Below are 69,750 nucleotides of genomic sequence, written 5' to 3'. Positions count from 1 at the left end.
TCTCTCTATCTCTTCCCTTCTTTCAACACCTCTCTGTCTTTATGTCTTTAGCCAGTAAGGAAATAAAGCTATATATTTAAAAAAAAAAAAAAAGGACATCTTGCCTTGCTTAGGAGAGGACACTTGTGATGTGTGTGTGTGTGTGTGTGTGTGTGTGTGTGTGTGTGTGTGCACAAGGCAGTTTCAGGTTCTAGGAAGTTGGGGGGGTCCTTGTGGCTCCAGTTTGAACCAGGTTTCTGCAAATATGAAGGTTCTAAACAAGGCCAGACACAGGGTCAAGATGACCGAAGTCAAGACAACTCTTCCCAGAGAGGTTGCCTTTTACTGTGGAGGCAGAAAAGCAGTGAACACGGGGAGCCCCAAGGGCAAGTGGGGGGCAGTGGGCACACAGGGAGATGGTGGGCCTAGTGAGGAGGCATTGCACTGAGTAAGGTGTCCTCTGCCCACTGCAGGACTGGAGGATGCAATCCCATCAGTGCTCTAGGGAGCTGCGTAGCAAAGAAGACCCCTTCCTCCAGGAAGCCTGGTGTGGAATGGATAGTAGTGAGTGGATCAAGGCCAGGTGAGCTGAGCCCAGAGAGGGTGCTCATCCTGGGGTGCAGGCTGGTGGGTGAGAACAGTAACAGCCTTCCTCTGCCCAGTGCTGCCTGCTCTCTGGGGCCTTCTCAGGGCTGTGAGGTCCTTGGAGCAGAATAAGTGGGTTCCAGCAGGCTGGGACAGGTGAGCCTGCTTCCCTGTAAGCACAGCCTCTCTGTCTGGAAGGACTCTGCTATCAAGTTCTGGGCAAAGGCTTGAGGCACTGGTTCAAGGGCCAACCTGCTCCTTCTTGGTCCTTGTCTGCTCGCTACTAGCAGGAGCTGAGGCCACAGCCAGTTGGCGGCACGTGGACCTGCCTGTGCCACTCCGGGACTGTATGACCACGGGATGGATGCTTTACCTCTCTGTGTCGTTTTCGTTATTTATAACATGGGGTCCCCGTAGACCTTAATAATTCAAAGGGAGAATCATGAGTGGAATGCAGGAAGCACATCATATGTGCCTTTTAAAGAAATTATGAAGCCACATACTGATGTTCACTGCTTGACTTCATTTAGCTGACAACATGGATTCATGCTCAGTGTTTATTCACAGATAAATGCTTGGCGTCCTACAGAAAGGAATAGTACTTGAATTGTCCTGGTGCATTTGGATCAGATACAGACGCCTCCTCCCACACTATCAACACGCAAAGAAAGCAGACAAACAAGAAAAATGTCACGTTAGTGTGTGTGTGCTATTTCTCAAATGTTCTACAGGTATTATACAAATGCGTCTATGATATTATCTTTAAACAATGTTTTCTTTTTAAATTTTTTTATTGTCTTTATTGGATAGAGACAGTCAGATATTGAGAGGGAAGAAGGAGATAGAGAGGGCGAGAGACAGAGAGACAACCTGCAGCCCTGCTTCACCACACACAAAGCATTCCCCCTGCAGGTGGGGATAGTCCTTGACCACTATAACATGTGTGCTCAACTAGGTGCGCCACCACCAGACCCCTAGATATTACCTAGATCGAACTTTCTCTACATATATGGTCTTCCCGGGAGATTCTAATACCTACTTAGTAGCTTAATAATAGCACTAATGCTGGAACAGGGGTGTGGAAAAGGAAGGACAGAGAAAGAGAAGAAGGGTATTTTTGTTGGTGGTGGTTTCACCTGTCTGCTCATGGGAGAGAAAGGGGGAGAGAGAGAGAGGGAGATGGGGGGCAGGGCTTGAACTTGCATCCAACATACGACAAACTAAGTGCGCTATGCAGGTGAGCTGCTTTGTTGGCGCTGTGTTTCTCAATCTTGATTCAGGGGTTGTGCCCAGATGACAGGGTTGAGGTGGTGCCTCTGTGTACCGGTGGGGAGAATGGGGCTTCACCCCCTGCACCCTGCGAGAGGATTGTCGGGAGGCTCTGGGTTGGCAGAGGAGATTGGTCCCTGACTCTGTGTGCCCAGGGAGGGAGTGAGGGAACCCTGGCTCCTTTGGAGCATCTGAGGAAGTCCAGGTCAGAGCCTGGAGGTATGAGGCAGGACGTGCCCCCCCTGAAATGATGGAAAGGGGCCCAAGAAATACATCACTTGGGGAATGCACTTCTTTGTCATGTGTACAACACAGGCTTGACCCTGGCCCCCATCACAATAAAGGATGTGCTGTGGCCTCTTTCTTTCTCTGCCTTTCTGTCTTTCTGTCTCTATCTAAAAATGACAGAAAGGAGCCCAAGAGGAAAGCGCCCCTTTGGGTCTTGATGTCCATTAGTGTCAGAGCCATACCGCCAGCCTCACCCCAGGGCTGTGTGTCCAGCAGCATCAAATGGGTGCTCTGCAGACCCTCTTCCACCTCAGGGTTCAAGCCAAGGTCCTGGGCCTGTGCACATAGCCTCCTTAGTCACTTGTCACTCTTAACACCTGGCTTCAGAGGGTGGTGTCTTGTGGCTGGGAGCCTAGACCAGTTAGGTTATGGATTGATTGGAGCATGGCTTCAATTTCTGTCTGTCTGTGGGTGGCCGACCCTGCTACCATGTTTGGCCACTGTGGGAGACCCAGCTCTCAGTATGGTTATTACTGACCCTCTGGGCCTTCCTGGATAAACAGAGCTGGTGTCTGCCCCCAGGCTTTTGCATCTACTGTTTCCTAGTTGGAGCACCCCTCCCCCACCAGTTCCTCCTCCACTGTTTAAGCCCTCTGGGCATTTCCTGATACACCCACAGTCCTGAAATCCCATAGTTTCCCCATTGCTACTTTCCCCATGAGATACCTGGCATTTTGTAGGTCTTCTGGTAATGAGTGCACACTGGTGCCTCACTGGAGCTGACCCTGAAGTGGGGAGGGTAGCACCTGGTGTCCTGGGACCCTTGGAAGTCTTGCCTTCCTTTCTCTAGTTGCCAGGATAGCTAGAAGGCTCCTGCTACTGTGGCCTCCTGGTAGACTCCTCAGGGGAGCTGGCAGCAGGAAGCCCTTTGTTTCTGTGGCTTTTGGCCTCTTTCTTGGCACCAGCTTGAAGCAGGATGCTCAGGTCTTCTCTCTGGCTAGATGCCAGCTCCCACCTCCACCTTCTCACCTCGTGTCCCCGTGGCTACCCCTGTATTCCCCAGAGAAAGGCTGATGGGCTGATGGGCAGAGAGTTTTTCTGGATGCTTCCCAACTTCAACATTTATCAACTTCCTGTGTGGAGGGTGGTTGTTGGCATCAGGGAAAGGACTGGAGGGGTGGCAACCTCAGTGAAAGGTCTGGAAGTTTCTGGAAGGACACGGGGTTTATACACACACATTTTTTTTCAACAAGACTGTAGGACAAGAGAGGTGCAGTTCTACATGATTCCCACCACCAGAGCTCCATGTCCCATCCCCTCCACTGGAATCTTTCCTATCATTTATCCCTTTGGGAGCATGGACCCAGGATCACTATGGGATGCAGAAGGTGGAAGGTCTGGCTTCTGTAATTGCTTCCCCGATGAATGTGGGTGTTTGCAGGTAGATCCATACCCCCAGGCTGTCTCTATCTTTCCCTAGTGGGCAGGGCTCTGGAGAGATGCGATTCCAGGGTACATTGGTAAGGTTATCTGCCCAGGGAAGTCAGGTTAGCATCATGGTAGCATCTGTAACTTGCTGGCTGAAAAAGCATTAAGATATAAAGCAGAGAGGCCAGATGGTAGCACAGCAGGTTAAGTGCATATGGCACATGGTGCAAAGCACAATGACAGACACAAGGATACTGGTTTGAGCTCCCTGGCTCCCCACCTGCAGGGGGGGGGGGGTCCGCTTCACAAGTGGTGAAGAAGTTCTGCAGGTGTCTATCTTTCTCTTTCCCTCTCTGTCTTCCCCTCCTTTCTTGATTTCTTTCTGTCCTATCCAACAACAACAATGATAACAACAATAGCAGCAAGATGGAAAAAGTTGGCCTCCAGTAGCAGTGGATTTGTAGTGCAAGCATGGAACCCCAGCAATAACCCTCAAGGCAAAAAAAGTTAAAAAAAAGTTATAAATTTTTTAATAATCAAGAACCTAAAGAATATATATAAGATAATATTTGGGGTCTCCATTTTGGAAAAAGCTAGGAATTCTATTTTAGGTATATTCCAAGGGAGCCATGACTATTAATTTTTGCCTGAGCCTGACAGCTAACATACAGGTGGGCTAAAAGTATTGTCTGGGGGATGGTGTCAGAATTGGAAATAGGACTAGAAAGCTGGATCTGGGCAGAGAGTAGTTCCCAAATATGGGGAAAGTATATAAATATTGTTAACTGTAAATCCCATCGATTTGATCTGGGGCCCATATTCAGCACAGGAGTCTGAGTAACCTCTGCATCTCTGTAGGTCTAAGCTCACATTCTGTGGTCACAGATAGGGGCATTCTAGGCTGCACTCATTGCAGGACCCGTCTTCCTCAAGTGGTAGAGTATGTCGACCCAGCCTCCCTTCAGAGACTGGGCCAGTCCCTACCAGAGTTGACCCACATTGAGGGGAAGGCCCACAAGAAGGTCCACTATGTTGTTCCTGATGGAGAAGACCAGTGACAGTGGAGGGAGGGATGGATGGGGTTTATCTTAAGAGGAGCAAGCAGGCCTTGATGCCTGGCACAGTTGCATTTTAGCTTCAAGAGATTTTGTGGTTGATAGGGGAGCCCCAAAACTGCCAGTGGGGAAAGGAAATTCAGGCCCAGGAAGGCAGGGAAACCTCCTGTCGTGCTTTCCATATGGGTCTCCAGCACCCAGAACAGGATGGCATCCCAAAAAGCAGGAGGGCTTTTGAGCTGGCCTAGCACAGCCTCCTTTTCTGCCATAGAGACCTTGGCTTTGAAAAAGGGGAAGGTTGGGGTGGAGCGAAGATGTTGACTAGAAAGTAGCAGCACCCATGGGCTCTGACAACAACTAATAGAAAGCCTTGAAATCCTGGCCTTCAGTGGGACAAGCAAGGAGGCGTCCTAAACGTCGACCAAGGAGGTGACTATAATTCAATTTGGGTTAAAAATTAGAGCAAAAAGAAAGGAAATTTCTTGATTATTTCTCTCAGCCCCCCTCTCCCCATAACCAGACCCTGGGGTAGGGAGCTGCTGCTAGCAGGCTCCCCGTTGAGCTCCTTTCTTTACCAAGATTCCTGGCCCACTGGGGTGCCATTAAACCCTGCTTCCAAATTTCTAGGCTATTTTTGTTTTTCCTCTGAGTAAGGGACTTAGACCCATTCAGAGTGACAATTAGCTAATCAAGCAAGCCTCACCCAGCCTGGGAAAGACTGCTTGAAAGTTTTATTTTTTTCTTTTTTCTCATTTGTTTTGTATTGTGTTTTCTTTCTCAGTCAGTTGTCTAGACTCAATGTGCATAGGCTAACTGGGAGCTGTTCAAGCTGCAGACCCACTGCTTGGGCTCTTTACTCTGTTCTATTTTACAAATACTATTATACACACACACACACAGACACACACACACACACACACACACACACACACACACATGCATATCCCTTCCCCCCCCTCAGGTTGACCAAAATTAACTCTTAGTATACTTTCCATTGCTAGGCGACAAGAATTATCACCCACTGTGAGAGGAACTTGTCTCACTTATCATACCTCCTCTATATACTATAGCCCTTCTCCCACCTCCAAGCTAATTAAAAAAAATGTATATATACAACTCTACTTTCACTGCTTTTTTTCTGTTTCCTTCTTTTTTTTTCTTTTCTCTCTTTTTTCCCATCTTCCTTTCTCCCTTTCTCCTCCCTCTGCCTTCTGAATTCACTGATACTTATTTGTGAACTATTTCAGGGAAGAAGCCTGACTCAGAGCGGACTCTCTTTGTGTGTGTCTCTGCTCTACTTCCCCTTCCCCTCTTGCTACCCCTAGAATCTTCAGTGGACAGTAGATTTGCATAATTTTCTATTCCTGCTATCCCTTTTTTCCTTTCTCTTTCTTTTTCATTTAGATTTGGTTGCTATTTTTTTTTTTTGAACTGGAGACATTGTGGGACTAACTGGTATTGGTTAAACTGCTTCAGTCATTGCTTTAGTTACTATTGTAATTTCTGAGGGTGGTGATTGCATTTGTCATAAAGGTATTTAGTATAGTTTGGCTTGTACATAAAACACAACAGAACAACAGAAGAACAACAGAATGAAACACATTAAAAAATGGCTAGATCAAGAGCAAATAAAACTGCTAATACAATGAATGAAGACAAGAGCCTAGAAGAAACTACAAATCAGCCAGAAGTAACCATAGATAAGAAAAACATGCAAGCAATAATAAATTTATTAATCACAGAAATGAAAACAACTTTGGAGGAAAGGAATAGCAGTATTAGGGAAACAACAGATGAGACCCTCAAGGAAAATACTAACTACCTTGAGGCAATTAGAGAACTGAAAGCTGAAATAGCTGTAATGAAGAAAGCAGCTGAGGGAAGGGAAATCAGACTAGCAGAAGCAGAAAACAGAATTAGCCAGACAGAGGATGAGCTAGAGAAAACTAACAAAGAGGTGAAAGAGCTCAAAAAGAGATTGAGAGACACTGAAAACAACAGCAGAGACATATGGGATGATATCAAAAAAGTAACATTTGTATAATTGACCTGCCAGAGGAAGAAAGAGAGGAAGGGGAAGCTAGCATTCTAGAGCAATTATAGAAGAAAACTTCCCAGACCTGAACAACAGAAAGGACATTAAGATCCAAGAGGCTCAGAGAGTCCCAAACAGAATCAACCCTGACCTGAAGACACCAAGACACATCATAGTCACAGTGAAAAGAAGTAAGGATAAAGAAAGGATCCTAAAGGCTGCAAGAGAAAAACAAAAAATCACATACAGGGGAAAACCCATAAGACTATCAGCAGACTTCTCCACTCAAACTCTAAAGGCCAGAAGAGAATGGCAAGATATCTATTGAGGCCTGAATGAAAAAGGGTTTCAACCAAGGATAATATATCCCACTAGACTTTCATTCAAACTAGATGGAGTCATCAAAACCTTCTCAGACAAACAAGAGTTAAAGGAAGCAACCATCACCAAACCGGCCCTGAAAGAGGTTCTAAAAGACCTCTTATAAATAAGAACATCACTATAATACTTGCAACATATCAAATAAACACTTGTTGAACAATGGCACTACAACACATTAAATCCATAATATCAGTAAATGTCAATGGCTTAAACTCACCCATCAAAAGGCACAGAGTGGGAGGATGGATCAGAAAATATAACCCAACCATATGCTGCTTGCAAGAATCCCACTTGATCCAACAAGATAAACACAGACTTAAAGTGAAAGGATGGAAAACTATCCTGCAGGCTAATGGGCCACAAAAGAAAAAGGGGAAGGTCATATCCCAGTCCCTCTCTCTGATGCCTGTGGGTCCTTTACCCAAGACCGTGCAGGTGACATTCTGTGCCCTATTGCCTGCAGGGTTCAGGGTCCCCCACGGCCCCCACCTCTCCTTGGGCCATCCAGCCTCCAATATAGAATAAACCCAGGCCTCAGGGAAATCCTTGTGAGTCACTCAGGCCATGGGGAAGACAAAGAAGAAAATCCAAAGTCAAGTGAAGAGAGGCTCCTGGAAGGGAGGGGGAGGGATGTAGATTCCTCCCACTCAGTCTGACTAGTGGGGTACCTGGGTGTCAGTCCCAGTCAGTGTCAGCCCAGGCCTCTCCTGCTTCCTTTCTTGTTGTTTTCGCTTGGTCTGATCAATGTCTGCCTTCTGGGAAGGTCTCTTCTCTTCTCTTCCCTTCTCTTCTCTTCTCTTCTCTTCTCTTCTCTTCTCTTCTCTTCTCTTCTCTTCTCTTCTCTTCTCCTCTCCTCTCCTCTCCTCTCCTCTCCTCTCTTCCCCTCCCTTCCCCTCTCCTCTCCTCTCCTCTCCTCTCCACATTTTCTTTCATTTTTTCCTTGAGCTAACATGTTACAATATGCAAGGACCGCAGTTTGAGTCCCTGGTCCCCTCTTGCAGAGAAACATCTTTGCAGTTAAGCAGTGCTACAGGTCTCTCTCTCTCTCTCTCTCACCCCTTCCTTCTAGATTTCTGACTGTCTCTATCTAATAAATAAATAAAGATAGCAAAATTTAAAAAAAATTAAAGAGAGGGGAGAGAGCAGAAACACTGCATTACGACTCATGAAGCTTCCCCTCATGCTGGTGAGGGCCAAGCAGGGGCTTGAACCTGGGTCTTAGTGCATGGGAACATGTGCGCCTTACTGGGTGGGCCACCATCTGACTCCCTTCTGGGTGGGTTTTCACAACACTGAGCATAAGGATTCAGGTCCTTGTTGGTGGCAGTTGCCAGACCCGGCCTGGCAGCACCTCCTGTGGTGTGTCTGGTGGAACAAGATGGCGGAGGCAGCCTTGCCGTGACGATATCTTAATGGACTTATGGCGGGCTCCAGAATGAAATTAAAAGATGCAGCTATTGATGTTTTCAAAAAATAGCATTTAGTCAGAGACAGGGAGATGTTTTGTTCAGCGGGCTTCTTTTCCATTTTTTTCTGGGTGCACTTTATTGATTTCTGGACTGAAGTGGTGCTTTCGATGTTCTGAAATAGAATCCCAGGTGAAGGGATCCCAGACTCTGGATTTAAGTGGAAATTGACATGACTCTTCATAAAATCGCCTTCAAAAACAAGATGCTCTGCTTGGGAAAGGCTCAGGTGGCCCTCATATTCCCCCACTGCCTTTGTTAATTCCCTTCCTTTTGGTTTCAAAAAGTTGCTTGGATTCCTGTTCTCTTGGGTTCTTCATTCTGGGTTTTTTGTTTGGTTTTTGTTTTTGCCTCCAGGGTTATCACTGGGCTTCGTGCCTAATCTACTGCTCCTGGTGCATTATTAGTATTATTTCCATTTTATTGGATAGGACAGAGAGAAATTGAGAGGGGGAGGGAAGATAGAGACAGAGGCAGATAACTGCAGACCTGTTTCTCCCTCACCTGTGAAGTGACTCCCCCCCCAGCAGGTGGGGAGCAGGGTCTCAAACCCGGATTCTTGCGCTGGTCCTTGCACTTAGTACTATGTGTGCTTAACCACATACGCCACTGCCTAGACCCTGGGTTCTTCATTTTGTCAGAGGTTGCTTCCTCGTTTTGTGGGTTGCTGGTTATTGTGGGAGGCTGCCTCCTTTCCTTGACTTTGTTCTGCCCCAGGCTGTGCAGGTTCCCCCAGCCCCCTGAGACCCACCCTCCACCCCGTAACAGTGTCTTCTCTCAAGTAGGGAGAGTCCTGGGGGTACAGAGCAACCTTGGGATAAGCAGCTGAGCAAGGAGATAGGCCAGTGTGGGATTCAGGCTTCTACTGCTTCCCATCTGAAGGTCTTCTGTGGGGTTCACCTTAAACTGTCCTCTTTGCACTGTCATTCTGGGCCCAGACGTAGGCTCATTCACTCAGTGCAGGAACTTGCCCACTTCCTGTCCCAGGCTGGACATGACCCTCCATGCCTCACGCCTACTATGCGGTGGCTTCTTATCCATTCTGGTGATTCCTTGACATCACCCTCTACTGCTCCTGTTCCTGAACCACTTGTTTCTTCTTTTCATACAGTCCTGAAGGTCCCCAGGAGTCCCAGGGTGGCTGGGAACAGGAGACATGGGCTCCTCTATCCGCTTGACTTTGCTCTGGCCACATCCTCACCCTCTGCAGATGTGAGGTTCTCAGGGTCTCCAGGGTGACTGCCCAACCCTGCTCCTTCTCAGATCCGCCTTCCCTTTCCCTGGGTTCCCCAACCTCTTCAGGTGCCCTCAGATTCAGCCTGGCTCTATTCTTGTCATGTAGCCCTGCATGTGGCACCACAGATCCTGGCAGTGCCCTAGCTTGACCACCTGCCCTCCCATTAGGTCAGTGTCCCCAGGCTGCCAGGCATATACCGATAGGGGGCAGGCAGTTCTCACTCTGCTTCAGGAGAGTATGCACTTCAGTCTGGTGTCTGGTACCAGGCCTGCCAGCCCAGTTCCTCCTGTGGCTTGGGACAGGCAGGTATGTTTCTGCTCCAGAGGGCGGTGGCTGATTCCAGGGGTGTCTGCTCAGCCTACAGGATCCTGTGTGTACCCCACAATCTTATGGATTGTCTTTCTGCTGAAGTTCCCCTGCCTGGAGCCCCAGCCCCATATACCCACAGGTCTCCTCTCCCATCCTGCCTAGAATGCTCTGCATGAAGCCCCCTTCTGCCTGAGACTCCTTCTGCCCAGAGACCCCCCCACAAACACACAACCCACAGTAGTTCAATTTTGCTGCCTCTGCCAGTCAGTCCTTGACCTTTAATTTCATCTGTCATAGGATACTTGGGTAAGCCATTTCCAGGCTCTCATGTCACCTACCTGCCCACCCAGTGGTCAGGGGGGGAGAGATACACTGCTGAAGGGGTGCTGGCTCTACTGAGCCCTCAGTTTCTCTGGGGCACCATGGTCTTCCCCATATGGAAGTAGGCCTTTCTCTTGACTTGGGGGAGAAGGGATACCTCCCTATCAGTTTCTTAAGTGAAGAGGCAACAGTAAAAGCAGAGGCCTCTTTGAGGGTTTATTAAAGGCTTGTAACGGCACATCAGGGCCCTATCCAGAGAGGCTGTTCTGTCCACCACTCCCTCCCCCACCCCATATGTCCATCAGCAGCAGCTTTGTCTCTCCAGTGCTCAGAGAATTATTGATTGAGACAGCTAATTAGCCCGTCAGCTGGGATCACATTTTTCTGAGCAGATGTCAGGGAGAAGTTAGTTGTTCCATAGTTGCAAATATGCAACATTTGTGTATGTGTGTGTGTGTGTGTGTGTATGTGTGTGTGTGTGTGTGTGTGTGTGTGTGTGTGTGTGTGTGTGTGTGAGTGAGAGACAGAGAGTGTAATGTCCTGGATTTCTCCCTTTATATCAGGTTTTATTTCCTTCTGTGGGGAGCTGGGGCAAAGCAGTTTCAAGGTGGGGCGGTGGATCCCTGAATGTGAGAACATGCAGGGCCTAGCCCACTGGTGGCCCAGAGGCTGAGCATAACCACAAGGAGGAGCCTGGCAGTGAGCTGAGCAATGCGTCCCAGGCAGCCTTCTGGGGCCTCTGGTGCTGTGTAGTCTTTGTCTTCGGTTCACTCGGTTACTGCCCAAGAGACAAAATCAAGACAACTGTGATTTTCAAATGTAGGCATTTTGAGGAGTTTCCAAGGTCACATAGTGAGCGGGGTCAAATGCCAGCACCCACACCTCCAGAGCCAGCAGGGGCGATTCTGGTCAGGGGAACCGGGAGCCTCAGAGAGCCACAGGCTGGCTGCTGTCCTCTGTGTCCCCCCACTGCACATGTGGCAACCCCCCCAGGAATGAAGGTGTGGTCGTAGGTTTAGACATGCCTGGCTAGTCAGAAATCTGTGTATGGGTGTCCAACAGGAAGTGGCCATGGAGGGAACTCAGAGCTGGTATAAGGGTGCCTGAGAGTGGCCAACTGCATGACACTGGGGCCTTGTCTCCAGAATCCCCCATTCCCCACCTCCCTAGCCTTCTTGAAGACTTAGAGTCACTGAAGGGACAGGTGCACCTGCTGGTCCAGAGCCTGAGCTGTGAAGGTGCTCATGACTGTGCGACTGTCTTTCACCTCTCCCAGCCAGTCTCCCGAGGAGGGATAATTGGCTCTAGGAGGGGGCCCTGGGGCTCCCTCATGGGGTCTTCAGGGGTCTCTAGCATCTTCTCTGTGGTCTGAGGCTGCAGACAAGGGCACAGAGGGGAGCCACATCTCCCAGCTGTCTCTGTGTCCCCTTCTTCCTGTGACACCTTGGGGACTGAAAGGAATGTCACTTCTCACACCTTTAGAGCAGAGTTTCAGGGTTGCTTTGAGCCTAAAAGAGCATTTCTCCCAATAAAACAGGGGCTGGCACCTTGCCCACCCCTGGTTCAGCTATGAAATTCCAGCAGCTTCTCCTGCCTCCCTCTCCCGCCCCTCAGCCTCCATCCACCACTCTCTTCCTTTCCAGAGCCGCATTCAACTCGGCCGCAAAATAGACCAGGGCTGCGGAGCCCCGCTGCTCAGAACATGAGATTTTCTCCCTACCAGTGGGAGGCCTGACATCTCATTAGAAACGAGCAAATGGCGTTGGTGGAACGGTAACCTCCAGGTACCAGGGAAAGCTGTGTGTTCTTCGAGCAGCGGCGGCAGCCACCCCCTTGTCTTTACCGGAAGTGAGGTGGGTTGTGGCAGGTCTGTGGGAGGTGGCTCGTGGGCACAGAAGCCTCCTTGCAGGGGGACATGGGAAGAGGGCACTTTAGCATGAGGGGCCTGCTAGAGGAGTGGGCAGGGGGTGTGTAGGGGCTGAGGGAGTCTTGCTCCCCTTACGCTCCTACGAATCCCCTTCCATGACTCAGGGGGTCACCTCTTGCCCCACACCACAGAAGAAGAGTGGTGGAGCCTTCCCTTCTCCCCACAGCAGAGAAAGGGCTCTGTGCTACTCCAGGCTCTGCCAGTACCTGGGCATCCTGTGACTAGACCTTCATGTGCCCCCACTGCATGAGCTGATCTGGCTTCTCCATCCTCAGAGCAGTTCCTCCACATCTCAGGGGTCAGGAGGGCACAGCTTTTGCAGGAACCCTGAAGCAGGGATTGGGAGAGTGGAGGGAGGGGAACTGGGGGCTGAGGCAAGACAAGCCAGGGAGGCCTGCAGGAGCTGGCCTCTGAGACTGGAAACCTTAGACAGGACCCCATTTTGGGTCTGTATCCTTGCTCCCAGAGTTCCCAGGAATGGAGTATCCACAGGAAGCAGCAAGGAGAGGTCAGGGAGCACCTGGGGCAGGGCTGTGCCCAACAGGAGGGGTGGCCTGCAGAGGCCCAGACTTTCAGTCTGACTTTCCCTTCCAGACTAGGTCCAAACCCCATGCCTGCTGGTCCCTGACAGCTGACCCTCCAGCAGGTGTTCAGGGGACACTTACTCTGCCATGAGGTTAGGAGCCTGGACCAAAGGAGCTGGAAGCCTTAAGAGGCAGCATGGAGGGGACAAAGGATGATGGGTACTTTCCCTCATGGGTGGGGTTTTGGGGTGCATGCGAGCTCCTTGAGGAAACTGGCATCAGAAACCATCAGCCAAGACAGCCAGATAAAATACAACATCTTGAGCCAGCAAAATAGCTCACTTAGCTAGCTTGCTGCTTTGCTGTGTGCATCCCAGGCTTGACCCTTGACCCTTGACCCCGCACTGAAGGCACAACTTCAGTGCTTCTCTCTCTCTCTCTCTCTCTCTCTCTCTCTCTCTCTCTCTCTCTCCCTCTCTGTCTCTATCTACAATAAGACAAAAACAAAGCCCAGCACGATTGTTTTCACAGGCATTTACATTACCAACAAACAACTCTTCAGTATACTTCATTTTGTTTTTGAGACATGTTCACAATCCACTGACTGCTTGTAGCTCCTTGAACGAAGGGTCTGAGTCTCTGTTTTGCATGTGTCTCCCAAGAGAAATCCTTTGTAGTAGCATCACAAAATCTTTCTGACCAGATGAATGAAGCAAATTCAGTTTGGGCTGCTATTCTTTGGCGATTTCACTTTCTCCAGGTGTGCTTACTCATTGCTGCAGGGGTACCCCTTTAAGTCTTCTTTTGTACCCTAGGACAGAAAGCACTTGCTTTCTTGGTGTCATGGGCCTGGGTGACCACTCTCACATGTTTCTTGGTCACTCTGTGCCTAGGTGGAGGAGGTAGCTGTGAGGTGTGACATGAATTGGGTGTCCCTCTCTGCTCTCTGTTTCTGAGTCTCAGGTGTGACTGCTTGATCTCAGGGATTCTTCCTTTTCTCAGCACCATGGTGACAGTTCCATCACTTTCCAAATTCATTTAAATATAGTTCAAAGCCTGAGGCTTAATTTTTTTTTTTTTTTTGAAGCCAGTGATCATAGCCAGGTCTTTCTCCCAGGAAGGGCATGTGTTGGGTGGGATCAGGCTACTTACAGGCCCACCACCTGCATCAAGAATCTGTAGGTCTGGGAGGCTGACATCACCCTATGCCAGCCCTGAGGGACCCTGGCTTCTGGCCAGCAGCCCCGGGGGTTATTAGCATCCATAGGTCAACCAGGTATGTCAGAGTAGTTCAGCAAGTCAGGGGCAGCTCAGAGAAACTCCTTGGTGTTCAGAGATGAGCCTTCTGAATGGCCCCAGCTCCATCCTGATGAATGGGAGTGATGCCCACCTCTGTCCTCTACAGCTCATCTTCCATCCGCAGGATTAGTGGCTGTGTAAATTGCAGTGCTCTTTCATCCCTGGATTAAATGAGCCTCAATGAATTTACTCCTGTTGCTCTTGGTCAGGCCCTGAGTCATGAGACACTTTTCAGGCGGTTGCACATAAATATTCAAAACAAGAGCTCTGAATGGTATGTTGGTTCCTGCAGACATGCTGAGCCGATGGGCTGGGGGCACTGCTGTGGAATGGGGCCCGTGGTCAGCGAGGTGGAGTGGGGGGAGCACAGCCCAGCGGAGTTTCCATTGGCTGGAAAGAGGGAAATCATGAAACATCTCCACTGGGCATCCCTGGCCTGCCAAGCACTACTCTGTCCTCCCTTCCCAGTCTTCAGGGAGGAGTTGCAGCAATGGGGTGCTCTGGGCAGTTGGTTGACCTTAGACATACACTGTCTTCCCTCTGTCCTTACTGTCCAGGGTCTGGGACACCCCAGGGCTTTTCCAGTAGCAACAGGGAGAGGTGGAAGGTCCCTGACACAAAACCCCTGTAGGTCGCTGCCTGGGCCCCTAGAGCATTGTCCTCATTCACTGCACCCTGGTCCTGGGCTCCTGACAGCATAGAGGGAGGTGGTGGGTGGGCAGGTGGCAGAGGGTCTGGCAGTGGCTTCGGAGGCTTCACCCCTTGAAGACCTGTCTTCCTTTCTCCATCCCTGGTCGTCTTTAGGGTTTCCACTGTGTCATGTGATTTTCTTGTGTTCTATAACTGTGTCCCCTAAAACTTGACAGAAGCTGCAGGCACACCCCAAAGTGTCCTTCTTGGTGGTCAAATTGCTGTTTATGGAACTTCCCTGAGTTTGGCCCATACCCAGGTTGGTAGGCCACCTTTGAGGAGCTCATCGGGTCTCTCTAGGGGCCTGTCAAACATGGAGTCTCCAGGGTGCTTCTCTGGTGGGGCTGCAGCCTGATACTGGTGGCAACCCTGCTAGCCCCGTATTTCCCCTGGGAGGGTGGTGGTCACTGCAGTTGGTGGCGTCATCCTGTCTCAGGAGGGCTGGGTGGGGTGGGGGGGGGGAGGCAGGGTTTTCTGAGAAGTCAGCTTAAGCCCACAGGCTGAAAATAAAGATGAAATGTAGCTGCCAGTAAGGAAAATGAATATCGATGTCCCTCCAGCGGAAGTGCCAGGGTGCTATTATATGCTAATAAGTGACTGTCAGCTGAGCAGCAGAGAACTCACAGGAAAGTGTTTCCAGCTGCTCCACTTACAGCAGAAGCCATGGTGCTGTGACTGGCTCTCTTTGTTCCCAGGTTGTATTGTCCATCCTCCCCCTTCCCCCATGTCCTGTGAGGATCCAGGAGACCCAACCAAGTGGGAAGCAGAAGTCCTCCACTTCTCATGCCTCCAGAAGCCGTTGTTTTAAAATACAGAGAAGGCAGAGAGACAGAAAGCAACTGAAAGAGATCACAGTGCCAAAACTTCCCTCACTGTGTGGGGGCCAGGTTTGAACCTGGGTCACATTATACACATGGAAAAGCAGAACACCATCCAAGTGAGTTATTTCTCCTGCCCATGCCCCTCATCCACAATCTTATCTGGAGCACCCCATCTCTTCCTCTTGGGAAGCCTCACTCATGAGTGCTACACATTTAAGAGCTCAGTGAATATTCCTTCATTGAATGGAGCCCGAAGACATGACTCAGGTCTGCCACCTGGGGGCTCTGTGACCTCAGACAGGTCAGAGATAAGCATTGTATTGAGGGGGTGTCTCCTGTGATGGGCCAGCTTGTGTGTGTGTATGGGGGGGTGCAGTGAAGGGTGGGTGGGGGTGTCTTGGAGGAATAGGAACAGCTAGGAAATACTTCCAGTGTTGCCAAGCTGTGAGCTGATTGGTGCCATCCTAGAAATCCCAAGGAGGGAACTGTCAGGAAATTGTGAGGATGTGGTTGAGCTTGGCAGGGCTTGACTTGAGGGGACATCCATCCTGTCAGTATCTCTCTACTGAGAGGTCGAGTAAGGAGGGACAAAACCCCCCAAGATTTGCCTTGTCTTATCAGACTCCCTGTCTCACAAAGCACCCTGCATTCCTGATACTATGGCCTGTTCCCTTATTATCTACATAATCATTGTTTTGCCTGAAAGATCCCCACCCATTCCATTCCTTTGATCTATCTTCTTTCTACCCTCAAGACCCTCCCTGCCTGCAGGGTATTATTTATCTTACCAGTTAAAACCCTAGCAACAGTTGCTAAGGAAGTTCCTACCTTTCCCAGCCCTTTTTGCCTTTCTCTGCCCCTTTCCAAACCATGTCAAGCCATTTCTGTTTCCGACTTGCCACTTATGGGTCTGACTCTTAAAAGCCTTAGCTCTCTGATCAATAAAGAATCAAATTGTCTTTCCACCAAGAGCTCTGTTCCTGAGTCATCTCTCTCATGTCACTGAGTGAGTAGCAGCCCAGGCTGGGTCTGGTCACAGTCTCTCCAACCCAGAGAGTACATGTCCAAGAAGAGGCACCCCCCAGGCTAGCCCGGCAGGGAACCACTGTTCTTTCATCTTGGAACTTAGAGCTTGAGCCTCAATTGTACCAATTCTTTTAAAATTTTTATTTGTTATTAATAGTTATTTGCAAGCTCATAAGATTGCAATGTATACTTGCACACCACACTCACCACCGAAGTTCTGTATCCCCCACCCTCCCAAAGATAACTACCGTAGCTCTCATGAGTCTTACACACAGTTTGTTTGCTTCTGTTTTGTTCAGACCTTCTTCTTCTTCTTCTGTTTTTGGCAAGTTCATGTAAATCAGACCTTTAGAGTCCACATATGAGTAAAGCTATCTGGCAGCAGCCTCTCATCTCTTTTGTGTATTTTGCTAAGCAGAATCACAGAATCACCTCCAATTCCATCCGTCTTGTCCCAAAGGAATTGTCCCAGAGCTTGAGAGCACCTGAAACATCATGAAAGAGGCTGCAATGGGGGAACCAAAAAGGATGGGATGCATCTTACACTTGAGTGCGAGGAAGGTCTCTGCCGTCACTGAGCACTGGAGTGCTGGCCCACCACCCCCATGTGGCTACATCCCACAATCCCCAGTCTCTGCCTATTCCCCCCACTGGAGTTGGGCAGTCTGGTCACTGAGCATCACCAGGCAGTGGATCTGCCTATGGTTACCTGGAAGTTGAGGCTCAGCTTCCCATCTGCCACCTGGGAGGTCCTGGGTGTGGCCAGAAGTGCTCTGTTCAGAAGGGACTTAGCCCTGGGGCCAGGTGTGACCTGCTGCCATCAGCTTTCATCACCTGGAACTGAATCACCTTTCGTCCCCACAGTTCTCCCACTTGACCGTTAAACTCCTGCACCTCTCTCAGCACCCTCTGAGCCTCTCTTTCTGTTTGGGGGCCCTGGCCCTGCAGGCTCACTGTGAAGTTCTGTTTGGGGTTAGGGTTCTCTGTGGCACAGATCCTAGTGCCGTGGGGTCCCATTGCACACCAGTTCCAGATCATCCCTGTGGCGCTGGCACTGCTTAGGTGGTACATACTGGATTCAAGGGACCAGGGGCACTTTAGCTCCCCAAGCCACTGACCTTGCTGACACACCACTGCCTGACCCTTCTGTCTGCTGGAGACAGGCCTGGATGATGCATTGGCTGATGTTTGAGGATGAGAGGAGCTTTTCTACTGCACAAAGTACTGTCTTGGAGTTGTGTGTACACACACACACACAACCCTGCAATTCAAGGTCCCACCATATTCCCAGTGGCCTCTTAAAGGCTTCTTATTCTGGCCACTTCCCAGAAGGCTTGGGTCAGAGTCCTCCGTGCCCAATCCCACCCACAGCAGGCTGGAAGTGCCTAGCTCCCAGGCTGGGGGGAGGGGCTGCTTGCTCTGACTGTGCCCTAAGCTGGCTGACTCCTCAGTGTGGGGGTGGTTGGACCAGAGCCCCCTATTTGCCAACAACCATGACTCATCAAGTATTGACAGACTGAGTCACTGTGGTGGTGATGGGGGGCTGGGTGAGAAATGGTTTCCAAGCTCTAGGAGGTTCACCCAGAGTAAGGCTGACTAGATAGCATATCCCTAGAGGCCCCATTGTCAGTGCATGAAATGCCAATTCCTGTACTCAAACCCAATGCCTCCAGGTTTTCCCCTAAGGCCTCTCTGGAGAGTCCCAGGCTAAGGGAACTATCTGGTCTTATTAGCCCTTTGGACAGATGAAGTCCAGTGTTATGGTTCATGATGGAGACAGGATGAGGATTCAAGACCAAGCTCACCTTCCCTCAGGGGAAATACTAGGAAACTGATATAACTACCAATGACCTGTCTGCTACTTTGGGTTCTCTTAGGTGGTGGGGGGAGGCAGAATTTATGGGGAATTCCTTTTACCCACAACCAGAGGCAAGTAGGGGAGAAAAGAAAAGGTAAGGCCTGGGTGTTGGGTGGTGGCACACCTGGATAAGCACACATGTTACAATGTGCAAGGACCTAGGTTCAAGCCCCCGGTCCTAACCTGCAAAGGAAAAGCTTCAGGAGTGGTGAAGCAGTCCTGCAGGTGCCTCCTTGTCTCTCTCCTTCTCTGTCTCCCACTTTCAATTTCTGGCGGTCTCTAATAAATAAATTAATTAAATTAAAAATTTAAAAAATAAGGAGGCCAGTTGGTGGCAGACCTGGTTGAGCACACGTATTACAAAGCACAAGGACCTGTGTTTGAGCCCCTGGTCCCCACCTGCTGGGGGAAAGCTTTGCAGGTGGTGAAGCAGTGCTGCAGGTGTCTCTCTGTCTCTCTCCCTCTCTATCAATCCCTTCTCTCTTGAGTTATGGATTTCTCTCTCCAATAAATAAAGATCATATAAAAATTTAAAAAAAAGAGAAGTTAAGGTCTGGTGCCTAGTCTGGAGGTAAAATGGTATGGAATTTGTAGAACGCAGGTGGAATGACAGGGTGGGTGGTCAGAGATGTATCCTTCCTCTTCTTCATTTAAACAATTTTTTTAATTTTAATTAATTTTTTATACAGTGTAAAACACTGACAGAACCATAGGATTAGAGGGGTACAACTCCACATAGTTCACACCACCAGAACTCCGTATCCCATCCCTTCCCTTGATAGCTTTCCTATTCTTTATCCCTCTGGGAGTATAGACCCAGGGTCACTGTGGGGTACAGAAGATGGAAGGTCTGGCTTCTGTAATTGCTTCCCCACTGAACATGGGCATTGACAGGTCGATCCATACTTCCAGCCTGCCTCTCTTTAGGGCTCTGGGGAAGTGGGGCTCCAGGGTACAGAGGTCACATAGGCTCCTCTTCCTCTTTATCCTCCCTTCCCCTCCCAGTGTTGCTCTTTTGGATGCTGAATGGGCAGAATAAAGGAGCTCGTCTGTGGGATTTTTTCAGATTCAAATCACATTATACTCTGCTTGAGTCAGAGACAGAAATACACACACACACACACACACACACACACACACTTACAGAGAGAGAGAGAGAGAGAGAGAGAGAGAGAATGAACTCAGAAAGGAAGGGGATGGATGATGAATAAATGGACAGATGGATGGATGAACTGGTAGGTGGATGGAGAGACACATTTGTAGATGGTGTGAATAGAGGGGGATGTAGACAGGTGAATGGTGGGGTGAAAAGATAGAGAAATAGGTGAGTAGAGAGTTGGGGGACAGATGGTGAAGGATGGATGGATGGATGGATGGATGGATGGATGGAGGGAAGAATGGATGGATGAGTGGATGTACAGAACTTGAGTGGGTAGAAGGATGGATGAGTGGGTCGGTCTGTGGATGTGTATGGGTGGGTTAACGGCAGATGGCTCTACATGGGGAGGGGGATGGGTGAATGGACAGATGGACAGAGGTCTAAATCTTTGGGTGTTATGAGTGGTTGGGATGGAGGCAGGTGGACATATGGATGAATGAAAAGATATATAAATAGATAGAAGAGTAGATGCTTTGGAGGGCAGCTGGATGGATGGGAAGAAGGATGAGTGAGTGAGTGTATGGATATTTGGATGGATAGAAAACATAGATGATTTGTGGGAAGATGGGTGTCTGGGTGAGTGGGTTACAGACAGATGGTGGGTGGATGGTGGTACATAGTTAGGGGAATGTATGACTGGATGGATGGAAGGATGGATGGATGAATGAGTAAATATAGTCATCTATGTGGATGGAGCTGGATGGAAAGACATGAAGAGAGGAATAGATACGTAGGTGGGTGGGAGGAGGGAACATGTCTGGATAAACAGATTCTGGATAAGTGGGTGAACATGTCTGTGGCTTTTCCACTGACAAAATTTTACTCTTTGTTTACTCTTAGCAAGGAGGGATTTGTTGGGTCAAGTGCACTGAAAAAAAAAAAACCCTTGAGTGGCAGGTTTCAAAGATCAGAGGCTTCATTTATTTATTTTTATTTATTTTTATCCAGACCTTGTGTGGCTTTGGCTAAATCACTGTTTTCTCTGGCCTGCAGTTCCTCTTCTGCAGATGAAGGGGTGAGAGTCAATAGTGTCTAGTTTTTCTTGATCTAGTAGACTCAGCCCTGTCTTCTCTGCCCTCTGTCCCTTGTCATGCCCTCCCTCCTGGGCAGTGTCTCACTTCCCCATCCCTCCTGCACACCTCAGCCTCTTGGCTTCCCTAGAGGGTGGCATCTCACAGATGACAGATCTCCTCTGGCAAAGATCTGTGATGACTCTGCCATGATACTTTTTGGAGCAAGGCCAGTCTCTGCCAGCTCTACAGCCTGGTTTGGACAGGTGTCCAACAGCCTATGAGATTGTCACTTGAGTGCTGTGGTAGGCTGTCTGTCTATCTCACCTCCTGAGGACAGTTGCCTTCCAGGCCTAGACAGCCAGCGTTTGGTGGCAGTGGTCACTGTAACCAACAGCAATATGACTCTTCTTTCTTGGGTCAAGGTGGAGGGTGCATGATCATAGGGGAAGAGGTACTGGGGATACTCTAACAACCCTGGCATCGGCCTTTCCTCCCCAGAACCCTGCCATCCAGCAACCACAAGAAGGAAGCTCTAAATGCAGAGTCAGTAAGACAAGAAAGAAAACAGAAGTCTGGGGGTGGGTGGTGGCACACCTGGTTAAGCACACACACTACAGGCGCAAGGGCCCCAGTTTGAGTCCCTGGTCCCGCTTGCAGGGTGGAGGAGGAAACTTCACAAGCAGTGAAGCAGGGCTTCAGGTGTCTCTGTCTCTTTTCATCTCTATTAATCTCCCTCCTTCACTCTCCATTTTTCTTTCTCTATCCAAGATAAATAAATAATATTAAAATCAAAACAAAACAAAAGCAAAAAAAGAAGAAGAAGAAGAAAGAGAAGAAGGAGGAGGAGGAGAAGGAGAAGAAGAAGAAGAAGAAGAAGAAGAAGAAGAAGAAGAAGAAGAAGAAGAAGAAGAAGAAGAAGAAGAAGAAGAAGAAGAAGAAGAGAAAAGCCGGACAACATGATAATGGTCAAAAATATTTGATGAAATAGCAATGGGCCTCACCAGGCAAGGCCAGAGTAGGCAGGTATATGGTGTCAGACCTCAGGGCTTCCCGGGTACTCAGTGCCACAGCAGGAATTTGGGGCTCAACCAGAACAATCTTCTCCTTGACTCTGGTCCCTACAGGTGACCCCAGCCTCATTTTCCCTCTGGGTAAAATACTGAGGTGATCATTCTCCTTGCAAAGTGGTAGCAATGATAGGAAGAATGTCCTTTAAGGAGGTGGGAGGTTGGGAACAAGAACTCTTGTGGTGGGTGTGGTGTAGAAGGCTACATAGCAATCTTACAATCTTGTAACCCTATTAATCACAAATGAAAAAAATGTCGGGTCCAGGAGGTGGCACACATGGTTAGCACACATATTACAATGCCAAGGACCCAGGTTCAAGCCCTGAGTCCCCACCTGCATGGGGAAAGCTTCATGAGTGGTGAAGCAGGGCTGCAGGTGTCTCTCCATCTCGCTCCCTCTCTATCTCCCCTTCCCCTCTCGATTTCTCTCTTTCTCTACCCAATAATAAATAGATAAAATAAAAATATTTAATACAAAAAAAAGAATGTCCATTAAGGCTCAGTGCAATACTTGCCACTATCTTGTCCTAACAAATTATTGTTTTTTTCCCAGACTGAATTGTTGGGGTGTGTGGACCTGACCAGCTGGATTCCTTGGTCTGGATCAGACCTAGGCCTCTTGCTTGCCCCCCTCCTACCCCCAGCCTCTAAGCCCCCAGCCCAGCACACAGTGTGGATGGCAACAGGCACATATATCCTGACCCGGGGCCTTAATGTCCCATTTGATTAGGGTTCTCATTAACAACAGTTCTTAGGCTGTCCAGTTCTCAGGCATGCAGAGAGCTAGGGGAGCCACTGTCATGTCCCCACCTTCCCTGCACAGGGGTCACTCTGGAATGGCGCTCGCTGAAGAGCATCCAGGCTCAGGGCTGCTTTCTAAGAGAGGCTGCCAAGGCTCGGGGAGGTCTGGGCCTTCTCCCCTGGAGGCTCCTGACTCCATTCCTGATGTCTCCCCTGAGGCAGAGAAGTCGCCCGCTTGCTCAGGGCAAAGCCCTGCACTGTAATTGTCCTCCTCTGCCTCTCAGGGTCCTGGGATGACTACATCTGCTTTGAGTCTCGGGACCTGACCTGAGTCCCCTGCCCCCCACCCCCGCTCCCACCCCACGCCCCTGGACCTTCAGAGGAACCTGGGAGACTTGTCACTGCTCACCTTTAGTTCTTGGGCTGCCAGTGTCCTGCCACATAGGAAAGCACCCCGAACTGGCTCTGAAGCAGCACTAATGTGCTCTTCTGGACAGTTCTGTCTGCCAGCTAGGGTTTTTGATGCTTCCTCTGGGTGAGTGCAGATTGGAGCCCCCACCCCCATCTTCCAATATGGGCTTGTCCCCCTGAAGGTGGTCTAGGTGGTGACAGTGGACACCCTAGGTGACTCCACACTCCACATTCACATGGCTCTCCCTGGGCCATGGACTGCAAAGCATCGTTGCTTGGTGTCACCCTCTATGCTTGGTCCCCAGAACTTACTCTGCACCCACTTTGACAGGGTCTGAGAACAAAGCAAGAGGTGGGGGAAGTGGGACCCTCCTCTGCAGGGGAGCAACTCCCCTAACCTCCCAGAAGATGGAGACAGAGAGCACTGGCACCGTGAGCCGAGGGCCCTGTCCTCTGCCAGCCCCACGATGGCTGTGACTTGGCAAGGTGCATGGGATAAACCCACAGCCAGTGCATAGGAGGAAGAGGTGGTGGCAAAGAAATTTCAGAAGCGGGGTTAGGTGGTGGTGCATCTGGTTGGGTGCACATGTTACAATGCGCAAAGACTGGGGTTCAAGCTCCCTGCCCCTACCTGTGTGAGAAAAGAGGTGAAGCAGAGCTGCAGGTGTCTCTCTGTCTCTCTCCCTCTCTATCTCCACCTTCCTCTCAATTCCTGGTGGTCTCTATCCAATAAATGAAGATATTACTATTATTATTATTAATGCAGTGTCAGAGGCATCCTCATTCACCCACTCATTTCATCATGCATCCATTTATTCAACACAAATTGATGAGACTTTTTTATGGGTCAGACCTTAGGCAAGAAGGAACACAGCACCTAGCTCCCCACACTAACGTTCTGGCTGGCAGGAAGAGGCAGACAGATGCAAATGTGCTAGCCTGAGTGTTTGAGATGAGAATAGGAATATCTGAGTGGGGGTAAGTGATGGAGTGGTCTGTGAGGGCATGCTGCTTGAAGGAAGCATAAACTCCAAAAAGAATAGGGAGTATTACCCTGAAGGGCGCAGGGAAAAGCATGCTGGGAACAGGAAGAGCAGGTGTTAGCTAATGGAGAGTTTCTTGGGGAGGCCATGGAGGCAGGGAGGCACTGATGGTGAGAGTTCATGGTCCCACTGGGAAATATTGCCTGCTCTGTGTCTGAGGACACTGGAGACTGTTCAAAATTGGAATTGGGGTGAAAAGCATGCAGTCTATTTCTCTGGTGGGGAGAAAGAGTGGCCTTGGCTGAGCCCCCCCTGGGGGGGGACAGCCACAACCACAGGAGACAGGTGCTCTCCAGAAGGGACTCTGGGCATGCTTTCTGCAGACCACAGCTGGAAAAGACAGGAACAGCAATGGAGCTGGAGCTAGGCACTCCGGTAGACATATGGCCCGGTGGCCCTGCCCACATCCTCTACCAGACTTCCTCAAGGTGAATCAGCTGGAGGTTCAAAGGGGCACTGAGAGGCGAGATAGACCAGCCTGCAGGGCCCAGCCTAGAGGCCAGGAGGGCAGCAAGTGCTTCTGGGAGAGGGGCACCCTGCCCACGGCTGGGACACTGGGCCGGGTCTCCTTCCCTGGGTGGTCTGTCCGTGTGACATAGGTGCCTGGGATCATTTAGGGGTGTGCTGAGCTCCCCCTGGCATTGATGTGGTCACTGTCCCCCCTTGAGTGGGGCCCTGCACCCCTCATCAGTGCGTGGTCTCTCCAGCTGTGCTCATGTGCACACTCAGAATAAAGGTCTCTGAAGACAAGGTCATGTTTCCACTCCGGGACTGTGTCAGTGCCATCGACACGAGATGAGATGCTGCTTCTGCAGTAGGCCTCTCTCCTTCCTTCCTTCTCTTTCCCTCCTCTCCCCTGCCCTCCCTTTTTCTTTTAAGCCTTCCATTTTCCATGAGCAAATCTGACTCCTGCTGCTGGTCTCTCGGTTCGATTAGAGCAGTTCACTTCTAAGCTTGAAAATACCCAAGTGGAGGAAAGTAGAAAAAAGACACCAAAAAAAAAAAAAAAAAAAAAAAAAAGCATGATAAGTCCCGCCCACAGTCGTCCTGATGGAAGCATGCCTTATCTCCCGGCTGCAGTCTGCGGGCCTCTGTGTGCTAATAACTCGCAGATATGGTCCTTGGCAGGAGAAACATGACAGCCTTTATGGCAGGCGGAGCCCCTGGAGAGTGGAACCCCCCCCCCCCCCAATCCTCCCTGGGTGAGAAGGGACAGACCGATCAGCCTGGAACAGTTTGAAGGGACAAGGAGGATTTCATTGCTGGATACTGAGCATCACTGTGGGTTGATGGGCTTGTATGCCCTCATGTGAGAAGATTTCTTGTGCCCTAGGAAGTAGAGTGCCAACCTTGCAATCATGATGCCCTGAATTCAATCCCTGGCACCACAAATGCCAGTGATGATCTCCCTCTCTCCCCCCTCACTCTCTCCCTCTCTCTCTCCCCCTCTCTCTCTCTCCCCCTCTCTCTCTCCCTCTCTCTTTCTCCCTCTCTCTCTCCCTCTCTCTCTCTCTCCCTCTCTCTTTCTCCCTCTCTTTCTCCCTCTCTCTCTCCCTCTCTCTCTCTCCCTCTCTCTCTCTCCCTCTCTCTCTCCCTCTCTCTCTCTCCCTCTCTCTTTCTCCCTCTCTTTCTCCCTCTCTCTCTCCCTCTCTCTCTCTCCCTCTCTCTCTCTCCCTCTCTCTCTCCCTCTCTCTCTCCCTCTCTCTTTCTCCCTCTCTTTCTCCCTCTCTCCCTCTCTCTCTCTCTCCCTCTCTCTTTCTCCCTCTCTTTCTCCATCTCTCTCTCCCTCTCTCTCTCTCTCCCTCTCTCTTTCTCCCTCTCTCTCTCTCCCTCTCTCTTTCTCCCTCTCTCTCTCTCTCTCCCTCTCTCTCTCCCTCTCTCTCTCTCCCTCTCTCTCTCCCTCTCTCTTTCTCCCTCTCTCTCTCCCTCTCTCTTTCTCCCTCTCTCTCTCCCTCTCTCTTTCTCCCTCTCTCTCTCTCCCTCTCTCTCTCCCTCTCTCTCTCCCTCTCTCTCTCTCCCTCTCTCTCTCCCTCTCTCTCTCCCTCTCTCTCTCCCTCTCTCTTTCTCCCTCTCTCTCTCTCTCCCTCTCTCTCTCTCTCTCTCTCTCTCTCTCTCTCCCTCTCTTAGAAACACACACACACACACACACACACACACACACACACACACACACACACACACACACACACACACTAATGAATCTTATTCTTTTTAAAATTTGATAGGACAGTGGCCAGGCAGTGGCACACCTGATTAAATGCACACATTACAGCTCCCAAGGACCCAGGTTCAAGCCCTTAGGGTCCCCACCTGAAAGAGGAAAGCTTCACAAGTGGTGAAGTAGGGCTGTAGGTGCCTGTCTGTCTCTTTCCTTCACTTCTCAATTTCTCTCTGTCTCTATCCAATAACAAATTAATTAATTAAAGTATGTGAATTCGATAGGACAGAGAGGAGGGGGAGATGGAGAGGGAGAGAGAAAAAAAAGACACCTATAACACTACTTCAAGGCTCATAAAGCTTCCCTCCTGTAAGTGGGGACTGGGAGCTTGAACCTGGGTCCTGGTGCATGATAACATGTGTACTCGACTGGGTGTTGCACAGTCCACCTGTCTTTATTTATTGCCACCAGGGCTATGGCTAAGGTTTGGTGCCTGCACAATGAATCCACTACACCAGGTGGATATTCCCCCTTTCCCCCCTCTTTTATTTGATAGGACAGAGATAAATTGAGAAGGGAGAGAGAAAGAGAGACACCTGTAGACCTGCTTCACCACTCATGAAGCTTTTCCCTACAGGTGGGGACTGGGGGCTAGAGCCTGAGTCCTCGTTCATGGTTAAATGTGTGCTCAAGAAGGTGTTCCACCTCTTAACAACTCTTTGTTTTCCCCTCTCTTTAAAATAGAACACCTGGGAGTCAGGCGGTAGCACGTCAGGTTAAGTGCTTGTGACGCAAGGACCAGCATAAGGATCCTGGTTCCAGCCCCCGGCTCCCCACCTGCGGGGGTGGGGGTAGCTTCACAAGCAGTGAAGCAGGTCAGCAGGTGTCTCTCCCCTTCTCTGTTTTCCCCTCCTCTCTCCATTTCCCTCTGTCTCATCCAACAACAACGGCATCAACAACAACAACAATAATAACAAGCACAACAAGGATGAAACAACAAGGGCAACAAAAAGGGAAAAAACAGCAGGAGCAGTGTGTTTGTGGTGCAGGCAACGAGTTGGAGGCTCTGGGGGGAAGTGGAGTGTGGAGGCTCCAGAGGGCTGAATGAATATCGCAGCAACAAAGCTGTGTTGAAAGGTCTTTGTACTGATGAGCAAGAGAGCCCAGGCCCTCAGCTTGGGCATTAAAGAGATAAAAGGAGATTTGCTTTGGATTATGGTGCCTGGTGAGGTGTTGGGAGGAGGCTGGGTACAACTTTCTTCATGTCAGTGATTGCAGGGAGTAGCAAGGTATTGGAAGCCCGACCATGAGGACCGCCTGCAGGGGGCAGGGAGGGAGACAAGGTGCAAGAAGAGCCAACCTCTGAGGACAAAGGGAGCAGGAATCTCACTTCTTGTGTGGGCCACTTCCTCACCTGCTGGACTAGGCTCCTTTGGTTTCACCATCTGTAGAAGAAAGGAATCAACTTGTGCCGCCTGTCACCCTACTCAGGTTCCATGGGGTCCCCAAACCTTGCTACTCAGTCTTTCCTGGGCCACACATTCTGCCTGGCGGGACAAGCCCAAGAAGCATGGAGGGGTTTGCGAGCCAGGCCTGCAGATCCTACCTGGGAGTGAGACAGGAAAACATCACCAGTCTGCCTCATGTGGACCAGGTGTGGGAGGACTAGACTGGACAAAATGCCCCCAGTCCAGCCGTTGGAAGCTACAGCTGTTCTCCTAAGGTCACAGTAATGGGTTGGCTATTATTTCTATAGCTATCTGTCTATATTTGTATATATTTGCCCATCCCCCCCCATGGTCCCATCTTCTCTTTCTTTTCAGTCATATTTATACCTATTATAACTACTTCCAAATGCTCCTCCTTTTTCTTCTTCTCTCTCTGGTTCCTGATGGAGTTAAGAGTGCAGAGCCCTCGGGTCATCTTCCTCCATCATTTCTTCCCCTCTGGGAGCATAGACCAATATTTCTTTTGGGGGGATGCAGAAGGTGAGAGTTCTGGCTTCCATAATTGCTGCTCATCTGGACATGGGCATTGGCAGGTCAAGGTAATGTCACTTCTTTTTCAGAGCCGTGGGGGTAGTTGGGTGTCAGGCCTGAGTCTCCCAGATTGCCCTACCAGCTGGTTCCTTGTCTTCATGTGAACATGGGATTCAGACCACAGCACCCTTTCCTGCCTTCCCATGGGTCCTCTTTTAAAATCATCAAGTGTTTTTTTTTTTTTCTTTCCTGCTTTACCTTGCCTGTGACCCATATTCAAACCCAATCTTTCCTTCTTTTAAAAATATTTTTCTTGGGGCCAGGCTGTGGCATACCTGATTAAGTGCACACATTACAGTGTGCAAGGGCCCAGGTTCAAGCCCCTGGTCTCCAACTATAGGGGGAAAGCTTCACAAGTGGTGAAGCAGGTCTGCAGATGTCTCTCTCCCTATCAATCTCCCTCCTCTCTCAATTTCTCTCTGTCTCTATCCAATAATAAATAAATAAATAAAGCTATTTAAAAACTATTTTTGTTATCTTTTGTTATTGGATAGAGACAGCCAGGAATCAAGAAGTAAGGGGGAGATAGAGAGGGAGAGGGAGAGACACATGCAGCCCTGCTTCACCACTCCAATCTTTCCCCCCTTCAGGTGGGGACAGGGGGCTTGAACCTGGATCTTTGTGCTCTGTAACATGTGTGCTCAACCAGGTATGCCACCACCAGGTCCCCCCCTTTTATTTTTCTGTCTCTGTCTTTCTCTTCCTATCTGAAAAAAAAAAAAAAGCTGGCCTAAGAATTGTAAGGTCTTGGGGATGATGAAAGCAAAGCGAAAAGCTCTAACAGCATAAATGCCCTCCCACCCCATGGCAACCAAGTATTAATTCCTATGGACCCTGTTACTGTAACTCTGCTTATTACAGAGCATGCCCCAGGAGCCTAAAGAGGGGACCCACTCACAGGCCACATGGGGTCTGTCTTGCACTTGGGCCAGCATCCTCCACCTGCCTCGAGGCTCCAGTCTTGTGAGGCAAATCCAGGCTTCACCTCATTTTATCTGCACCACTTCCAAGATGTGCTTGTAAAACATAAGGTTCTTTTAAAAATATAATCATGATGTCATTATCGCCCCTTCAAATCCCAGGCATCGCTTAATATCAAAGATCCAACAGTGTTCCCATTTCCTGATTAGCTCATATTTTCTTAAAATTTTTTTTTATTAAAGCTTATTGGATTCTGGATCCTCATGGAGTCTCAGCTGATGTTAAGATGTCTTTTAATGCCGGCGTGTCCTCTCCTCTCTCCTTCTTAGTCTTTTAGGAAGCAGCCTTTGGAGAAGCTGTGACATGTCCTGTCTGCCTTCTGGACTTGGTGGACTGGATTCCTTTTGTGGCAGCTTGTTACCTGGGAACCGAGCCTGGGGTGGGCAGACCTGGGACTGGACTTGACAGGACTGCATGACAGGCGACGTTGGGTGCTCCCTGAGGTGTCACATCGGGGACTCTGTGTCCTGTTCAACACGTCTCTTCATTCATGCACTGCAGGGGGCGCAGGGCAATGGCTTCATTTAATTGTTTCTCCATGAAGAAAATTTTTAGTGAAAGTAAAATCTCAGTGAGGTCTTCACCTCACCCTGCTCACCGGCGGTCTTCTTGGAGATGCCCAGTGCCAGCATCCCGAGGGGCCCCTGCAGGACTTTTCTCTGGGCAGAAGCAAGCACAGTGCGATCCAGACATCCGTCTCTGCTCTGTTCTTTACACAACAAATTGCATCACATCTGATGCATTGATCTGCAGTGTGTTCCGTTCACTTAAAGTTATAAATTACGAGCATTTTCCACACTGCTGCGCGGAGAGCTACTCATCTTTTATCCTCTAACATCTCAGGGTGTATCTCTGCAAGATGAAAGCTCTTAAAACCATACTTTCAGGGGCTGTTCTCCTACCTGCAGGGAAGGACAGCTCCTAGGTATTATCCAGTGTCCAGTCAGGGCCCAACTTCTATGAAATCACAAATCTTCTCCCCAATAATTTCTTTCTTTCTTTTTTATATTATCCATTGGTTAGAGACAGCCAGAAACTTAGAGGAGGAGGGGAGATAGAGAGGAAGAGAGACAGAGTCACCTGCAGCCCTGTTTCACCACTTGTGAAGCCTTCACCCTGCAGGTGGGGACCAAGGACTTGAATCTTGTTCCTTACATATGCATTTACATGTGCACTCAACCAGGTATGACACCACCTGAGCCCTCCTCTATAATTTCTTTAAAATTTTATTTACTAATGAAAGAGAGAGAGGGAGGTAGAGAGAGAGAGAGAGAGAGAAAGAGAGGAAGAAAGAGAGAGAGAGAGGACCAGAGCATCACTCTGGCACATGGGATGCCAGGGATCAATCTTGAAACCTCATGCTTGAGAAATCAACATTTTATATACTGTGCTATCTTCCAGCACCGCCCCCCATAAATTTTTATTAAAACTCTATCCATGGGTCAGGTGGTGGCTTACCTGGGAAAGAGCATACATTGCCATAAGTTATGCCCCAGATTCAAACCCCAGATGCCCACCTGTAGGAGAAAGCTTCATAAGTGGTGAAGCACTGCTGCACAGTCTCCCCTACAGTCCTCTCCATTTCTCATGCTCTGTCCAAAAATGGCTGCTGGGAATGGTGAACTCATGCAAGCATCAAGTCCCAGCGATAAGCTTGGTAACAAAATAAAGAACAAAGAAAACCATTTTCAAAATAAGATGCAGCCAGTAGGTCTCCCAAATAAATCTCTCAGCTCATAAAGGTTCTTCTTGCCTTTGGGGGGGAGGATTGGGGAGTTATTTCTTTGTTAAGGAAATTGGCCAGCAGATGTCAGGGAGCTGGTGTGTCTCTTTCCCATCTGCGTGGTATTTGTGATCACGGACAAACATGGCGGTCTCAGTCACTTTATAGGGAATCGCAGGGTAGTGGCCCTAGCGGCTGGCAGTGCCTAGCAAGCTGTCGCTTCCGGGGACATGAGTTTGAGAGTATGTACAGTCAAGAGAGAGAGAGGCCTGATAGTTATTATTTTACCCTTTATCTTACTTTATTTTTCTTTTCTTCCCCTATTTTTAATTTTTTTATTTGCCTCTTTAAAAAAATTTTATATTTATTTCCCTTTTGTTGCCCTTGTTGTTTTTTATTGTTGTAGTAGTTATTATTGTTGTTACTGATATCGTTGTTGTTGGATAGGACAGAGAGAAATGGAGAGAGGAGGGGAAGACAGAGGGGGGAGAGAAAGACAGACACCTGCAGACCTGCTTCACCACCTGTGAAGCGACTCCTCTGCAGGTGGGGAGCCAGGGGCTCAAACCGGGATCCTTATGTGGGTCCTTGTGCTTTGCGCCATGTAAGCTTAACCCACTGCACTACCATCCGACTCCCTTTGTAGAAACCTCTTTAACTTGGTCCCTGAGAGTCCTTTTGTGTCACCTTGGGAGTCTTTGCCTCCTAGTTCTCTGCTTGATGATGTTCTGGGCAACCAGCTGGCCCTGGAATTGTTTCTTCAAGGAGCCAAATTTCCTCACTGGGCATCTGTACCTGCAGGCCGGGGAAGGGGTGGGGGGATGGCACACCAAACTTGGACTGGCCCTCATCTCTGAAACTTTCATTAGATATGCTCTATGGTTTACTTTATTTACTTATTTATTTTATTGTATTTTTGGTCATCTCTGGGTGCTATTCACTGATTCCAGGCTGCCTTTTTTTTTTTTTTAGCTAGACAGAAAGAATGCAAATGCAAATGAAACCATAGCAGTGGGGCTGAGCAGTGGTATAGCTGGTTAAATGCACATAGTGCTATGCAAGGACCTGTGCAAGGACCTGTGCAAGGACCTGTGCAAGGACCTGGGTTCGAGCCCCTGCTTCCCACCTGCAGCAGCAAAGCTTCACAAGTGGTGAAATGGTGCTGCAGGTGCCATTCTTTCTCTCTCTTTCTCTATCTCCCCCTCTCCTCCCATTTTCTCTCTGTCCTATTAAATAAAATGGAAAACAAACAAACCAAAACCCCACAGCTCTGAAGCTTTCATCAGTGTGACGGGGTGAGGCTCAAACCTGGGGCACACACATGTCAAGGCAGTGAACTATCCAAGTGAGCTATTTTGACAGCTCAGTATTTTATTTTTAAAGAATAAAAAGGGTCAAATTCAGGTTTATATAATTCTATTTAATTTCTTCACTTTGTATCTCCTTTCTCTCCCCCTGACAAAACACCCATACCTCCTAATGACATAAAGATAATCACATATTTATTTTTCTGACATATCAAAATAACAATATTATTTGTAACAAAATGATTACTAAGAATCATTACAGACTCCCCCCCCCCCCATCCTTAGTCCTTAGGGTATCCTCTGAGATAAACAATAAAACCACTGTATTTTAAATTTAGTTTAAATGATTCTTTTCCTTGCTGTTCTGCTACCAATTTGACATACTTTGAGGCTCATTGGTTTTGTTGTGCTTTTAATTTTAGAGATTGGGTTTGGAAAATGTTATTCTGTTGTATAATTACACAGAATGTTGGGTTGGCTCAGTATATTCAGAAGGCTTTCTTTCCCCATCCTGGCTCCTGAATCAAGTTTTGGTTTCCTTCTAGCTTTTGGTGGTGGCCATTGTTCTCAAATATATGCAGATAAATCTGCATATTCATGCCCCTGAATCTTGGCTAAATGATCTCTGCCCCTTTCCTCCTGGTTTTCCAACAGCCGGGCTGTCAGGGGAGAGAGAAGAGACCAGGTGGAGCGGGAACGCAAATCTTTATTCACACAGATGCCCCAGAGTTGGGTGTAGCACAGAGGTTTAGGCCACGTGGAGCTAGCAAAATGGCTGCCTCCCACTATACACACCAGCCCTTCTCTGGGTTGGGATGTGGAAGAAAAAAGAGAGGGAGAAGGGGGGGGAGAGAGAGGGCGCAAACATGAGTGACTTTTATAGGGGAATTCTGGAAGTGGCAAGTCGGGACGGGATTGACTAGGTAAAGGGGGTGGAGAGAGGCAAAAGGCATGCTGGGAAGGTGGAAGTGTCCTTAGTAACTGTTGCAGTGGTTTTAACTGAATCAGCAATACCCTGAGGAGATAAGGTGGTGTGATCTGTAAATAATACTTGCATGGAAATATAATGGTTTGTGGGTCCTGCCAATGTTCGACCACATCTGCACAATTTCCCAACACCTCCCCCTTCCCTTTCATCTAATGGCCATAGTATAGGAAATTTAGAGTGGAGCAGGCTTAATGTTTTTTTAAGGAATGCCAGGCTCAGGTGGGAAGATGTAGGATGTTTCTGTGGGGGAGGGAAGACTTACACAGCCACCAACCTTGTGAGATTTATGTGTCGCCTTTTGCTCAACCCCTCTGTAGAGAGAGAGACTTACCTGGAGGGACTCATCACATAGGTTAAGCTCTGCCAGGCTTCACCATCTCGTCACAATATTTCTACCCTTATATCTTTCCCTTATCTTTCTGTCTAATCATGACATTTAAATGGGTCAATGTCTGTAAAAGACTCCATCTGTGACAGAGGAATAGTAGTGTAGGGGTGAACAGAAACCTTTTGGGCATAAACCTGAATGATATCATGCAGGCATTTTCAAAAGAACTGGAACAAGACAGGAAGGGACAAGTAGAGGAGCAGCAAGAGCCAGTGTGATGCCAAGGGGAGGCCTGGTAGAGCTTAACCTATGACATGAGTCCCTCCAGGTAAGTCTCTCTACACAGAGCCTGACGATCACACCAGAGCAGTTAGCTGTCCCATTAGTTCTGTTACTACCACAAGTCCTTATGTATCTGGGTTATCAGCGGGCTTCTGACACAAGGCGGGCTGACCACCAGGTGGCCATTGTGGTCTAGGATCTCTCAGAAACAGTCACTAGGAGGACCTGGGCACATATGAAGGTCTGGGTCTCCTGTGCCCCTGGCCTCCACTGCCAGCATGCTAACTACTTTGGTTAGATGTGCAGTGCTTTGCAATGCTCTGCTTCCAGGCCTCTGTGTCCTCAGTGTCTGACTGGAGCACAAGTCTCTTGACAAGAGAAATCCCATTTTGTGGATTGAAAATCAATTTTAAGAGCTTAGATGTAACCCCCCCCTCCCCAAAAGAAAAAGGTATGAAAAGGGTTTGGCAAGGAGATGGATCCCACATACACCTGGAGCCAAATCCTTATCAGAGGAAGTGAGTGCCAGAGACTGAACATGCCAGTTGAGATCTAGAAACAGTATCAACTTGAAGATTCAACAGATTGAGTTGGCTTTCCTGCCCTCACACAGCCTGAGGCTTGCTGGCCCTGGCATTGTGTTGCCTGTTGCTTCTTCCTCATTGTCTGAACACTGCTCTCACAGGCCTCCAAGGCTCATGAGCCAGCTCGGTGGGACTCTGGAGAACTTCTTTCTTCTCTGGTAGGCTTTCTAATGTCTGACTTTATGTTGCTTTAATACTCATACAACTATGTGTTTATGGTGGTGTGGAAGTTCAAGTAACGCATTTCCAGAGATACCCCAAGCTGTAGGCAATGTTTTATCTTCCACTTTCGGCTTTAAATGGGACCGGCCAACTACCAGCTTGCTCTCCATAGTCAGCCAGGGCCAGGCAGTGGCACGTCTGGTGAAGCACTCACATTACAGTGAGCAAGGACCTAGATTCAAGTCCCTGGTCCCCACCTGCCAGGGGAAATCGTTGTGAGTGATAAAGCAGGGCTACAGGTGTCTCTCCCACTATCTCTACTCCCCTCTCAATTTCTCTCTGTATCTATCCAATAATAAATTAATAACTAAAATTTAAAAATAGATTAAAGCCATCAAACGACATCTGGCTGTCAAGAGGAAAGGATCTGGCTTCCAATGTTATCTTTATTCACATGCCTTTCCATGGAGGTCCTCAATGTTCAAACCATGGCACCACAGAGGAAATGTCTTGGCTCTGGGGCAAGAGGATGGGGGAGCCCAGGGTCATGCTGTCTCCCCCCTCTCTGTCTCCCTCTGTCTTCTCTCTGTCTGAATGAAAAAGTGTTCAGGGATCCGTGAAACCACACATGCATGAAGTCCTAACTAAAAAGAACAAACAAACCAACCAACAAAATATGAAGAAAAGAACACTTGCTCTGTGGGAGACTTGACCAGGTGTCCTGCATCCCTGCTTCTCAGTCATATAAGAAACCCTGATAGGGTGTGGGTGGTGGTGCACCTGGTTGAGCGCACATGTTACAGTGCGCAAGGACCCAGGTTCAAGTCCCCGGTCCCCACCTGCAGGGGGAAAACCTTACCAGTGGCGAAGCAGTGCTGTGTCTCTCTGTTTCTCCTTCTCTCTAGTCCACCCTTCACTCTTGATTTCTGGCTGTTTCTTTTCAGTAAATAAATAAAGATAATAAAATAAATTAAAAAAATAAACCCTAGTGTGTAGTCAGTGCTTTGCACTGTCCAGAAATGTAGCCTGTGCTTTGTAGTCAGTGCTTTGCACTGCCCAGAAATGTAGTCTGGGAGGCCTCTGCCTTCTGCTCACAGGGCAGCTCCTGGAGAGCCCACCCCATCTCCTGCTTCTGAGTTGTTGGGAGGGAGGGCATGTTGCTTGGAATCTGCTGCTTGGGCTCAAAGCTAAATGAACTCTACTCCTTTCTCCATCTGCAGGAGGGGTCTTCTTTGGGGAGTTGTTTGTGACCATTGGAGGGGAGGAGGCTGTGTCCAGAGCAGCTCAGCTGCCTGGATGGAGCCCTAATGGCCAAAGGTCACATGTCACCTGAGCCAGTCCTCCTAGTCTCCAGACACCTTACAGCCACACTTAGTCATGCTCCATCAGTCTTCCACGTCATACTTCCCTTAACTTTGTCCACCCCCAGCAAACTGTACTCTACTGCCAGGCTAGCACTGCGGGTGTTTCTTCCCAGGCACATGCTCTCTGGATTGGAGAGAACTTGTCCAGAGCCAACCTGGGCTGCTGCTTACTCAGCGACATGGGAGAGAGACCAGGAACTCGTGGTGGAGCGGGAATGCAATGCAATGCCTTTATTGATCAGAGACAATGCCTTTATATGTATCTTTAATTGGAAGTGGCAAGTGGGAAAAGGAAATAGCTAGTAGAGGGGATGGAAAAAAGAGTGAGAGGTTAGAAAGCTTCCATAGCAGCTGTTGTGAAGGTTCTAAGCAGTGGGATTAACCAATAACCTGCAGGCAGGGTGGGTCTCAGGCAAAACAATGATTATGTACAGGCAGGGTGGGTCTCAGGCAAAACAATGATTATGTAAATAGACCACAGCATCAGAGCAGGGGGCCTGCCAGACACTCTACTTCCTGGGAAGCAGACTGGCTTGGCCTGCAGCCTGCACCACTCGGTAGCTGTGTGGTCACAGGGCAGTCAGGAATGTTCTTTGCCTAGAAGGTAGGGCAGCTGTGTCCCAGCACCCATGTGGGCTGCTGTGTAATGCTAACAACATTGGTAATTCGTATGCAGACTGACCACGTTGTCGTGGGCTTGATATTCCAATGATGACCTTGTAAAAGGAGTGACTGTTGTGACAACAATAATGGCTGTTGTAAAGTACCCTGTGGTTGCTGCACCCAAGACCCCCACTCCCTCCAACCTGGCCGCAAGCATCAGGGAGATAGCAGTGTTCCCTCTCCCTCATTGTGTCCTCCGGTGTGGTGATCTGAGGCTAGCTCAGCCTGTCTGCAGGCTCCAGCTTGCTTTGAAGTCACCAATGCTCAGGGTAGAGGGAATGATGCATGGGCTGGGAAGAGGGGAGCCCAGAATTCCACTGCCCTGCTGTAGTGGTCTGCCTGCCATCAGGACTCCCCATGTGCAGTGCCAGAGGCCCAAGGAAGTCTGAATGGAACCGCTCTGTGGGGCCAGAATTGCCTGGGAGGGGGGAACCTCCTGGATTCTCAGCTGGCAGAGGAGATGAGGTTTTGGGAGCCTCAGGGGATCACCCCACACCTGCAGCTCCAGCGCCTGTGTGTACAAACACCCCATTACATCTGATTACAAACCATTAGTGCAATTAGGTTAGCCCCTCTCCACTCTCTGGGGCCTGCAGCCAGCTGTGTTGGGGGCCTGGGATAGAATAACAAACAGCTTCCTGCAGAGGCGGCTGCAGCGGCTAGCTCTTGAGGCCCTGAGATCCCCATTCCCTTGTGTCAGGGAGTCTGAACTGCAGACTGTCTCGAGAACCACGGCGTGGACTTGCACTGCTATCCCACTAGACCCTGGCCTTGGCCTTGATGAGGATGATTTTATTTGCTTTTCTTCCCTCCACCCACTCGCACCGCATCTCTTTTATCCCCACCTGCCTTCCCCAGAAGCCTTTTAAACCCCGATACTTAGTCACCTCTGGCCCAGTTCTCCCTGGGGGGGGGGGACTGAGTCAGAGAGACCCTCCACATCACTTCCCTGACCCTCCACGCTGAACACAACTCGTCTGCTGGACTTGAAAGGGCCACCAAGCTCCACACTTAACCGGGAGGAAGAAAAGAGGCTGCGAGCTGTTTGTTCTGGACTCAGAGTGAGTGTGTGCGGCGCTTCAGAGCCTGGCTGGAGCTGTCCTCTGCCAGCCTCAGCCCGCCCCGCTGGAGTGCAGGCATCCTGCTTATTGCCTGGAACTTTAATGAGCACGTTTCACCAAAGAGAAGGCAGTTTCATTCCCAAATTTCCATTCAAGGCCTCCTGCTGGTCGGGTCTTACAGTGGCTCTTGTCAGGCTGCCATATGGAATGTAGCCGCCATGATTTACTCCTGTGTGAACTAGGGCTTGTGGGGGATGGTTTGTGTACACACACACACTCACACACACTCATACGCTCACACTTCTTACTCTGCCTCTGTCATTCCAGATGTGACTTTTCTGTTTCTCCTGGCAAGAGGGACTATGTCTCTGAGGGACAGTGCCTTGCAGCTTGCCTAGGGCTGTAGTTTTGTTTGTTTGTTTGTTTTTTCTTTGGTGGTGTGTGTGTGTGTGTGTGTGTGTGTGTGTGTGTGTGAGAGAGAGAGAGAGAGAGTCTGGGGACTTCATCAATGTCAGTGGGGAAATCCCTGGGCAAAGATGGAAAGCTGGTTATACAGTGTGTTCCTCTCCCCTTGAATCAGTCTGTTTTGGCCATTGGAGTATAGTCTAATTGTTGAAACCCTGACTTGTAGGATTTGATTTCTTTTTTTTTTTTTTTTACCTCCAAGGTTATCACTGAGGCTTGGTGCTGGAAATATATATATATATATATATATATATATATATATATATATATATATATATATATATGTATATATGGAGAGAGGGAGAGAGAGAGAGAGAGAGAGAGAGAGAGAGGGAGAGAGAGAGGGAGAGAGAGAGAGAAGTGAGTCCAGAGCACTGATCACCTCTGGCTTATGGTAGCACTGGGCATTGAACCTGGGACCTGGAAGTCTCAGGCATGAAAGCCTTTTTTGCATAGACTTTGTGCTTTCCCCCTGCCCTGAATGTGTTCATTCTACAGATTCTGTGGGTTACAGTGTAAGCCCCCATGAACATGTTTCCCAGAAGTGTTTGACAGGATGGGAGAAAGGTCCAGGTTCTGGGGGGAATCCCACCTACCCTGCGACCCCCAGCACATGCTCAGAGACTGATCACCAGGAAGACCCCTAGGGCCCGCCCTGCCTTGATGGCTGCACTGGTGACCTCATGCCTCACCTGAAAGATAGTTCATACTTGAATTGTGGGGGTCACTCCCCTCTCATCTGGAGCCTTGTCCCTGGCATAAGCAAACAAGCCATCTGTGATGGCACTGTGTTAAGCTCCAGGCTGAGTTGTGGACGTATGGCCCGATACATCAGCTCAACACAGACAGGAGACCGAATCAGACTGTCATCCCTCTCCCCTTTACCATCTCTGTCTCCTTCTTGCCTCCTCTGTCAGACTGTAGCACCCCTGGAGTTTTCCATCCCAGGCCCCGCTGTCCAGATGCCAATTCTCCCAAGGAGTGGAGGTGAAGGGCTTACCTTAAGTCAGGCTGGGAGGTGAACCGATAAGACATTATTTCTAAAATAGAACTGACTATCTAGACAACTGGTTATTAACTTGAGGAAGGGAGTGCTATTTCAGGCCCAGCATCAGGAAAGCACTTTTCTATGAGCTTGTTTTGAACTTTTTTTGTAGGTGCTTGTCTATGAGGAGAACAGTGAGCAGCTCATTTCCAGGGTCCCAGGACAGCAGCAGTGGAGGAAGCACATGACACAGCAGAAGGTGAGGTGTGGCTTCTCCCAAAGGTGTCTTGAAGGCGCTATCATGTAGGTGTGCTTCCACACTGGGAGCAAAGGGAAATGGTATAGCCGACCACCACATCCTTCACTGCTCAGGGATCATGGTCTTCCCATGCTGTGGTTAGCATTTATGCCCTGTCAGGGCTCCATCTGTCGTCATCAGGGTTTAGCAAGCAATGAAGACCAGGGTTTGGTTTGAGAACAGATCTAGAGTGTCAAGGTCAGAGTGTAACCAGGGTAAGGTAGAGTGTGAGCAGAATCAGGGTCAGAGTGTGAGCCGGGTCAGGGTCGGAGTAGAGTCAGGGTCAGAGTGTGAGCAGAGTCAGGGTCAGAGTGTGAGCAGAATAAGGATCAGAGTGTGAACAGGGTCAGGGTCAGAGTGTGAGCAGAATCAGGGTCAGAGTGTGAGCAGAATAAGGATCAGAGTATGAGCAGGGTCAGGGTCAGAGTGTGAGCAGAATCAGGGTCAGAGTGTGAGCAGAATAAGGATCAGAGAGAGAGCAGGGTCAGGGTCAGAGTGTGAGCAGAATCAGGGTCAGAGTGTGAGCAGGGTCAGGGTCAGAGTGTGAGCAGAATCAGGGTCAGAGTGTGAGCAGAATAAGCATCAGAGTGTGAGCAGGGTCAGGGTCAGAGTGTGAGCAGAATCAGGGTCAGAGTGTGAGCAGAATAAGGATCAGAGTGTGAGCAGGGTCAGGGTCAGAGTGTGAGCAGAATCAGGGTCAGAGTGTGAGCAGAATAAGGATCAGAGTGTGAGCAGGGTCAGGGTCAGAGTGTGAGCAGAATCAGGGTCAGAGTGTGAGCAGAATAAGGATCAGAGTGTGAGCAGGGTCAGGGTCAGAGTGTGAGCAGAATCAGGGTCAGAGTGTGAGCAGAATAAGGATCAGAGTGTGAGCAGGGTCAGGGTCAGTGTGTGAGCAGAGTCAGGGTCAGAGTGTGAGCAGAGTCAGGGTCAGAGTGTGAGCAGGGTCAGGGTCAGTGTGTCAGCAGGGTCAGGGTCAGTGTGTGAGCAGAGTCAGGGTCAGAGTATGAGCAGAGTCAGGGTCAGAGTGTGATCAGGGTCAGGGTCAGAGTGTGAGCAGGGTCAGGGTCAGTGTGTGAGCAGGGTCAGGGTCAGTGTGTGAGCAGAGTCAGGGTCAGAGTGTGAGCAGAGTCAGGGTCAGAGTGTGAGCAGGGTCAGGGTCAGAGTGTGAGCAGAGTCAGGGTCAGAGTGTGAGCAGGGTCAGGGTCAGAGTGTGAGCAGGGTCAGGGTCAGTGTGTGAGCAGAGTCAGAGTCAGAGTGTGAGCAGAGTCAGGGTCAGATTGTGAGCAGGGTCAGGGTCAGAGTGTGAGCAGGGTCAGGGTCAGAGTGTGAGCAGGGTCAGGGTCAGTGTGTGAGCAGGGTCAGGGTCAGTGTGTGAGCAGAGTCAGGGTCAGAGTGTGAGCAGAGTCAGGGTCAGAGTGTGAGCAGGGTCAGGGTCAGAGTGTGAGCAGAATCAGGGTCAGTGTGTGAGCAGAGTCAGAGTCAGAGTGTGAGCAGAGTCAGGGTCAGAGTGTGAGCAGGGTCAGGGTCAGAGTGTGAGCAGGGTCAGGGTCAGAGTGTGAGCAGGGTCAGGGTCAGTGTGTGAGTAGAGTCAGGGTCAGAGTGTGAGCAGAGTCAGGGTCAGAGTGTGAGCAGGGTCAGGGTCAGAGTGTGAGCAGGGTCAGGATCAGAGTGTGAGCAGGGTCAGGGTCAGAGTGTGAGCAGGGTCAGAGTCAGAGTGTGAGCAGAGTCAGGGTCTGAGTGTGAGCAGAATCAGGGTCAGAGTGTGAGCAGGGTCAGGGTCAGGGTGTGAGCAGAGTCAGGGTCAGAGTGTGAACAGAATAAGCATCAGAGTGTGAGCAGGGTCAGGGTCAGAGTGTGAGCAGAGTCAGGGTCAGAGTGTGAGCAGGGTCAGGGTCAGAGTGTGAGCAGGGTCAGGGTCAGAGTGTGAGCATGGTCAGGGTCAGAGTGTGAGCAGGGTCAGGGTCAGTGTGTGAGCAGAGTCAGAGTCAGAGTCTGAGCAGAGTCAGGGTCAGAGTGTGAGCAGGGTCAGGGTCAGAGTGTGAGCAGGGTCAGGGTCAGTGTGTGAGCAGGGTCAGGGTCAGAGTGTGAGCAGAGTCAGGGTCAGAGTGTGAGCAGGGTCAGGGTCAGAGTGTGAGCAGGGTCAGGGTCAGTGTGTGAGCAGGGTCAGGGTCAGAGTTGAGCAGAGTCAGGGTCAGAGTGTAAGCAGGGTCAGGGTCAGAGTGTGAGCAGGGTCAGGGTCAGAGTGTGAGCAGGGTCAGGGTGTGAGCAGAATCAGGGTCAGAGTGTGAGCAGAGTCAGGGTCAGAGTGTGAGCAGGGTCAGAGTGTGAGCAGAATCAGGGTCAGAGTGTGAGCAGAGTCAGGGTCAGAGTGTGAGCAGGGTCAGGGTCAGAGTGTGAGCAGGGTCAGGGTCAGGGTGTGAGCAGAGTCAGGGTCAGAGTGTGAGCAGGGTCAGGGTCACAGTGTGAGCAGGGTCAGGGTCAGAGTGTGAGCAGAGTCAGGGTCAGAGTGTGAGCAGGGTCAGGGTCAGAGTGTGAGCAGGGTCAGAGTGTGAGCAGAATCAGGGTCAGAGTGTGAGCAGGGTCAGAGTGTGAGCAGAATCAAGGTCAGAGTGTGAGCAGAGTCAGGGTCAGAGTGTGAGCAGAATCAGGGTCAGAGTGTGAGCAGAGTCAGGGTTAGAGTGTGAGCAGGGTCAAGGTCAGAGTGTGAGCAGGGTCAGGGTCAGTGTGTGAGCAGAGTCAGAGTCAGAGTGTGAGCAGAGTCAGGGTCAGTGTGTGAGCAGAATCAGGGTCAGAGTGTGAGCAGAGTCAGGGTCAGAGTGTGAGCAGGGTCAGGGTCAGTGTGTGAGCAGGGTCAGGGTCAGTGTGTGAGCAGAGTCAGAGTCAGAATGTGAGCAGAGTCAGGCTCAGAGTGTGAGCAGGGTCAGAGTGTGAGCAGAATCAGGGTCAGAGTGTGAGCAGAGTCAGGGTCAGAGTGTGAGCAGAGTCAGGGTCAGAGTGTGAATAGAGTCAGGGTCCGAGTATGAGCAGGGTCAGGGTCATAGTATGAGCAGGGTCAGGGTCAGAGTATGAGTAGAGTCAGTGTCAGAGTGTGAGCTGGTCAAGGTCAGTGTGTGAGAAGAGTCAGGGTCAGATGTGTGCTGAGTCAGGGTCAGAGTGTGAGCAGAGTCAGGGTCAGAGTGTGAGCAGGGTCAGGGTCAGAGTGTGAGCAGGGTCAGGCTCAGGGTGTGAGCAGAGTCAGGGTCAGAGTGTGAGCAGGGTCAGGGTCACAGTGTGAGCAGGGTCAGGGTCAGAGTGTGAGCAGAGTCAGGCTCAGAGTGTGAGCAGGGTCAGGGTCAGAGTGTGAGCAGGTTCAGGGTCAGAGTGTGAGCAGAATCAGGGTCAGAGTGTGAGCAGGGTCAGAGTGTGAGCAGAATCAAGGTCAGAGTGTGAGCAGAGTCAGGGTCAGAGTGTGAGCAGAATCAGGGTCAGAGTGTGAGCAGAGTCAGGGTCAGAGTGTGAGCAGAGTCAGGGTCAGAGTGTGAGCAGGGTCAGGGTCAGAGTGTGAGCAGGGTCAGGGTCAGTGTGTGAGCAGAGTCAGAGTCAGAGTGTGAGCAGAGTCAGGGTCAGAGTGTGAGCAGGGTCAGGGTCAGAGTATGAGCAGGGTCAGGGTCAGAGTATGAGTAGAGTCAGTGTCAGAGTGTGAGCTGGTCAAGGTCAGTGTGTGAGAAGAGTCAGGGTCAGATGTGAGCTGAGTCAGGGTCAGAGTGTGAGCAGGGTCAGGGGTCAGGGTGTGAGCAGGATCAGGGTCAGAGTGTGAGGAGGGTCAGGGTCAGAGTGTGAGCAGGGTCAGGGTCAGAGTGTGAGCAGAGTCAGGGTCAGAGTGTGAGCAGGGTCAGGGTGTGAGCAGGGTCCGGGTCAGAGTCTGAGCAGGGTCAGGGTCAGAGTGTGAGCAGGGTCAGGGTCAGAGTGTGAGCAGAGTCAGGGTCAGAGTGTGAGCAGGATCAGGGTCAGAGTGTGAGCAGAGTCAGGGTCAGAGTGTGAGCAGAGTCAGGGTCAGAATGTGAGCAGGGTCAAGGTCAGTGTGTGAGAAGAGTCAGGGTCAGATGTGAGCTGAGTCAGGGTCAGAATGTGAGCAGGGTCAGGGGTAAGGGTGTGAGCCGGGTCAGGGTCAGAGTGTGAGCAGGGTTAGGGTCAGAGTGTGAGCAGGGTCAGGGTCTGAGTATGAGCAGGGTCAGGGTCAGAGTGTGAGTAGAGTCAGTGTCAGAGTGTGAGCAGGGTCAAGGTCAGTGTGTGAGAAGAGTCAGGGTCAGATGTGAGCAGGGTCAGGGTCAGAGTGTGAGCAGGGTCAGGGTCAGAGTGTGAGCAGAGTCAGGGTCAGAGTGTGAATAGAGTCAGGGTCCGAGTATGAGCAGGGTCAGGGTCAGAGTGTGAGTAGAGTCAGTGTCAGAGTGTGAGCAGGGTCAAGGTCAGTGTGTGAGAAGAGTCATGGTCAGATGTGAGCAGGGTCAGGGTCAGAGTGTGAGCAGAGTCAGGGTCAGAGTGTGAATAGAGTCAGGGTCCGAGTATGAGCAGGGTCAGGGTCAGAGTATGAGTAGAGTCAGTGTCAGAGTGTGAGCTGGTCAAGGTCAGTGTGTGAGAAGAGTCAGGGTCAGATGTGTGCTGAGTCAGGGTCAGAGTGTGAGCAGAGTCAGGGTCAGAGTGTGAGCAGGGTCAGGGTCAGAGTGTGAGCAGGGTCAGGCTCAGGGTGTGAGCTGAGTCAGGGTCAGGGTGTGAGCAGGGTCAGGGTCACAGTGTGAGCAGGGTCAGGGTCAGAGTGTGAGCAGAGTCAGGGTCAGAGTGTGAGCAGGGTCAGGGTCAGAGTGTGAGCAGGTTCAGGGTCAGAGTGTGAGCAGAATCAGGGTCAGAGTGTGAGCAGGGTCAGAGTGTGAGCAGAATCAAGGTCAGAGTGTGAGCAGAGTCAGGGTCAGAGTGTGAGCAGAATCAGGGTCAGAGTGTGAGCAGGGTCAGGGTCAGAGTGTGAGCAGAGTCAGGGTCAGAGTGTGAGCAGAGTCAGGGTCAGAGTGTGAGCAGGGTCAGGGTCAGAGTGTGAGCAGGGTCAGAGTGTGTGCATGGTCAGGGTTAGAGTATGAGCAGGGTCAGGGTCAGGGTGTGAGCAGAGTCAGGGTCAGAGTGTGAATAGAGTCAGGGTCCGAGTATGAGCAGGGTCAGGGTCATAGTATGAGCAGGGTCAGGGTCAGAGTATGAGTAGAGTCAGTGTCAGAGTGTGAGCTGGTCAAGGTCAGTGTGTGAGAAGAGTCAGGGTCAGATGTGTGCTGAGTCAGGGTCAGAGTGTGAGCAGAGTCAGGGTCAGAGTGTGAGCAGGGTCAGGGTCAGAGTGTGAGCAGGGTCAGGCTCAGGGTGTGAGCAGAGTCAGGGTCAGAGTGTGAGCAGGGTCAGGGTCACAGTGTGAGCAGGGTCAGGGTCAGAGTGTGAGCAGAGTCAGGGTCAGAGTGTGAGCAGGGTCAGGGTCAGAGTGTGAGCAGGTTCAGGGTCAGAGTGTGAGCAGAATCAGGGTCAGAGTGTGAGCAGGGTCAGAGTGTGAGCAGAATCAAGGTCAGAGTGTGAGCAGAGTCAGGGTCAGAGTGTGAGCAGAATCAGGGTCAGAGTGTGAGCAGAGTCAGGGTCAGAGTGTGAGCAGAGTCAGGGTCAGAGTGTGAGCAGGGTCAGGGTCAGAGTGTGAGCAGGGTCAGGGTCAGTGTGTGAGCAGAGTCAGAGTCAGAGTGTGAGCAGAGTCAGGGTCAGAGTGTGAGCAGGGTCAGGGTCAGAGTATGAGCAGGGTCAGGGTCAGAGTATGAGTAGAGTCAGTGTCAGAGTGTGAGCTGGTCAAGGTCAGTGTGTGAGAAGAGTCAGGGTCAGATGTGAGCTGAGTCAGGGTCAGAGTGTGAGCAGGGTCAGGGGTCAGGGTGTGAGCAGGATCAGGGTCAGAGTGTGAGCAGGGTCAGGGTCAGAGTGTGAGCAGGGTCAGGGTCAGAGTGTGAGCAGAGTCAGGGTCAGAGTGTGAGCAGGGTCAGGGTGTGAGCAGGGTCCGGGTCAGAGTCTGAGCAGGGTCAGGGTCAGAGTGTGAGCAGGGTCAGGGTCAGAGTGTGAGCAGAGTCAGGGTCAGAGTGTGAGCAGGATCAGGGTCAGAGTGTGAGCAGAGTCAGGGTCAGAGTGTGAGCAGAGTCAGGGTCAGAATGTGAGCAGGGTCAAGGTCAGTGTGTGAGAAGAGTCAGGGTCAGATGTGAGCTGAGTCAGGGTCAGAATGTGAGCAGGGTCAGGGGTAAGGGTGTGAGCCGGGTCAGGGTCAGAGTGTGAGCAGGGTTAGGGTCAGAGTGTGAGCAGGGTCAGGGTCTGAGTATGAGCAGGGTCAGGGTCAGAGTGTGAGTAGAGTCAGTGTCAGAGTGTGAGCAGGGTCAAGGTCAGTGTGTGAGAAGAGTCAGGGTCAGATGTGAGCAGGGTCAGGGTCAGAGTGTGAGCAGGGTCAGGGTCAGAGTGTGAGCAGAGTCAGGGTCAGAGTGTGAATAGAGTCAGGGTCCGAGTATGAGCAGGGTCAGGGTCAGAGTGTGAGTAGAGTCAGTGTCAGAGTGTGAGCAGGGTCAAGGTCAGTGTGTGAGAAGAGTCATGGTCAGATGTGAGCAGGGTCAGGGTCAGAGTGTGAGCAGAGTCAGGGTCAGAGTGTGAATAGAGTCAGGGTCCGAGTATGAGCAGGGTCAGGGTCAGAGTATGAGTAGAGTCAGTGTCAGAGTGTGAGCTGGTCAAGGTCAGTGTGTGAGAAGAGTCAGGGTCAGATGTGTGCTGAGTCAGGGTCAGAGTGTGAGCAGAGTCAGGGTCAGAGTGTGAGCAGGGTCAGGGTCAGAGTGTGAGCAGGGTCAGGCTCAGGGTGTGAGCAGAGTCAGGGTCAGGGTGTGAGCAGGGTCAGGGTCACAGTGTGAGCAGGGTCAGGGTCAGAGTGTGAGCAGAGTCAGGGTCAGAGTGTGAGCAGGGTCAGGGTCAGAGTGTGAGCAGGTTCAGGGTCAGAGTGTGAGCAGAATCAGGGTCAGAGTGTGAGCAGGGTCAGAGTGTGAGCAGAATCAAGGTCAGAGTGTGAGCAGAGTCAGGGTCAGAGTGTGAGCAGAATCAGGGTCAGAGTGTGAGCAGGGTCAGGGTCAGAGTGTGAGCAGAGTCAGGGTCAGAGTGTGAGCAGAGTCAGGGTCAGAGTGTGAGCAGGGTCAGGGTCAGAGTGTGAGCAGGGTCAGAGTGTGTGCATGGTCAGGGTTAGAGTATGAGCAGGGTCAGGGTCAGGGTGTGAGCAGGGTCAGGGTCAGAGTATGAGTAGAGTCAGTGTCAGAGTGTGAGCTGGTCAAGGTCAGTGTGTGAGAAGAGTCAGGGTCAGATGTGTGCTGAGTCAGGGTCAGAGTGTGAGCAAAGTCAGGGTCAGAGTGTGAGCAGGGTCAGGGTCAGAGTGTGAGCAGGGTCAGGCTCAGGGTGTGAGCAGAGTCAGGGTCAGAGTGTGAGCAGGGTCAGGGTCACAGTGTGAGCAGGGTCAGGGTCAGAGTGTGAGCAGAGTCAGGCTCAGAGTGTGAGCAGGGTCAGGGTCAGAGTGTGAGCAGGTTCAGGGTCAGAGTGTGAGCAGAATCAGGGTCAGAGTGTGAGCAGGGTCAGAGTGTGAGCAGAATCAAGGTCAGAGTGTGAGCAGAGTCAGGGTCAGAGTGTGAGCAGAATCAGGGTCAGAGTGTGAGCAGAGTCAGGGTCAGAGTGTGAGCAGAGTCAGGGTCAGAGTGTGAGCAGGGTCAGGGTCAGAGTGTGAGCAGGGTCAGGGTCAGTGTGTGAGCAGAGTCAGAGTCAGAGTGTGAGCAGAGTCAGGGTCAGAGTGTGAGCAGGGTCAGGGTCAGAGTATGAGCAGGGTCAGGGTCAGAGTATGAGTAGAGTCAGTGTCAGAGTGTGAGCTGGTCAAGGTCAGTGTGTGAGAAGAGTCAGGGTCAGATGTGAGCTGAGTCAGGGTCAGAGTGTGAGCAGGGTCAGGGGTCAGGGTGTGAGCAGGATCAGGGTCAGAGTGTGAGCAGGGTCAGGGTCAGAGTGTGAGCAGGGTCAGGGTCAGAGTGTGAGCAGAGTCAGGGTCAGAGTGTGAGCAGGGTCAGGTGTGAGCAGGGTCAGGGTCAGAGTCTGAGCAGGGTCAGGGTCAGAGTGTGAGCAGGGTCAGGGTCAGAGTGTGAGCAGAGTCAGGGTCAGAGTGTGAGCAGGATCAGGGTCAGAGTGTGAGCAGAGTCAGGGTCAGAGTGTGAGCAGAGTCAGGGTCAGAATGTGAGCAGGGTCAAGGTCAGTGTGTGAGAAGAGTCAGGGTCAGATGTGAGCTGAGTCAGGGTCAGAATGTGAGCAGGGTCAGGGGTAAGGGTGTGAGCCGGGTCAGGGTCAGAGTGTGAGCAGGGTTAGGGTCAGAGTGTGAGCAGGGTCAGGGTCTGAGTATGAGCAGGGTCAGGGTCAGAGTGTGAGTAGAGTCAGTGTCAGAGTGTGAGCAGGGTCAAGGTCAGTGTGTGAGAAGAGTCATGGTCAGATGTGAGCAGGGTCAGGGTCAGAGTGTGAGCAGGGTCAGGGTCAGAGTGTGAGCAGAGTCAGGGTCAGAGTGTGAATAGAGTCAGGGTCCGAGTATGAGCAGGGTCAGGGTCAGAGTATGAGTAGAGTCAGTGTCAGAGTGTGAGCTGGTCAAGGTCAGTGTGTGAGAAGAGTCAGGGTCAGATGTGTGCTGAGTCAGGGTCAGAGTGTGAGCAGAGTCAGGGTCAGAGTGTGAGCAGGGTCAGGGTCAGAGTGTGAGCAGGGTCAGGCTCAGGGTGTGAGCAGAGTCAGGGTCAGAGTGTGAGCAGGGTCAGGGTCACAGTGTGAGCAGGGTCAGGGTCAGAGTGTGAGCAGAGTCAGGGTCAGAGTGTGAGCAGGGTCAGGGTCAGAGTGTGAGCAGGTTCAGGGTCAGAGTGTGAGCAGAATCAGGGTCAGAGTGTGAGCAGGGTCAGAGTGTGAGCAGAATCAAGGTCAGAGTGTGAGCAGAGTCAGGGTCAGAGTGTGAGCAGAATCAGGGTCAGAGTGTGAGCAGAGTCAGGGTCAGAGTGTGAGCAGAGTCAGGGTCAGAGTGTGAGCAGGGTCAGGGTCAGAGTGTGAGCAGGGTCAGGGTCAGTGTGTGAGCAGAGTCAGAGTCAGAGTGTGAGCAGAGTCAGGGTCAGAGTGTGAGCAGGGTCAGGGTCAGAGTATGAGCAGGGTCAGGGTCAGAGTATGAGTAGAGTCAGTGTCAGAGTGTGAGCTGGTCAAGGTCAGTGTGTGAGAAGAGTCAGGGTCAGATGTGAGCTGAGTCAGGGTCAGAGTGTGAGCAGGGTCAGGGGTCAGGGTGTGAGCAGGATCAGGGTCAGAGTGTGAGCAGGGTCAGGGTCAGAGTGTGAGCAGGGTCAGGGTCAGAGTGTGAGCAGAGTCAGGGTCAGAGTGTGAGCAGGGTCAGGGTGTGAGCAGGGTCCGGGTCAGAGTCTGAGCAGGGTCAGGGTCAGAGTGTGAGCAGGGTCAGGGTCAGAGTGTGAGCAGAGTCAGGGTCAGAGTGTGAGCAGGATCAGGGTCAGAGTGTGAGCAGAGTCAGGGTCAGAGTGTGAGCAGAGTCAGGGTCAGAATGTGAGCAGGGTCAAGGTCAGTGTGTGAGAAGAGTCAGGGTCAGATGTGAGCTGAGTCAGGGTCAGAATGTGAGCAGGGTCAGGGGTAAGGGTGTGAGCCGGGTCAGGGTCAGAGTGTGAGCAGGGTTAGGGTCAGAGTGTGAGCAGGGTCAGGGTCTGAGTATGAGCAGGGTCAGGGTCAGAGTGTGAGTAGAGTCAGTGTCAGAGTGTGAGCAGGGTCAAGGTCAGTGTGTGAGAAGAGTCAGGGTCAGATGTGAGCAGGGTCAGGGTCAGAGTGTGAGCAGGGTCAGGGTCAGAGTGTGAGCAGAGTCAGGGTCAGAGTGTGAATAGAGTCAGGGTCCGAGTATGAGCAGGGTCAGGGTCAGAGTGTGAGTAGAGTCAGTGTCAGAGTGTGAGCAGGGTCAAGGTCAGTGTGTGAGAAGAGTCATGGTCAGATGTGAGCAGGGTCAGGGTCAGAGTGTGAGCAGAGTCAGGGTCAGAGTGTGAATAGAGTCAGGGTCCGAGTATGAGCAGGGTCAGGGTCAGAGTATGAGTAGAGTCAGTGTCAGAGTGTGAGCTGGTCAAGGTCAGTGTGTGAGAAGAGTCAGGGTCAGATGTGTGCTGAGTCAGGGTCAGAGTGTGAGCAGAGTCAGGGTCAGAGTGTGAGCAGGGTCAGGGTCAGAGTGTGAGCAGGGTCAGGCTCAGGGTGTGAGCAGAGTCAGGGTCAGGGTGTGAGCAGGGTCAGGGTCACAGTGTGAGCAGGGTCAGGGTCAGAGTGTGAGCAGAGTCAGGGTCAGAGTGTGAGCAGGGTCAGGGTCAGAGTGTGAGCAGGTTCAGGGTCAGAGTGTGAGCAGAATCAGGGTCAGAGTGTGAGCAGGGTCAGAGTGTGAGCAGAATCAAGGTCAGAGTGTGAGCAGAGTCAGGGTCAGAGTGTGAGCAGAATCAGGGTCAGAGTGTGAGCAGGGTCAGGGTCAGAGTGTGAGCAGAGTCAGGGTCAGAGTGTGAGCAGAGTCAGGGTCAGAGTGTGAGCAGGGTCAGGGTCAGAGTGTGAGCAGGGTCAGAGTGTGTGCATGGTCAGGGTTAGAGTATGAGCAGGGTCAGGGTCAGGGTGTGAGCAGGGTCAGGGTCAGAGTATGAGTAGAGTCAGTGTCAGAGTGTGAGCTGGTCAAGGTCAGTGTGTGAGAAGAGTCAGGGTCAGATGTGTGCTGAGTCAGGGTCAGAGTGTGAGCAGAGTCAGGGTCAGAGTGTGAGCAGGGTCAGGGTCAGAGTGTGAGCAGGGTCAGGCTCAGGGTGTGAGCAGAGTCAGGGTCAGAGTGTGAGCAGGGTCAGGGTCACAGTGTGAGCAGGGTCAGGGTCAGAGTGTGAGCAGAGTCAGGGTCAGAGTGTGAGCAGGGTCAGGGTCAGAGTGTGAGCAGGTTCAGGGTCAGAGTGTGAGCAGAATCAGGGTCAGAGTGTGAGCAGGGTCAGAGTGTGAGCAGAATCAAGGTCAGAGTGTGAGCAGAGTCAGGGTCAGAGTGTGAGCAGAATCAGGGTCAGAGTGTGAGCAGAGTCAGGGTCAGAGTGTGAGCAGAGTCAGGGTCAGAGTGTGAGCAGGGTCAGGGTCAGAGTGTGAGCAGGGTCAGGGTCAGTGTGTGAGCAGAGTCAGAGTCAGAGTGTGAGCAGAGTCAGGGTCAGAGTGTGAGCAGGGTCAGGGTCAGAGTATGAGCAGGGTCAGGGTCAGAGTATGAGTAGAGTCAGTGTCAGAGTGTGAGCTGGTCAAGGTCAGTGTGTGAGAAGAGTCAGGGTCAGATGTGAGCTGAGTCAGGGTCAGAGTGTGAGCAGGGTCAGGGGTCAGGGTGTGAGCAGGATCAGGGTCAGAGTGTGAGCAGGGTTAGGGTCAGAGTGTGAGCAGGGTCAGGGTCAGAGTGTGAGCAGAGTCAGGGTCAGAGTGTGAGCAGGGTCAGGGTGTGAGCAGGGTCAGGGTCAGAGTCTGAGCAGGGTCAGGGTCAGAGTGTGAGCAGGGTCAGGGTCAGAGTGTGAGCAGAGTCAGGGTCAGAGTGTGAGCAGGATCAGGGTCAGAGTGTGAGCAGAGTCAGGGTCAGAGTGTGAGCAGAGTCAGGGTCAGAATGTGAGCAGGGTCAAGGTCAGTGTGTGAGAAGAGTCAGGGTCAGATGTGAGCTGAGTCAGGGTCAGAATGTGAGCAGGGTCAGGGGTAAGGGTGTGAGCCGGGTCAGGGTCAGAGTGTGAGCAGGGTTAGGGTCAGAGTGTGAGCAGGGTCAGGGTCTGAGTATGAGCAGGGTCAGGGTCAGAGTGTGAGTAGAGTCAGTGTCAGAGTGTGAGCAGGGTCAAGGTCAGTGTGTGAGAAGAGTCATGGTCAGATGTGAGCAGGGTCAGGGTCAGAGTGTGAGCAGGGTCAGGGTCAGAGTGTGAGCAGAGTCAGGGTCAGAGTGTGAATAGAGTCAGGGTCCGAGTATGAGCAGGGTCAGGGTCAGAGTATGAGTAGAGTCAGTGTCAGAGTGTGAGCTGGTCAAGGTCAGTGTGTGAGAAGAGTCAGGGTCAGATGTGTGCTGAGTCAGGGTCAGAGTGTGAGCAGAGTCAGGGTCAGAGTGTGAGCAGGGTCAGGGTCAGAGTGTGAGCAGGGTCAGGCTCAGGGTGTGAGCAGAGTCAGGGTCAGAGTGTGAGCAGGGTCAGGGTCACAGTGTGAGCAGGGTCAGGGTCAGAGTGTGAGCAGAGTCAGGGTCAGAGTGTGAGCAGGGTCAGGGTCAGAGTGTGAGCAGGTTCAGGGTCAGAGTGTGAGCAGAATCAGGGTCAGAGTGTGAGCAGGGTCAGAGTGTGAGCAGAATCAAGGTCAGAGTGTGAGCAGAGTCAGGGTCAGAGTGTGAGCAGAATCAGGGTCAGAGTGTGAGCAGAGTCAGGGTCAGAGTGTGAGCAGAGTCAGGGTCAGAGTGTGAGCAGGGTCAGGGTCAGAGTGTGAGCAGGGTCAGGGTCAGTGTGTGAGCAGAGTCAGAGTCAGAGTGTGAGCAGAGTCAGGGTCAGAGTGTGAGCAGGGTCAGGGTCAGAGTATGAGCAGGGTCAGGGTCAGAGTATGAGTAGAGTCAGTGTCAGAGTGTGAGCTGGTCAAGGTCAGTGTGTGAGAAGAGTCAGGGTCAGATGTGAGCTGAATCAGGGTCAGAGTGTGAGCAGGGTCAGGGGTCAGGGTGTGAGCAGGATCAGGGTCAGAGTGTGAGCAGGGTCAGGGTCAGAGTGTGAGCAGGGTCAGGGTCAGAGTGTGAGCAGAGTCAGGGTCAGAGTGTGAGCAGGGTCAGGGTGTGAGCAGGGTCAGGGTCAGAGTCTGAGCAGGGTCAGGGTCAGAGTGTGAGCAGGGTCAGGGTCAGAGTGTGAGCAGAGTCAGGGTCAGAGTGTGAGCAGGATCAGGGTCAGAGTGTGAGCAGAGTCAGGGTCAGAGTGTGAGCAGAGTCAGGGTCAGAATGTGAGCAGGGTCAAGGTCAGTGTGTGAGAAGAGTCAGGGTCAGATGTGAGCTGAGTCAGGGTCAGAATGTGAGCAGGGTCAGGGGTAAGGGTGTGAGCCGGGTCAGGGTCAGAGTGTGAGCAGGGTAGGGTCAGAGTGTGAGCAGGGTCAGGGTCTGAGTATGAGCAGGGTCAGGGTCAGAGTGTGAATAGAGTCATTGTCAGAGTGTGAGTAGGGTCAAGGTCAGTGTGTGAGAAGAGTCAGGGTCAGATGTGAGCAGGGTCAGGGTCAGAGTGTGAGCAGGGTCAGGGTCAGAGTGTGAGCAGGGTCAGGGTCAGAGTATGAGCAGGGTCAGGGTCAGAGTGTGTGCATGGTCAGGGTCAGAGTATGAGCAGGGTCAGGGTCAGAGTGTGAGCAGAATCAGGGTCAGAGTGTGAGCAGGGTCAGGTTCAGAGTGTGAGCAGGGTCAGGGTCAGAGTGTGAGCAGAGTCAGGGTCAGAGTGTGAGCAGAGTCAGGGTCAGAGTGTGAGCAGGGTCAGGGTCAGAGTGTGAATAGAGTCAGGGTCCAAGTATGAGCAGGGTCAGGGTCAGAGTGTGAGCAGTGTCAGGGTCAGAGTATGAGCAGAGTCAGGGTCAGAGTGTGACTAGAGTCAGGGTCTGAGTATGAGCAGGGTCAGGGTCAGAGTGTGAGCAGAGTCAGGGTCAGAGTGTGAGCAGGGTCAGGGTCAGAGTGTGAGCAGGGTCAGGGTCAGAGTGTGAGCAGAGTCAGGGTCAGCATGTGAGCAGACTCAGGGTCAGAGTGTGAGCAGAGTCAGGGTCAGAGTGTGAGCAGGGTCAGGGTCAGAGTGTGAGCAGAGTCAGGGTCAGAGTGTGAGCAGAGTCAGGGTCAGAGTGTGAGCAGGGTCAGGGTCAGAGTGTGAGCAGGGTCAGAGTGTGTGCATGGTCAGGGTTAGAGTATGAGCAGGGTCAGGGTCAGGGTGTGAGCAGGGTCAGGGTCAGAGTATGAGCAGGGTCAGGGTCAGAGTGTGAGCAGGGTCAGGGTCAGAGTGTGAGCAGGGTCAGGGTCAGAGTATGAGCAGGGTCAGGGTCAGAGTGTGTGCATGGTCAGGGTCAGAGTATGAGCAGGGTCAGGGTCAGAGTGTGATCCGGGTCAGGGTCAGAGTGTGAATAGAGTCAGGGTCCGAGTATGAGCAGGGTCAGGGTCAGAGTGTGAGTAGAGTCAGTGTCAGAGTGTGAGTATGGTCAAGGTCAGTGTGTGAGAAGAGTCAGGGTCAGATGTGAGCTGAGTCAGGGTCAGAGTGTGACCAGGGTCAGGGTCAGAGTGTGTGCATGGTCAGGGTCAGAGTATGAGGAGGGTCAGGGTCAGAGTGTGTGCATGGTCAGGGTCAGAGTATGAGCAGGGTCAGGGTCAGAGTGTGAGCCGGGTCAGGGTCAGAGTAGAGTCAGGGTCAGAGTGTGTGCATGGTCTGGGTCAGAGTGAGCAGGGTCAGTGTCAGAGTGTGAGCTGGGTCAGGGTCAGAGTAGAGTCAGGGTCAGAGTGTGTGCATGGTCAGGGTCAGAGTGTGAGCAGGGTCAGGGTCAGAGTTTGAGTAGAGTCAGTGTCAGAGTGTGAGCAGGGTCAGGGTCAGAGTGTGAGCAGGGTCAGGGTCAGAGTGTGAGCAGAGTCAGGGTCAGAGTGTGAGCAGAGTCAGGGTCAGAGTGTGAGCAGGGTCAGGGTCAGAGTGTGAGCAGGGTCAGAGTGTGTGCATGGTCAGGGTTAGAGTATGAGCAGGGTCAGGGTCAGGGTGTGAGCAGGGTCAGGGTCAGAGTATGAGTAGAGTCAGTGTCAGAGTGTGAGCTGGTCAAGGTCAGTGTGTGAGAAGAGTCAGGGTCAGATGTGTGCTGAGTCAGGGTCAGAGTGTGAGCAGAGTCAGGGTCAGAGTGTGAGCAGGGTCAGGGTCAGAGTGTGAGCAGGGTCAGGCTCAGGGTGTGAGCAGAGTCAGGGTCAGAGTGTGAGCAGGGTCAGGGTCACAGTGTGAGCAGGGTCAGGGTCAGAGTGTGAGCAGAGTCAGGGTCAGAGTGTGAGCAGGGTCAGGGTCAGAGTGTGAGCAGGTTCAGGGTCAGAGTGTGAGCAGAATCAGGGTCAGAGTGTGAGCAGGGTCAGGGTCAGAGTGTGAGCAGAATCAGGGTCAGAGTGTGAGCAGAGTCAGGGTCAGAGTGTGAGCAGAGTCAGGGTCAGAGTGTGAGCAGGGTCAGGGTCAGAGTGTGAGCAGGGTCAGGGTCAGTGTGTGAGCAGAGTCAGAGTCAGAGTGTGAGCAGAGTCAGGGTCAGAGTGTGAGCAGGGTCAGGGTCAGAGTATGAGCAGGGTCAGGGTCAGAGTATGAGTAGAGTCAGTGTCAGAGTGTGAGCTGGTCAAGGTCAGTGTGTGAGAAGAGTCAGGGTCAGATGTGAGCTGAGTCAGGGTCAGAGTGTGAGCAGGGTCAGGGGTCAGGGTGTGAGCAGGATCAGGGTCAGAGTGTGAGCAGGGTCAGGGTCAGAGTGTGAGCAGGGTCAGGGTCAGAGTGTGAGCAGAGTCAGGGTCAGAGTGTGAGCAGGGTCAGGGTGTGAGCAGGGTCAGGGTCAGAGTCTGAGCAGGGTCAGGGTCAGAGTGTGAGCAGGGTCAGGGTCAGAGTGTGAGCAGAGTCAGGGTCAGAGTGTGAGCAGGATCAGGGTCAGAGTGTGAGCAGAGTCAGGGTCAGAGTGTGAGCAGAGTCAGGGTCAGAATGTGAGCAGGGTCAAGGTCAGTGTGTGAGAAGAGTCAGGGTCAGATGTGAGCTGAGTCAGGGTCAGAATGTGAGCAGGGTCAGGGGTAAGGGTGTGAGCCGGGTCAGGGTCAGAGTGTGAGCAGGGTTAGGGTCAGAGTGTGAGCAGGGTCAGGGTCTGAGTATGAGCAGGGTCAGGGTCAGAGTGTGAGTAGAGTCAGTGTCAGAGTGTGAGCAGGGTCAAGGTCAGTGTGTGAGAAGAGTCATGGTCAGATGTGAGCAGGGTCAGGGTCAGAGTGTGAGCAGGGTCAGGGTCAGAGTGTGAGCAGAGTCAGGGTCAGAGTGTGAATAGAGTCAGGGTCCGAGTATGAGCAGGGTCAGGGTCAGAGTATGAGTAGAGTCAGTGTCAGAGTGTGAGCTGGTCAAGGTCAGTGTGTGAGAAGAGTCAGGGTCAGATGTGTGCTGAGTCAGGGTCAGAGTGTGAGCAGAGTCAGGGTCAGAGTGTGAGCAGGGTCAGGGTCAGAGTGTGAGCAGGGTCAGGCTCAGGGTGTGAGCAGAGTCAGGGTCAGAGTGTGAGCAGGGTCAGGGTCACAGTGTGAGCAGGGTCAGGGTCAGAGTGTGAGCAGAGTCAGGGTCAGAGTGTGAGCAGGGTCAGGGTCAGAGTGTGAGCAGGTTCAGGGTCAGAGTGTGAGCAGAATCAGGGTCAGAGTGTGAGCAGGGTCAGAGTGTGAGCAGAATCAAGGTCAGAGTGTGAGCAGAGTCAGGGTCAGAGTGTGAGCAGAATCAGGGTCAGAGTGTGAGCAGAGTCAGGGTCAGAGTGTGAGCAGAGTCAGGGTCAGAGTGTGAGCAGGGTCAGGGTCAGAGTGTGAGCAGGGTCAGGGTCAGTGTGTGAGCAGAGTCAGAGTCAGAGTGTGAGCAGAGTCAGGGTCAGAGTGTGAGCAGGGTCAGGGTCAGAGTATGAGCAGGGTCAGGGTCAGAGTATGAGTAGAGTCAGTGTCAGAGTGTGAGCTGGTCAAGGTCAGTGTGTGAGAAGAGTCAGGGTCAGATGTGAGCTGAGTCAGGGTCAGAGTGTGAGCAGGGTCAGGGGTCAGGGTGTGAGCAGGATCAGGGTCAGAGTGTGAGCAGGGTCAGGGTCAGAGTGTGAGCAGGGTCAGGGTCAGAGTGTGAGCAGAGTCAGGGTCAGAGTGTGAGCAGGGTCAGGGTGTGAGCAGGGTCAGGGTCAGAGTCTGAGCAGGGTCAGGGTCAGAGTGTGAGCAGGGTCAGGGTCAGAGTGTGAGCAGAGTCAGGGTCAGAGTGTGAGCCGGATCAGGGTCAGAGTGTGAGCAGAGTCAGGGTCAAAGTGTGAGCAGAGTCAGGGTCAGAATGTGAGCAGGGTCAAGGTCAGTGTGTGAGAAGAGTCAGGGTCAGATGTGAGCTGAGTCAGGGTCAGAATGTGAGCAGGGTCAGGGGTAAGGGTGTGAGCCGGGTCAGGGTCAGAGTGTGAGCAGGGTAGGGTCAGAGTGTGAGCAGGGTCAGGGTCTGAGTATGAGCAGGGTCAGGGTCAGAGTGTGAATAGAGTCATTGTCAGAGTGTGAGTAGGGTCAAGGTCAGTGTGTGAGAAGAGTCAGGGTCAGATGTGAGCAGGGTCAGGGTCAGAGTGTGAGCTGGGTCAGGGTCAGAGTGTGAGCAGGGTCAGGGTCAGAGTATGAGCAGGGTCAGGGTCAGAGTGTGTGCATGGTCAGGGTCAGAGTATGAGCAGGGTCAGGGTCAGAGTGTGAGCAGAATCAGGGTCAGAGTGTGAGCAGGGTCAGGTTCAGAGTGTGAGCAGGGTCAGGGTCAGAGTGTGAGCAGAGTCAGGGTCAGAGTGTGAGCAGAGTCAGGGTCAGAGTGTGAGCAGGGTCAGGGTCAGAGTGTGAATAGAGTCAGGGTCCAAGTATGAGCAGGGTCAGGGTCAGAGTGTGAGCAGTGTCAGGGTCAGAGTATGAGCAGAGTCAGGGTCAGAGTGTGACTAGAGTCAGGGTCTGAGTATGAGCAGGGTCAGGGTCAGAGTGTGAGCAGAGTCAGGGTCAGAGTGTGAGCAGGGTCAGGGTCAGAGTGTGAGCAGGGTCAGGGTCAGAGTGTGAGCAGAGTCAGGGTCAGCATGTGAGCAGACTCAGGGTCAGAGTGTGAGCAGAGTCAGGGTCAGAGTGTGAGCAGGGTCAGGGTCAGAGTGTGAGCAGATTCAGGGTCAGAGTGTGAGCAGAGTCAGGGTCAGAGTGTGAGCAGGGTCAGGGTCAGAGTGTGAGCAGGGTCAGAGTGTGTGCATGGTCAGGGTTAGAGTATGAGCAGGGTCAGGGTCAGGGTGTGAGCAGGGTCAGGGTCAGAGTATGAGCAGGGTCAGGGTCAGAGTGTGAGCAGGGTCAGGGTCAGAGTGTGAGCAGGGTCAGGGTCAGAGTATGAGCAGGGTCAGGGTCAGAGTGTGTGCATGGTCAGGGTCAGAGTATGAGCAGGGTCAGGGTCAGAGTGTGATCCGGGTCAGGGTCAGAGTGTGAATAGAGTCAGGGTCCGAGTATGAGCAGGGTCAGGGTCAGAGTGTGAGTAGAGTCAGTGTCAGAGTGTGAGTATGGTCAAGGTCAGTGTGTGAGAAGAGTCAGGGTCAGATGTGAGCTGAGTCAGGGTCAGAGTGTGACCAGGGTCAGGGTCAGAGTGTGTGCATGGTCAGGGTCAGAGTATGAGGAGGGTCAGGGTCAGAGTGTGTGCATGGTCAGGGTCAGAGTATGAGCAGGGTCAGGGTCAGAGTGTGAGCCGGGTCAGGGTCAGAGTAGAGTCAGGGTCAGAGTGTGTGCATGGTCTGGGTCAGAGTGAGCAGGGTCAGTGTCAGAGTGTGAGCTGGGTCAGGGTCAGAGTAGAGTCAGGGTCAGAGTGTGTGCATGGTCAGGGTCAGAGTGTGAGCAGGGTCAGGGTCAGAGTTTGAGTAGAGTCAGTGTCAGAGTGTGAGCAGGGTCAGGGTCAGAGTGTGAGCAGGGTCAGGGTCAGGGTCAGAGTGTGAGCAGGGTCAGGGTCGGAGTGTGAGCAGGGTCAGGGTCAGAGTGTGAGCAGGGTCAGGTCAGAGTGTGAGCAGGGTCAGGGGTAGAGTTTGAGCAGGGTCAGGGTCAGAGTGTAATCAGTGTCGGTGTCAGAGTGTAATCAGTGTCAGTGTCAGAGTGTGAGCAGGGTCAGTGTCAGAATGTAACCAGGGTTGGGGTCAGAATGTGAGCAGGGTGAGGGTGAGAAGCTGCTGGGTCAGGGCTTAGGTGGATGAGGCATGACTCTGAATCTGAGAGTCCCACCCTGGGGTTCCCTGGCTACTGTGCTCTCCACCCCTCAAAGGGCTATCCATTTCTGGGTCCTGCACCCCAACAAACCCTGGGAATTAACAACCTGTTAATTCCTTATTAGTTTCAATTTTACACACATTTAAAGCAGGATTGCTATATATTTTTCAGCACTGTCCTAAGTTTAGAAAAGAAAATACATACATCTAACAAATAATGGACATTTAATGTTAAAGGTAGCTGTTACTTCTTAAAAAGTGAATATTATAATTTTCACTTATAACTGAGTATGAAGCCATGAGTATGAAGCCAGCCAAAGTTTGTTTCTGTAAAGCAATGTCCTCCTTGGCAGCGCCTCTTCCCCATCCCAGGTTAGGGTCTGAAAGGAGCTGGTGGGCAGATTTTCCTGGGAAGGTAACTAAGGGAGAAGAGACAGAAGTACCAGAGACTGTTGCCTTATCAAGGTCCTTTAAGCTCTTTTGTTTGTATACACTCTGCCCCCTTTTCTTTCCAATAGTTGCTGTGTGTGTGAAGCATACATTATGCCTTCTTATTAAAACTGTTAATCAAAGGGAAATGCAAACAGAGAGGGAGAAGGAGACAAGATAAGTAGGAGGAGGTTGGGTCAGAACGTCCTCTTCTGGCCATGCTTTTATGCACAGTGCTTTTCTGCCTCAGTTTCCCCCAGGTGCTCAGGGTGTGGAAGGCCTGAGGTCAGATGTTTTTAAATTATAATAATAACAGTAACCTTGTGAAACAGCTTCCCATAACTGAGGCGCCATGCTAACGCTGTAAATATATTAACTCAATTCATTCTCATGACAGCCTTGGAGGCAGGGGCAATCACTTTCCTGACTTAATAGACAAGGTAACTAAAAGCACAGAGAGACTTAATAGGTGGTTAGAGGTCACAGAACAAGTGAGAGGCAGAACTGCATTTTGACCCCTGACAGTCTGGGTCCCTACTATCTCTGATGAACAGTCTTCTAGCTCTAGGTAATTCACTGGTTGTTCCAAGCATTGTCCTCATAATTCTAGGAGGCAAGTACTACAGTTTCTATTTTACAGATGAAGAAGTTTAGGCCCCCCTGGCCATAGAGCCAAGTGGGGTCATCAAAACCTTGGTTGGAACAAATCCTGATACCATGTTATTTTGTTGACATGTTTTAATTGTCTTTGCTTCTTTTAAAAAATCATTTTATTGGAGGGGGGAAGTTTACAGGTTTACATTATAGTACATAAAGTTGCTGACAAGCTGCTACAATCTCTCATCTCTCCATGGTAGGTGTCTGCAAAACACTCGCGCATAGCTGTGTCTTATTTCACCATCAAGCACCAGGACCCCAAAGTCCTCCCTCACCTAGTAAAGGCCATATATGAACATCATATGGCCAACATTATACTTAACGGTGAAAAGCGTAAAGAATTTCCCTTTAAATCTGGAACAAAACAAGGATGCCCACTGTCGCCATTGCTGTTCAACATTGTTCTGGAATCAGGCAAGAAAGAGCTATCCAAGGGTTCACATTGTAAAGGAAGAAGTCAGACCATCTTTTTTTAAATTATTTTTCTTTTTTGTATATTATTATGTGGATGAGGGAGAGAAAGAGACACCAACAGCTCTACTTCACCACTCTTGAAGCTTTCCCCTGTAGGTAGGAGCCAGGGCTTGAACCTGGGTCCTGTGTACTGTAGTGTGTGCTTAACTGGGTGCAGACCTGGCTTTGAGCCACCACTCCCCCACCTGCAGGGGATTCATCAGAAATGGTGAAGCAGGTCTGTGGGTATCTGACTTTCTCTTTCTATCTCCCCCTCCCCCTCCTCTCTCAATTTCTCTGTCCTATCTAATTAGCCAAAAAAAAAAAAAAAAAAAAGGCCACTGATTCATAGTGCCAGTTTCAGTGATAACCCTGGTGTCAGGAAAAAGAAAGAGAAGGAGAAGAGAAGGAGGAGAAGGAGGAGAAGGAGGGGGGGGGGGAGGAAGAGGAACCATAGCAGCTATGGGACTTATATTCAATGGAATACCACTTTGCAATTATAAAAGATATTGTGTTCTACTACCAGTCCACCCTATCATCCAGGGCCCTAGTCAGGAAATCCTGGGATTCCCACATAGACTTGATGGGCCTAGACCTCTGGTAGGTCCCTCGCTCCTCCATCGATGGTCATCTCCATCAGGAACAACATTGTGAAACCACTTGTGGGTCTCTACAGGACCTTGCCCTCAATGTGGAACAATGGTAGGGCTGTCTCTACTCTCTAAAGGGAGGCTGGGTCAATATACTCTGTCACTTGAGGAAGAAAAGTCTTGAAATGAGTGCAACCTAGAATGTTCCTAGCCATGATCATGGAATGTGAGCTCAGACCTACAGGGGCACAGAGGTTACATAGGTTCCTATAGTGAATATGGGTCCCATAACAGTGATGGGGTTTACAGATAATGCTATTTATATACTTTTCCTATATTTGGGAGCTACTCTCTGCCCTGATCCAGCTTTCTAGTTCTATTTCCAACTCTGACACCATCTATCCTGCCTGTTAGCTGTCAGGCTCAGGCTAAAGTTAGTAAAGTCATGGCCCCTTTGACTACACCTAAAATAGACCTGTTATTTTCCAAAATTGAGACCCCAAATCTCATCTGCTATAGTCATGCCTTTAGATTCCTGATTATTAAACAATTTGTTCTGCTTTATATCCTAATGCTTTTTCAGACACCAAGTTGCAGATGCTACCATGATGCCTACCTGACTTCCCTGGGAAGATGGCCTCACCAATGTGTCCTGGAACCCTACTTCTCCAGACCCCCTAGGGAAAGACAGAAACAGGCTGTGGGTATGGATCCACCTGCCAACACCCATGTCCAGCAGAGAAGCAATTATAGAAGCAAGACCTTTCACCTCATAATGGTCCATGCTCCTAGAGGGATAAAGACTAGGAAAGCTTCCAATGAAGGGGATGGGATATGGAACTCTGGTGGTGGGATCATGTGGAATTGTGCCCTTCTTGTACTGTGGTATTGCCATTACTAAATCAGTAATAAAAAAAAAATTGTGTTCTTTGGAACAACATGGATGAGACTTGAGTTGACTGCTTGATAAAGTAAATAAGGAAGTGAAAGGCAACTATGGGATGGCTTCTTCTGTGAACTGTAGAGGAGTGAAACACCTGAACTTATAAAAACAGTAACCTAAGGATCATAAGAAACCCAACACACCCATCCAAAAAGATCTGTGTACACATCTGTACTTAGAAGCACAATTTTTAATAGCCAAATCCTGGAAGCAACCCAGCTGTCCAACAACAGATGAGTGGCTAAGCAAGTTGTGGTATATACACAATGGAATACTACTCAGCTATAAAAAATGGTGACTTCATCATTTTCAGCCATTCTTGAATGGACCTTGAAAAATTCATGTTAAGTGAAATAAGTGAGAAACAGAAAGATGAATATGGGACGGTCTCACTCTCAGGCAGAAGTTGAAAAACAAGATCAGAAGAGAAAACACAAGTAGAACCTGAACTGGAATTGGCATATCGCACCAAAATAAAAGACTCTGGGGTGGGTGGGAGGGGAGAATACAGGTTCAAGAAGGATGACAGAGGAACTAGTGGGGGTTGTATTGTTATATGGAAAACTGAGAAATGTTCTGCATGTACAAACTACTGTATTTACTGTGGAGTGTAAAACATTAATTCCCCAATAAAGAAATAATGAAAAAAAAAAAAAAAAACCAGTAACCTAACTTCAGAATGTCTCTTAAGACCTTGGGAAAATATGGTGGTTATCCTTGGGAGGGAGGAGGCACACACAGAACTTTGATCTTGGATGAAGTGTGTAACTATACTTTATCATCTTGTAAAAAATAAATAAAAGAGTCAAAAAGAACATGAGAGGAAGAAAACAAGAAAAGAGTAAAGTGACATTAGATTCAAGGCAAACATGTGGGCAGATGCAGAACTGGGCAGCAACGTCACCATCAAAAGCAATGATATTAGTCTCACCAGCCTCTTCTTCCTCCTCCTCCCCCTCCTCATTATCCAGATGACAACATTGTCATTATTATCAATATCATCATCAACAGTAATCGCACAACAGCAGTGGCGGCAGCAGCAGTAGCAGCAGCTGGTCTAACAGTCACTGTCTGGGTGTTGTAGTTCCTGTTATGTGTGAGGCTGAAAGCTTTGCCTAGATTGTCCCCTTTTATTGTCACCCTCAACCATCAACACAGAGCTTATCATTGTTTCCAAATAAACAAAGGAAGTCTTGGGAATTCACAGAGGCCGAACTAACTGGCATAAGGTCCCATAGGACAGAGCTGGATTTAACTCAAGACAGCATTCAACTCAGGCCTCAATCATCACACAGTCTTCTAGAATTTTCCATCAGTGGCAAATGAGCAAAGAGAAGCAAAGTAATTATTACTTATTTTTGAGTGACCATTGCCAACCCCAGAATCTTTTATCAGTTTCAAGTTCTATTCCTACTGTAGCCTAGGAAAAGCAAGGGGATTTTCTGTTTCTTTTTTTTTTTTTCTCCAGGATTATTGCTGGGGCTCAAATCCACTGCTCCTGGCAGCCATCTCCACCCCCCCCACCACCATTTTATTGGCTAGGACAAAGAGAACTTGAGAGAGGAAGAGAGAGAGAGAGAGAGAGAGAGACAGAGACCTGCAGACCTGCTTTGCCACCTTTGAAGGGTTCCAGTGCTGGTGGGGAGCCGGAAACTTGAACCTGGAATCTTGCGCGGGTGGGTCCTTGGGCTTTAGTACTATGTGTGCTTAACCTGGTGCCCCACCGCCTAGCCCTGAGGAAGAAGTTCTCTATGGAAGAGACATAATTCCCTGGGACCCCTGCCTTCTCCTGCCTCCCCGCCCCCCCTCACCCTGACACACACACACACACACACACACACACACACACACACACACACACACACACACACACACACACACACACGAGGGATTCAATCAGCTCTGTTTTGAGCATGCCCGAGGAGCTCTTGAGCAAAGCACACCTTTGCTACTCCGTTTCCTAAGTAACAAAATGAGCCAAGAATGTGCCTGATGATCCAAGAAGATAGTAAACCTCAGAGGAGCTCTGGAGGCTGGAAAGTGCTGCCCAGGTGCAGGCTTTGCCTGAGAGTGTGAGAGAGCAGAGAGGGTGAGGTGAATCTTCACTGAGCAGTTGAGGGGCTTGCGAATTAATCAATCATTTCAGAGAACTAGCTTTTTGTTTCATTGATTTTGCTCTGCTGTTTTCCTACTTTTGGTTTCATTGACTTTCCCTCTTATTTTTACTATGTTCTTCTATCTTGCTTTCAGTTTATTTACTCTTTCACCCTAGGTTCTTGAGATGAAGCTTGACTACTGATTTGAGTCCTCACTCTCTTTTTACCTAAGGATTTAGGGCTATAAAATTCCCTCTCAACACTGCTTTAGCTGTGTCATATATGTATGTGCCGTATGTATATCTATATATTAAATTATTTTTGTGAAGCTGGGAACTCTTGCATGCACAATTTCTCCACTTTTGGTTTTATTTATTTATTTAAATTTTTTTATTGCCTCCAGGGTTATCGCTGGGGCTCAGTGCCACTGCTCCTTGGCAGCCAATTTTTCCACTTTATTGAATAGGACAGAAAGAAATTGAGGGGGGAGGGGGGAGACAGAAAGGGAGAGAGAAAGTGAGACACCTACAGACCTGCTTCAGTGCTCATAAAGTGACTCCCCAGGCAGGTGGGGATCTTGAGCGAGTCCTTGCACTTCCCTATGTGCGCTTATCCTGGTTATGTGCGCTTATCCTGGTTATGTGCGCTTAACCTGGTTATGTGCACTTATCCTGGTTATGTGCGCTTAACCTGGTTATGTGCACTTATCCTGGTGTGCCACCACCCCGCCACCCCCCCCAACCTGGGGATGATTTTCATTTAGACAAGGGACAGGGAGAGATACCAAAGCACTGGGGCTTCCCAAGTCCTATAGTGGTCCCATTCAGTGGCAGGGCTCGAACCTAGGCCACATGCATGGGACGCAGGTACCTTTCCAGATGAAATATTCTGTCACCCTATTCCTTCCTTCCTTCCCTCCTTCCTTCCTTCCTTCCTTCCTTCCTTCCTTCCTTCCTTCTTTCCCTTTTTTCTTTTTTGTTGATTTTGCATAGGACAGAGAAAAATTGAGAGGAGTCTTCTCCTTTTCTTTAAAAAAAATTTACTTATAAAATAAAAAATATCAACAAGACTATAGGATAAGAGGGGTACAATTCCACACAATTCCTACCACCAGAGTTCCGTATCCCGTCCCTCCCCTGATAGCTTTCCTATTATTTATCCCTCTGGGAGTATGGACCCAGGGTCATTATGGGGTGCAGAAGGTGGAGTGTCTGGCTTCTGTAATTGCTTCCCTGTTGAACATGGGAGTTGGCAGGTGGATCCATACTCCTAGACTGTCTCTCTCTTTCCCTAGTGGGGCAAGGCTCTGGAGAGCTGGGGTTTCAGGACACATTGGTGGAGTCCTCTGCCCAGCTCCCCTTTTCTTAACCAGACCACCTATTAGTGTCACTAGTGATCTATTAGTGTCACTAGGATCACACACGAGACCTCTTCTTTTTTATATTTATTTATTTATTTATTTATTTATGCTTCCAGGGTTATTGCCTTCTATGCAATTCCTACACTCACTCTGCTATCCCCAGTGTCCATATGTTTTGCTATGTTGTGTTTTCATTTGTATTTGACTTATTACAAATATTTCCCTAAGACTTTCTCTTTAATTCACGGTGGTCTCTGGGTGTGTGGAAATTTTCTTGTTGTCTTTCTGCTATTGATTCTTATGTAATTGGATTTCACTATGCTGGAAAACACACTCTATGATTTAAATTATTATAATTATGAAGCTTACATTATGAACCAGAATGTGGTATGTTAGCACCTGAAAAATATGAGTTTCTTTTTTCTTGGTAGAGTGTCATATCAATGCCCACAGAGCTTTATTGACTGAGACTGTTCCTGAGTTTTTCCGTATCTTTGCTTGTTTTCCTGCCTAGGTATCCTTTGGCTGGAGTAATGGTGTTGCCTTTCCATTTTCATCTATCTATACTTTTTAGTATATCTTCTTATATATTACTATTATAGTCATGGCCTTAGATTCGATAGTGCACATTCTAACTTACTATTCTGCACTGTGCCATCATTCCATGAATTTGAGTGAAATGTAGAAAACTTACTTCTCTTTATGTACTATTATTTTCTCCTTATTTATAATATAGTGTCAAATATTTTATGTATATGAATTTAGAGGCCCAGACAGTGTTAAAATGTTTGTTCCAAATGTCATACATAATTTTTAAAACTTAGGAGGATAAAGAGGTAGGCTGAATTTGGCCATCTTTCTACTCTTTTTCTCTTCTTCTTTCTTCCATCTTGATAACCCAGAACATTTTCTCTCTCTTTCTCTTGTTTGAGACTTCACCATTCCAGGTCAAGATTCTGAAGGAAAGAGAGGGAGGGAGGGATGGAGGAAGGGAGGGAGCGAGAGAGAAAAAGAGAGAGGAAGACAGGGAGAGACAGAAGAGAGAGAGAGAAGAGAGAAAGAGAGAGAGAGAGAGAGAGAATGAGAGAATTAAACTTCCCCCAGTGTGGTGGGGGCTGGGCTCATCGGGTTCACAAACATGACAGTCTAGGTATCTCCCCAGGTGAACTGTCTAGTAGGCCCCCAGAATTCCTTGTTAATTGATCTGTTTTGCCTCCTATCTAGAGAGCTAAAGTTACACATTATTTAAGTATAGGATTGTTCAAAACCATTTTTTGCTGTTTTCCTTCATCTGAGAGTGCATTTATTCCCTTTCATTTTTGAAAGGTGTTTTCACTGGATATTTAATTTTAGATTGACAGATTTTTTTTTTAATATTTGAAAAACATTATGCCACTTCCTTCCTTCCTACATGGTTTCTGACGAAAGATTCACTGTCATTCTAATAATTTTCTACCAACTGGGAAAGTATTCTTCCTTACTTTAAAAATGTATCTGATATTTTAAATTGTTTTCAGAAATTTAGCTGTGATGTGCCTTTGTGTGAACCTCCTTGGTTTTTCCTATTTGGAAATCTTCCAAATAGGTCCTTTCTCAGACAGAGCCTCAGATGCTTGATAGTTCCTGAATTTATACGCATATGTCTAACCTAATTTGGGAAATTTCAGATGTTATTTCTATCATCATATTCATTACTCAGTCCCTTTCTCTTTCACTCTTCTCTTGGGACCCCCATGATAGAATTCTTTGTATGTTACTATTTTTTTAATTGCCAACAGAGTTATAGCTGGGGCTTAATGCCAGCACTATGAAACCACTGTTCCCACTGTGGCCATTTTCTTTTCTCTTCTTCTTTTGTTTTCTTTCCATTTTATTTTGATAGCACGGAAAGAAGTTGATATGGGAGGGGGAGATAGAGAGGGAGAAAGAGAGACACCTGCAAACCTGCTTAACTGTTCACAAAGCTTGGAGTGAGAGCTAGAACCCGGTGATAGTAATCTTTTGTGACAACCCCATGGGATCTGTATGTTCTGGTATTTATTTATTTATTTATTCATTCATTCATTCATTTAGCCTCATGGGTTATCTCTGGGACTCAGTGTCTGTACTATGAATCCACTGCTCCTGGAGGCTAGTTTTTTCCCCCTTCTGTTGTCCTTGTTTATCACTGTTGTTGTTGTTACTGATGTCATTGTTGTTGGGTAGGACAGAGAGAAATGGAGAGAGGAAGGGAAGTCGGAAAGGGGAAGAGAAAGATAGATACCTGCAGACCTGCTTCACCACTTCTGAAGTGACCCTCCCCCATAGGTGGGGAGCCGGGGGCTCGAACTGGGATCTTTACACTGGTCCTTGAACTTCGCGCCATGTACACTTAACCTGATGCACCACTGCTCAGCCCCCACCCCTTATTTTTAGTATATTCTTTCTGGTTTGATCCCTGCTTCCCAGTGTGGTGTTCTGACTTCCTCCCTCCCTTCCTCTTCTTTCTCCCTCCTGTAATATGAAGAAAATTAAGTACATGTTTAAAAAAAGAATAGAGGAAGCAACACCCCCAGTTAGATACTGAAGTGAAGATTTCAAAGAGAAAAAAAAGTCAAAGCATAGAATCTATAGGGAAGCGCAAGGTCCGGGTTCAAACTCCTAGTCCCCACCTGTAGGCGGGGAGACTTCATGAGTGGTGAAGCAGGGCTGTAGGCGTCTCTCTGTCTCTCTCCCTCTCTATCTCCTCTTCCCCTCTCAATTTCTGGCTGTCTCTATTCAATAATAATAAATCAATGAAATATATATTTTTAGAAAAGAATCTACAGAGAAGACATGGTGAGACAGTGGCAGATCTGCCTAGGCAGAGAGAGTGTGAGCAAAGTACTTTCCTCCCATCCAGAGAACCAAGTATGTGTGTGTGTGTGTGTGTGGAAAGAGAGAGAGAGAGAGAGAGAGAGAGAGAGAAAGGTGAGTGGGGGAAGAGTGTTTTCGGACAAAAACTTGGCTGTGTGGGTAAGTCAGGACATTATACTGATCCTTTTTACTCTTGTCTTCTATTCCCCATTCTCTCTCTCTCTCTCTCTCTCTCTCTCCCTCTCTCTCTCACTTTTGCTCTCTTTCTCTCTCCAGAGAGAAATTGAGATGGAAAGAGGCATAGAGAGGGAGAGAGAGACACCTACACCACTGCTTTACCACTTGTGAATCACCCCCTCTTTCCTCTGCCCCTTTAGGTGGGTACTAGGGGCTTGGTCCTTGCACAGGCCATATGTGTGTTCAACCTGGTTCACCATCATCTGGTGCCACCACCTAGCATTCCACCGAGGCTTCCTGGAGACCTGGAGCTCATGGCCAGGCAGTGGAGGTGCCTTACAGAACCACCACTCTGGGCAAGATATGGAAGCAGTCATTGCCTTGCTCCAAATCCCTGCTCTCCACACACACAGAGAGGGAGGTCCATGCATTTCTGTGAAGGTCTAACAAGACAGCTCACTTGGACAGGGAACCTGTTTCACCATGCACATGACTCTGGGCTCTGTGGTGGGGAGCAATTTTTCAAGATAAAGCTTGCCAGCTTTCATTCTCAGTCCTCTGCCTGCTGTCTGTCCAGCATTCCTGTCCCCAATGCCATGTGACTTCACACGCAGATGTGCACGGAGCTCCTTTCCCTCCATCAGCTCTTCACCCTTTGTCACGTTACTGGCCTCCTTGGATACACAACGATGGCAATGGCCACGAGCCCAGCAGCCTCACGGGACCCAGATTGGGCAAGAACATCTCCCACAGGACTGATGGACCTGACCTCCAGTCTTGATGGTCTTATGCCCACAGGGTGAGTGTTTTCACACTCACTCCTACTCTTCCCAAAGCTAATAATGGCCATGTTGGGCTCTTGTGGGGATTAGGATGGGTCATGTAAATGATGAAGAGTAGTTTCTGGGCTATAGGAGGGGCCTGCACCTTTCCTTTGTTGGGGATCCTTTAAAAAGGGCAGGCAGGAATTCCATGTGTCCAAGGGCCCAGGCAGTGGAGCACCTGGTTAAATGCATACATTACAGTGCGCTAGGGTGCGGGTTCAAGCCCCTGGTCCCCATCTGCAGGGGGAAAGTTTCTTGAGAGATGAAGCAGGGCTGCAGGCTCCTCTCAATTTCTTTGTCTCTGTCTAATAATAAATAAAGATAAAAAGAATTCCCTGTGTCCACATTTGTGACTCCTGGACCCAGTCCCACCCCATACCGCTTCCCTCTATCACACCAGCAGTTCCTGGGAAACCAGAAGACTCCAGAGAGGCCACCAGAGGGGCCTGTGAATATTTCATGGCGGAATTCTTGAGGAGGGCTGCTTCACAGGTGGCTTTGTGCCAAATCCTCTGTCTCGGTGACTTATGCCTTCACCCCCATCCTCTCTGCTTGTCAACAGCGGACGTTCCAAGGAGCCCTTCATTGCTGAGTAGCTTGCAGTGGCAGAAAGAGAAAATAGCAGCTGACATTTGCCCCACAGATCCTCACAGAATCCTTTCACAGCCATCAACTTAGCTAAGTCTCCCCATGAGAGAGAGATCCTGGTGGATGATGACCTGGAGCTCATGGCCAGGCAGTGGAGGTGCCTTACAGAACCATCAATCTGAGCCGGATAAGGAAACAGTCATTGCCTCATCCCAAATCCCTGCTCTGCACAGACACAGAGGAAGGTCCATGCATCCCTGTGCAGTTCTAACCACGTAGTTAACTTGGGCAGGGCTCCTGCTTCACCACGCACATGACCCAAGTTCAATCCTGACCCACACCCATGAAGGAAACTTCACTATTGTGGTGTCTTTCTCTCACTCCCTCACCCTCTCCCAACTCCCACTCCCTCTCCCACTCCCTCTCCTTCTCTCTGTGTTCCTCTCCCTCTTCCTCTTCCTGTGTTCCTCTCTCTCTCTTCTCCCTCCCCCTCCTTCCTCCCTCCCTCTCCTCCTCTCCCTCTC

At 50.3% G+C, this 69,750-nt stretch overlaps 1 long non-coding RNA gene across 1 annotated transcript; it reads left to right on the top strand.

Annotated features, from left to right (window-relative positions):
• Nucleotides 1-12,060: 12,060 nt before the first annotated feature.
• LOC132539865 (uncharacterized) lies at nt 12,061-59,771 on the top strand. The gene is made up of 3 exons (XR_009551132.1): nt 12,061-12,146; nt 39,135-39,221; nt 59,561-59,771. It is a non-coding gene; the product is annotated as an uncharacterized LOC132539865 (long non-coding RNA).
• Nucleotides 59,772-69,750: the final 9,979 nt, after the last annotated feature.

This window comes from Erinaceus europaeus, chromosome 8 (genome assembly GCF_950295315.1).
Source record: "Erinaceus europaeus chromosome 8, mEriEur2.1, whole genome shotgun sequence".
NCBI lineage: Eukaryota > Metazoa > Chordata > Mammalia > Eulipotyphla > Erinaceidae > Erinaceus > Erinaceus europaeus.
This window is presented reverse-complemented; position numbering and strand designations above follow the sequence as displayed.